General features: G+C 29.7%; 2 protein-coding genes across 7 annotated transcripts in view; one reads left to right on the top strand and one right to left on the bottom strand.

Moving 5' to 3' along the window:
• Window positions 1-15,252, top strand: part of LOC107437569 (uncharacterized) — a 37,913-nt gene extending 22,661 nt beyond the window's left edge. For all 6 annotated transcript variants that reach the window (XM_087152171.1, XM_087152174.1, XM_087152176.1 and 3 more), the window contains 6 exons: window positions 166-213; window positions 343-532; window positions 1,934-2,155; window positions 9,361-9,462; window positions 12,440-12,516; window positions 14,165-15,252. In XM_087152171.1, coding sequence (XP_087008297.1) covers window positions 166-213; window positions 343-532; window positions 1,934-2,155; window positions 9,361-9,462; window positions 12,440-12,516; window positions 14,165-15,050 — 1,525 coding nt within the window. In that variant the 3' untranslated portion in view covers window positions 15,051-15,252. The remainder of the gene's footprint in view (window positions 1-165; window positions 214-342; window positions 533-1,933; window positions 2,156-9,360; window positions 9,463-12,439; window positions 12,517-14,164) is intronic.
• Window positions 15,253-24,904: 9,652 nt separating this feature from the next.
• Window positions 24,905-31,844, bottom strand: LOC107437566 (uncharacterized). The gene is made up of 3 exons (XM_016049625.4): window positions 31,732-31,844; window positions 28,972-29,534; window positions 24,905-26,048 (listed from the first exon to the last, which is right to left on the bottom strand). The coding sequence occupies exons 2-3, from the start codon at window positions 29,523-29,525 to the stop codon at window positions 25,847-25,849; spliced, it is 756 nt and encodes a 251-aa protein (XP_015905111.1). The 5' UTR covers window positions 29,526-29,534; window positions 31,732-31,844; the 3' UTR covers window positions 24,905-25,846.
• Window positions 31,845-72,089: the final 40,245 nt, after the last annotated feature.

The following is a 72,089-nucleotide window of genomic DNA, read 5'->3' as shown; positions in this document are numbered from 1 at the left end:
TCGTTGAAATATTTTATATTTCTTCTAGAGCATTTTTTACCTCTCTGGAAGAAGCTTTTGTATCTAAATTTATTTAGTTATCTCATAATATATTTACATCTAACCAAGTAACTCTTCAAATCCTTATTATAGTCAAATAATTATGTATTGTATTTGTATTTTTAGGACACCTGGAGAACATGTTTTAAGTGAAACAGATAATGGGATATCGAGGTAAGTTCATCAGTGATCGTAATAAATTAAAAGTAGCTTATAATATAATCTTATATTATAAAAATTAGGGTTGAATGTTTTTTAAAAATAATAAATGATAAAATATAAGGATAATTTTTATTTTTTCAGAGTTATATTTGAACCTGATTTTATACCAGAAGCTGAAGCGGATAATATGATGACCCTTTTAAAAGACAGTACAGCATGGTATGACAAAAATATAATTATACATGGTCAGGAAGTGCCACAACCTAGATTAGTTGCTTGGTATGGACCTTTTCCATATGCCTACTCTGGAGCTGTTCTTGAAGCACGAGAAGTAGGTTTTGTCTATGTATTTTTTATCAATGCTTCAGTTTCAAATTTTTTCAATTATAGCGAAATATCAATTCTTGGAGAGTCTGAAACAATTATTGTGTAAAGAAAAATACAGTCAAACTTCTATTTAACGAACTTCCATTTTGCGAAATTCTCTATTTTGCGATTATTTTCAAGGAACCAAGAACATTTTGGAAATTTCTTCGTAAAATAACTTCCAAATAGCGAATTGAAATTTCTATTTAAGGGGGGGCCCAACCTTGAGATGGTAAAATAGTAACGTTTTTCTTGAATTTTTTTTTAAGTAATAGAGGCAATGCAGAGACTCCTTGTTTTTTTTTTGGTGTTATTTAGCTACAATTTAAGTCTATTTTTGAGACACCCTACCCTGTCTATGCATAATGGCTGGTTCCAATTCAATGAGTTATTTGCTGATTGTTTACATGACGGGCAATCACTCTGGATTAAAACAGAGGCTCTTTCCCTCAATTCTGTAATGTTTTGGAATATTAACAGTATTGTTAGTTTCATTCATTTCAATTAATATGACATAACTATATTTGTATACTATAAAGTGATTCAGTCTATTATAAGGCACTTGAATATAACTAATTTTATCTTGAATGTAATCAATCACATTTTTATTTTTTAAATAATTATAGTTAAGACATAAGAAACATGTAATTATTAAAACATTAGCGCAATAAACATTTTTCAAATCCAATTTACATTAGTAAAAATTACGGAAATTTAGTCACTGGGCCACGAGACCAATTACTAAAAGATATAACTAGTTAATACACATTTTCATGTGCCTGTTTGCGTTCAATAAAGTGAATTTATAAAGAAAATTAAGATATAAGTAACGGGAAATATTTACAATAATGATATTCAAAACATGAAGCTGATAACCAAAACAGCATGCTATTCATTTTCACAAATTGCTAGTTCTGGGACCCATTAGCAATTTTATGGTAGACCAAGTCAAATTTAAGTGGTCCTGGACCAATAGGCCACCATTAATTTTGAGCCCTGAATTTATATCAATCTAAAGCCTGAAATAAAACCTAAGAGAAAAAAATTTTAAATAAAAATTATGAAAAGTGTTTTTGTAATTAACAATTTTATCTTCAAAAAATTATAATTCTAATAAAAAATTTCTTTTGTATTTAGATATAAATTTTTAAAATGTATGTATATGTTGGTAAATGCTTAAATTACCATTAAATTTATGTTAATTGAAATCCTGACAGTTTCAAATTTTATTTTGGAAATCTTAACATTTTCTTTTTTTTCTGGTAAATGGCTTCTTTTTTTATAACACTCCTTTATTTATGTGTTTGTAAGAAATGAAATTGTAAATACAGTTTATAAAGGGTTTAATTGTGCATTTCTTATTCAGATGCCTCCAGCAATTGTAGAGATGAAGAAGAGAGTTGAAAGATATTTAGAGGCCCACCAACTCTGTGTGGATTTAAATTCTGTTCTCTTAAACCTGTATAGAGATGGAAAAGATAGTGTGGCATGGCATAGTGATGATGAATTAACTATGGGTGTCTCACCTACTATTGCATCTGTTTCTCTCGGTGAAACTAGAAAATTTCAAATGAAAATTAAACAAAATGTAAGTGTTTCACTTTAAATAATCTATCTTAGACCAGGGGTCTGTTTAGAAGAAAATTGGGTCCGTTAACTGACCCTTCACAAAATATCTTTTAATCAGACCTTTCACAAATTTGTTTATCTTCATTATTGTTTTGTTAATCGAATAAACTCTTCCTGTGCAGGGGGGGGGGGGAGAGAAAGACGGTTCGAGACAAACTAAGTTTCCCTAAGTTTAAATTCCAAATGTAGTATTCTAAGAAAATATTTCTACTTTTACGAACATTGTGTGCACATTCTTATTAATATTAAATTATAGTTTTTTTTTGTAAATAAATAATTGATCAATTAATATTTATTCATAACATTAATCAATGGAATATTATGTAAATAAAAATTTATTTCTAGCAATTTTTTATATAAAATATTATAAGTTTAAGAATTGTTTCAGTTAACTTTCTGCGTAACACATTAAAAGTGATACATTACTAAGTTGTGTTATTTAAAATATGTCAATTGAAATTACTAAAAATGTGAGTGATTTTGTTTCCATTATTTGTCCAAAATGAATATTTTGTGTTGAGCAGTATAGACTAAATACCAAATATTTGTATGTTGCATCTCTAATTTAGTAGCAGCAATTGTTGAGCAGAATCTTGTTGTATCTAACTTACAATTTAAAAACTTCTTGAAAAGGTTTTTTTGCAATAACAGGACCCTTTTTGCACAAATTTATAAAAGCAGGACCCTGATTGGAAGAATGTGACTTAATGCTTATTTTATATTCACAAATTATGAATACTTTTTTCACAATTTTACAAAAACAGGACCTTTCACAAAATGTCTGAACAGACCCATGTTGACAGTTACTGTCTTATAGATCTTTGTTTATTATTTTCTGAGTTAAGTATTAACACTTCTGATGACCTCGCTGTTAAGATTTTGAATTTATGTAAGATTGATATCATTAGTAGGCTTGAAATCGTATAAAATAATCCAGAGTGTCCAGCGGATGACTGACTGATTTCAGTATTAAAAATCTCGAAAGCAATAACCAACAGAGGAATGAAGCAAATGGTATGATTATTATGACAGCTATTAGAAGTTTTGTTCAAAAATTCTGGAATTTAGTTACAAATTTTGCCAACAGATATCACTACAAACTATTGATGATCACAGGGCTGATTGTGCTCCGAAAAAAATCCGGATTTTCGGATTTTTCGCCAACAGTGATCCGGAGATAGAAGGTCCAGACATTTAAAAAAAATCATTGATCACAGAAGTTTCCGGAAATCAAATTTTCAAAGGTGGAACTAAAAAACACTGTTTATTTTTATTTGTTTGTAAGGGAGAGCCAGAGAGATACTTTATAAGCTTATATTCATGATTAATATTCATTTTTTATCCGTAAATAGTTGTTATAATCATAAACTCCAGAAAGAAAGACATATTTGTAAATTTTAATTACTTCTCCAGGTCATCATAGGTATGTGTAAAATTTTAAATATATTTTGTAGTCCGTGGATCGAGATTCAGACAGAAAGTAAAGGTTTATTAACAAAAAGCAAACAAACACATACAAATTTAAAAAGAACGCCATCTGGCGGTATAAAAAGAAAAAGACTTCGTAGCTATCCTTCCCAGGGAATGACAACAATCTCCCCCTGCGAGAAGGATTTTACTTTTTAACACATATAACAACATACACATAAAAAATATTAATTCTCTTAACATAAATTTCAAATTAAACTTATTTTTTCCAAAGAAAAAATTAACTTCTCAAAAGTTACAGCTTTAGTTAAAAAATCAGAAATATTATCATTAGTATTCTTATAAACAGTTTTTAAAATTTTATCTTCAATCATATCTCTCACAAAATGAAATTTAAGGTTTACATGTCTGGTTTTGTTAGAAGATTTACCATTATTCAACCAGTCAATAGCTGCTTGGCTATCAGAAAGCATAGTAACAGGAGCATCAATAAATGTTTTACAGTTCAGTTCATTTAACATATTTATTATCCAAGTAAGTTCTCGAGCTGTGTCAGCTGCAGCAAATAATTCAGCTTCACATGTTGATAGTCCAACACATCTTTGCTTTCTACTTTTCCATGTTATAAGAGAATTACCTATCATAATTACACAACCTGAAAAAGATTTTCCTCCTTCTGCATTGCCCCAACTTGCATCCGCACTACAGCTTAAAAAACCAAATTCTTTACTATAAAACAAGACTCTATCTTTTGAACCGTTCAAATATTTCAAAACTCTCTTGGCCAAAACATAATGCCTTTTTTCAGGACGTTTATTAAATTGTGATAAATAACTAGTTACAAAAGCAATATCTGGTCGGGTTCTATTTGCTAAATATAAAAGTTCACCGACGATTTCCTGATAATCAGTTTGATCTACTAAATCATCAGTAGGATTAAAACATCTATCTTCACCTTTAGTTATGGGAATATTTGTTTTCTTGCAATTTTCCAAACCATATTTTTTCATTAAAGTTTCAATGTAATCAGTTTGAGATAAACCAATTCCGTTTTCTTTTTGTGAAATCTCAATGCCTAAAAATTTTGAATCATTAGTTGTTTCTTTTAATTCAAATGTTTGATTAAGTTTTGAAATAATTTCCTTGTATAATTTCGAATTATTAGAAAATATTGCCAAATCATCTACGTATACACAAATTGCGAAAAAATCCTTATCATTAATTTTAGTAAATACGCAATTGTCAGATGCAAGTTGAGTGAGACCAATCTTTTTAAGTTCATTTTTTAACTTTATATGCCAATTTCTACCAGATTGAGGTAGACCATAAATACTTTTATTTAATTTACACACTTTATTTTTACCATATTTATCTTCAAAGCCTGGAGGTATTTCCATGTACAGAGTTTCATCAATATCACCATATAAATATGCAGTTTTAATGTCAAAAAATTTAACAAATAAATCCAATTTTGCTGCTAAAGCAATCAATAACCTGAAGGATTCAATATTTACCACAGGTGAATATGATTCAGAATAATCAACATTTTTAATTTGATTAAACCCTGCTGCAACCAGTCGCGCCTTGTAAATTTTGTTTTTATCGTTATTTTTAATTGTGTACACCCATTTACTTTTTATTATTTTTTCCTTCTTAGGCCTCTCAATTAATTCGAAAACCTTATGTTTCTCCATAGAAAGAAGTTCGTTTTCCATTGCGGTTTTCCACTCGGAATATTTATTACTATTTATCGCCTGGTCATAATTTTGAGGAATAGATGATCCTTTCAAGGCTAAGTTCGCGTTAGCTGATATTTTATTTTTAATTCTTTCAGAACGTCTTAATGCAGGAGTATTTTGATTATTTTCGTTTTGCGAATCGGCACTTTCTTGGGACGATTTATGAGAAAAAGAATTTTCACTGCTTGATTCAGTTGGAGGGAAGTTTTGGGTTTCAGTTTCGATCTGTGGTAGAGTTAAATTAAACTGGGTCAAATCCTCAATGTACCATATGCTACATTCATTTTTGTTTGTTAGAAATTTACTTCCCCTTAGTGATTCGTTAAATTTAACAGATCGCTCTTCAATTACAATATTTTTATCAACATCATATATTCTATACGCGCGCCTTTCTCTAGAATAACCGACGAAAATCCCACGTTTTCCCGGAACATCAAATTTATTTCGGAATTGTTTAGGTATATGAAAATAAACGACACATCCAAATACTTTTAAGTAGTTAAGTTTCGGTTCTTTTCCTGACCATATTTCAATCGGAAGATTCTGTTTATTTTTACGTGGTGTTAGATTAGAAATGTGAGTGCTAAAATTTATCGCTTCAGCCCAAAATTTTAATGGTAATTCACTTTCATATAATAATGTTCTAGCCCTTTCTACTAATACTCTTATGGCTCGCTCAGCACGTCCATTTGACGAAGGATTATACGGTACTGTTTTTTCATGTATGATCCCATATTTTTCTAGAAAACTATCTATCTCGTTATTCACAAATTCTAGACCATTATCTGTTCTGAATCTTTTGATTTTCTTATTCATTAAATTTTCATACCTTTCTTTAAACATACAAAACATTTCAAATACTTCATTTTTATGTTTCAAAAAATAAGAAAAGTACATCCCAGAAAAATCATCCACTAGAACTAAAAAATATTTTGAATTTCCTAATGAATCACAATTTATAGGGCCTGCAAGGTCCGCATGAATTAACTCTAATACAGAATTACTTTGTGCAATATTAACTGATGGATGACTCTTATGAGTTACTTTACTTATATCACAAGATTCACAATGATAATTTTCAAAATCCTTAAAATTTATGCTAATAACATTTTGCATTTTAACCATGTATTGTGGATTTAAATGACATAGTCTTTTATGCCAAATATTATAAGTCTCCAAATTACTTACTTCATTACATTCTAACTCAGAATTACTTACATCATTATAATCAAAAAATTTAGGTGAAATGTTACTACACGGTTCCATTAAAATTTCAAAACGATTGTTTACTTTTACGGCTTTTAAAACACTGCGATTATCATTAGTTAAAATCAAAATATCATTACCATTAGATTTAATTTTATAACCTTTATCAATTAATTTAGATACTGAAATTAAATTGTTTCGTAAATCTGGTACATATATTACATCGTATATTGTTAGATTTTTACTGCAATTATCAACTGTTGTTGTAGCTTTTACAATGCCAATTCCTTTAGAAATTAAATTTGATTTCTTACCTGCTAATTGTATTATTCCATTAACATGATTTAAGTTTTCAAAAAAGTTTAAATCTTTTACCATGTGTGAAGTAGCACCAGAATCCAAAATGAAAACAGTTTTGTTTTTACTGGTAGCACTTGAATTTATTTGGTGTTGTTCTTGTTCTGCGGTAAGTGCAAAATTTTCACTAGAATGTTTATCTTGATTTTCAAATGCACAATGAGCGTTATTGTTTTTGATTTTGTTCATGCCCGATTTATAGTTCGAAAATGTTCTTTTTTCTTGAGATGTTTGGTTTTGATTTCCCTCGTTCTTGTTTCGGAAATAGCAGTCTTTAGCTAGGTGATTTGTTTTATGGCAGATGAAACATTTCTTCCTGCTTCTATTTTCATTTTTATGTTTTACTCCGAATGCTTCTGTTCGTCTGGGAATATCATTTCTTAATTTTGATAGGATGTTTTCTTCTTCCCGCAGTATTTCTAAAATTTCCTCCATTTGTTTTTCACGTTGGGTTTTTAGGATTTCTCTTACTTTTGCAAATTTTCCTCTTAATCCTCTAACAGTATAATAAACAAGTTCTCTTTCAGAAATTTCCAGTCCAAGTGATGAACATTTCGTTTTAAGTCCACGTGATCTTGCAATATAGTCTGACACATTTTCATTTTCTTTCATTTCAAGATTTTTTACTTCGTTACTTGCATCGATTTTTCGATCTTCTGTTTTACCAGTAAATGTGCTTTGAATTTTTTCCCATAGAATTTTTGCGTTAGTTTCGTTTGCGAACTGAAGACTTTGGTCATCAGAAAGCGATAGTTGTATGTATGCAACTGCGTCATCATTGTTTAATGTCCATTGTTCCCGCAATTTTGGATCAACGGGGGCTTCTTCAGTTAGCACATTAGCAATTTTCTTAAGTGTCAGCAAAGCCTTGACTTTAATACTCCATTGATAAAAGTTCTCACTGTTCAGCAGTGGGATACTCGGCAGATCCCTGTTCATTTTGATTTTGGAATCTAAACGATGTAAATCACGGCGAAACTAAGTGAAACTTTTTACTGCGTCATAATTTTCAAAACCACAGCCGTGCTGCCAACTGTAGTCCGTGGATCGAGATTCAGACAGAAAGTAAAGGTTTATTAACAAAAAGCAAACAAACACATACAAATTTAAAAAGAACGCCATCTGGCGGTATAAAAAGAAAAAGACTTCGTAGCTATCCTTCCCAGGGAATGACAACATATTTTAAGTAAACTAAGAAATATTGAGAAAAAGGAGAAAAGAAACATTGTTTAAATTTTTTTTCAATTTAAACCGTTTTTTTTTTAACTCAAGAAATTTTCCGGAATTTTCATTTGGGGCTCACAATTGCCCCTGTGATCAGAAAAGTCAGTTTTAACTTAAAAACACGAAGGAAGGATGCCATGTGAGGTTAGAAGATTTAAACCATGTATTCTATTGAACAGCATGTGTTTCTGTTAATGTAATATCACAGGCTGGATTACAATCCTATGGCAGAGGAGTTTTTTTTTTTAGGAACTTTGCACAGAATCATTTGCTTTAGCGACTTAATTCCAAAACTTCTTCATGAAATTTTTACAATATGCATACCATTTGATTAATGTTTTATTCCTCTATCACACTTTGTTTTAAAAATGAAATCATCTATTTAAAAAATTGTAATTAAAATTCAATCTTATTAACTATAAACAATTATCCAGTATATTATTACCTTGAGCACATCCTAGTTTAACCTATCTAAAATAAACCAGCGCTGTTTATGCTTATTTTCAAAATGGCACAAAACGTCACTATGAAGAAGAGTCACAGTTTTGCAAAAATTTAAAGAGTTTGTGATCTAATTTATTAATGTTTAAAAACTTACTCCAGTGCTGCATCACCTGAATTCATAAAAATTTACAAAAACTGAGAATAAGGCACTTATTTTAATTATATTTATTTAGATGGAACAATATAACCAAATTGGTGATTTTTGAAAAAGTTAAATAACTTTTAAAATATTTAAGTTACTTGTCTGTTCTAAAGCCCATATAATTCTTCAGCAAAATTATATTTAGTTTAAAATCGATCAAAATTATATTTAGTTTAATTGCTTCAAGTGTAAGCACTTAAACTATGGCTTGTTTATTTTCCTTATCGACAGAGCTTCGAAAAGCAGCATTAATGAAATTAATTTAATTGGTAGGTTAATGATTATAACAGCACACGATTATCTAATGAAGAAGTGATAAAAAAGCATTTAGCTATTTCACATTTCTTTTCTATGCAAGCATGTATTTTGATTTTTAAAAAATAATGAAAAGATTTTGCTTCTGATTTAGATCATTATGTTCTGATTAATTTTCCGTTTTTTTTTTTTTTTTTTTTTTTAATTTAATTTTTACTTACATTCTTTAGTGTTTTAAAAGTTTTGGTATTATAATTGTATTTTTATACGGTTAATACTTATTATTTTTATTTTTTTATACATTTTTAGGTGCGTGAACGTGTTGAAAATCTAGTCTCAGAAGAATATTTTGTAAATCTCACGTCAGGAAGCCTTATTATAATGGATGGATCTATGCAAAAAGATTGGAAAGTAATTTGAATTCTATTCGACATTTTATTATGCTAAAATGTGTAGAGCTTAGAAGCTCAAAAAAATCTTGAGCTTTTTATTCTTGAAATTTATTGTGCTAATAGTACATCAATTTTCAAAACCCTGGTGTTTAGTGAATATAGTCATTTATTCAACTTTTAGCATGTATATTCGTAAAGTTCCAGTTGAAAATTTTAAAACTTCAACTGCCTTTTATTCACTTTTATTTATTTTTTTTACAAAATTGTAAATAAGGCAGAATTTTTTAACAATTTTTCTATGTGAAAATTGGTTCTGTATCAATTTTTTTTTTTCTTTTGTAATCTTTTTACTGAAGTTAAATATATATTTTATCAACCTCCTGCGCTTGAATTTTTTATTTTACAAAAAATATTGCAGTAAATACAACAATTGCAATAAATAAATTATGAACATATTTATAATGTGACTGAAAGAACTGTGGAAATATGTCGTTGGAACTATGGAAAAGTTTAACGAATCAATGTGCTCATTAAACTTGAGTAGGTTGAAATTGTTAAAAATAAAATCTGTGATCCCCCAAAAGAAAATAGAAAAGAGGTTATCTTTTATTACTTCTTATTTATGTTACTCAGGTAGAGTAATTTTTGTTTATGTTTTAACTTTGTGTTTTTTTTTCCCCATAATTATTTGATCAGCAACATTTATGGTACTTCATAAATTATAATTAATGTCCGAACTGTAGAGGAAACTAAATCAGACTTTCTGCAAATAATAACATTTTCATGCCATCATGCGACCTGAAATTAGGTTGTTTTTTTCTTTTCCTAACATGTATCTGTATTTTAGAACAGTGTTCCCCAACCGTTTTATCACTGCGGACCTGTCAACGTTTGAACATTTTACCACGACCCCTCTGACAATTTCGATTATTTTGATTTATTAATTTTATTTTAATTGTATTTAAACATGCCTTAAAAATAAAATACTGTTACACCAAAAAATAAATATAAAGTGATATAAGATTTTAACTTACTAGAACGTTAAGTCAATGAGAACAATGAGCTTGTTTCTTTGCAATGAGACTGTTCCATCTGGGGGGTAATCGGAGACAATGACACCCGAAGTGTGTTGCTTATGTGCAGTTTATTCCGTTGCGTTGTTTTGGTTGCTGTTACTGCAGAAAACATCGCTTCACACAGATAGGTTGTCAGAAATGGCAATATGGTTTGAAGTGCTGTGGTGACAATCTCGGGGTATTCTGCCTTGACTTTAATCCAGAACACCGGCAGAGTTGTTGTCTTGAACGTAGTTTTAAGGCCGTCATCATTAGCACTCTCCAGCAGTTGATCTTCTTGCACAGACATGCTAGAGTTGCCCGTTTTGTTGACAAATGGGTCACAGATCCATTCCTTACCAGATATTTTTAATTTGGGGTATAAACCTAGAAATTTAAATTCAGTTTCAATGAAATGGGCGACCCAGTACCATTTGATCCACGAGCCTTTACCGGACTGGGGAACACTGCTTTAGAAGATAGGTGTGTTGATCAAACGATTGCAATGCTAAAAGTTATGAACAGATTGAACTTGTTATTTACAAACATTTGAACATAAAATTAAAAGCTTTAACAATGGAAACAGAAAGAAGTAGAATCTGTTCGATGGTTTGTGATATGGCACATCTTCTGTTAATCATTTTAATGTCTACTCTACAGTTTCTATTTATCTGCTACCAACTTGTTAAAAAAAAGAAAAAAGATACTGCCATTATTATATTGCTTATTTATATGCAATTTTTGAAGTGAAATTGACTTAAAATGCTTTTGAAGGGAATTAAATTTTCTCTCAAAGTTAGCTATATAAAACGTTGGATAAAATCATTAATAATATATTTTTTCAGAAATCAACAAAAACTCCTCACTAAATCCAAGTTTTGTTCAAAACAGCATAGCATTTTTAGAAAGTGCTTAATTTTCCCTTTTCCAAAATGAGATTTATTTCCTTTACCATGCCGATTTTTGCTGCACATTATTCAAATGCATGCTTTTCACATTATTCTATTCAATGTTTCCACAATCCATTTTGGCGTACCGTCGGTCAGTAATGTATGATAGAGCCAATTATATTACATATTTGATGAAATACTTGGAAATATATCTGCGTCTAGCTGAACTGGATTCGGTGAGATTATTGCTCTCTTATGTGTAACTCTGCAAAATATTTTCAATTTCAGGCTTCATTTTCCTTCCTCTGAAATCGAACAGAAAAATCAATCTTTTTACGGTGGCTAATATAATCAAGAAAAGAATATTTTGTCAGAAACTAGTTATTTTATTATCATGTAAAGTCTTCGAAAATTATTTTGCATTTTGTTAATGTATATGGTGCTTACAAATATGTTTTGAGTGCTTAAAAAGTACTTTAAAGGTGCTTATTTTTTGTTGAGATTTGGCTATGCAACCCGAAGCTACATTCAATTTGAAACTTCCTTGTTTAATTAGGACTTGCACTTAGCAAGTTCAATTGTATTAGGTTTTACATTAAAAGAAATTTTGTTGTTAAAATTTTGACAATTTAAAAAAAAATTAAAATTTACAATTTATTAAAAATTAACCATTTTAAAAAGAAAAATTCTTATGCAGATTGTTAATTCAAATGAAAAAAGTTAAAATAAATTAATATATTAGTTTTCTACTAATTTTGAAACTTAAACATCTGGTTCTTTTTTTTCTTCTTTTTTTCTTCTTTTTATTATGAAGGAATGATATAAATGCCAATAATTTTGATTTATATGAATGTATTATTGATGCTTATTGTCTGGATTATAATTATTTGAAATTTGTTTTTAAAGTTAAAGCTTGTAATTATCCCATTTATTCAAATATCCCATTTCTACTTTTTTTAAAAATTGTTTAGTAGGTTTTCTTGTCAATAAGTGTATCATTTTTATTTAAAAAAATGTTTTTAATGTTATATATATTTCTTTCTTATTCTAGCATCAAGTACCCAAAGAATACCATGATAGAGCACCCAGAATTAATTTAACTTTCCGTACAGTGTCTCAAATTGACAAGTAAGTTTTAATTTTGTTAACTAAGCAGTTAAAACATATTTTATTTATTCTTTGGTACTTTATTTATTTGGTTTTTCATATTTGTCTTAAAATCAAGCATCTGACCCATAAATCAAGCAGCCCTCGAAGAATTTATCAGCCACTTCCTGCTTTGCAACCAAACAATAGTATGAAAATTGTTTAAGAAACATGTTGCTCCAGGATTTATTTTGAGAATAGAAGATTTAATTTATCAGTGATAAGATTTTCCACTTTTTAGCAAAATTCAGCATTTTTTTTTTTTTTAAAATTTGCCCAAAATTCAGTTTTGATTTTAAAAATTCTCATTTTTTTAAAAAAAAATTACATTTTTTCTAAAATTATTTTTTTTTTTTTTTTTTTAAATTTGTTTTGACTAGAATAATCATATTTATTACAATTTTCAACAAAGAAATTTCTGGTTGATTCTTTATTAATAGCCAACCATTTATTAAAAGAATAATAAATTTTCTAATAATGAGAGTTAACAGATAAATTAAACAGATTTAATGTAATTTGTCTGTTAAGGGGAAAAAAGTATTGATTATTTTTCAAAATTTACTTTAGAAAAAGTATAGTTCATATAAATACTATAAACCAAAATTGAATTTAAACGAGCATGATTCGTGTTTATGATAGTTGCCAAATATTCGGGGGTGAAAGTTTTCCGTATTTTGATAGGTTTCCGTCTTTTTAAAAAAAACCACAGGATTGAGCGAAACGGAATATTACTATAAGTAAATTCTAAGTTTTTCTAATTTAATGCGATAGACAGATTCAGTGGGAAAAGTCTTAAATGACCAATTCATTCTTTGTGTTGTGTACATGCAATATGTTTTTAATCAATACATCTTAATTTGAATAAGCATTGTAGACTTAACATTTATTAAATATCAACATTTTGTTGAATATTTATTTTTACTAACTATGTTTAACTTAAAAATTGTTTTTGCTATTTATTAACAAAGTATTAACTTAGCTAGGTATTATTCTTTTCCTTAAGGTGCTAGCACTTTATTTTATTAGAAAATTAAATGTTTGAAAGAAATTAAAAGCTGAGGTAATTTTTGCTTGAAATAACTAATTACTTTGCATTTTTTGTTCATACTCCTGAATAGTAGGTTTGCTAAAATAAATATGGAATTTTTATAAGCCTTATTTGAATTTGCATTTTGTGTATTTTAATTTTTATTGAAAAGTTTGTTCACAATTTTTATGAAAAGAATTTATATATAATTTTTTGTTTACTTAAAATTATTGGATGGGATGCACCCACTTCTGATTTTGAAATTTTCAGTCTTGACAATTTTTGAAACTTTCATCCCTGCAAATATTTGTCACTGAATTTTTTTTTACTTTTTGACCTATTGACTAAAAGAAAATTTCCTTTGTTAGTAGCTATAACTATTTGTACAATGTTTTAATGCTTTAGAAAAGAAGTTTTTTTTCCTCCAAACTTTCTTCATTGTTTTTTTTTTATTATTATTTAAATTATTTGATTAAAATTAGTGTTTGAAGTAACTTAAGTGTGTTATTCTACTTCCTTCTTTTTAGTGTACTGTATCATAAAGACTAAGTAATTAGTGATCTTTATTTTTTATTTAAGTTTTTTTTTTCTTTCTCTTTGCAGAATACCCCTTCAAGTGCCTCTTAAAACTGTAGAAAATTCAAATCATCCTTCTAGTACAAAAACCGATGCAGAAAAGCATATTTTTGATAACACGAACTTTCCTTCCTTGGAATCTGCCAATTCACAGAATGGAAACAGTTCTAAAGTGCTCAAAAACTCTAGTGCGAAATCTAAGTCAAAAACTGATAGCCAAACGGATGCTAAAGCCTCTATATCAAACCAAAGTTTATCTGACGATTCTTTGCTACTGGATTCTTCTTACAATTCAAATGCCTCTGAGGATCAAGAACTAAAGAATGTCCCCACATCAGATGATGGTAATGTATGTGTATCGTCCGACAGTGACAATCGAACTGATGCAACTAAAGCCTCAAATGCAAATAGCGAATCTGCAAGTGCCTTAGCTGGAATGAATGAGTTGGGGCATTCGGCTGGTGAGAGCAAGAGGTATGAATTGAACGCTGATGCTATTGAGTTCATACCTAAGTTTGCATTGCCCAGCGATGAAGCCGGCATTAGCGCTTCTGTAGAATTCGATAAGCAGCAAATAGTTAAACTTCCCGACTTATTTCGAGGCAATAAAGTTCCGCCTTCACGTTATGGCGAGTTCTATTCTGCTCTTATAGAAAAGTTGGAATGTAATCCAGAATTTTTATCAGATCGTGATTATTATGAAGTGGAGACACTTACTCAGTTGTATGAAAATGGCCTTACTGAAATTAATCAAGAGATTGTATTGTCAAGGTTGTGCTCCATGATTAAAAATGCTGCTAGAAAGAACCAGCGCGGTTATCGACCTCCACCTCCCAGAAGTGGTTATCGCAGCAGCACTTACAGTCGTTCCAGAGGATCCTTCAAGGGGTCAAATAGTAGAGGGAAGGACTAAAAAAATTCAGAAGTTTTCTGGAAATAAAAGCATTGTTGTGTGTGTGTGATTTTTTTTTTTTTTTTTCATTGATGTACTTACTTCTTTGTATTTTAATTCTTTATACATACTGTCAATCAGAGTTTGCAGTGTTTTCTTCTTGTAATATTTTAAACACAAAAATAATTTTGTAAGCAAATAAAAGTTTTAAATTAGTTGTTAATTTTGTTGCTAATAAGGAAAAGCTCTTTGTTTATTTGAAGTGTTTGGTTTTAATTTTTTTTTTTTCAGTTTCTTTTAAATCCTTTGCTTATAAATGTATTTATTTCTGGTATTATAAAGGAGCTATTTTTCAAAAGTTTTCTGTTTATTATATTGAGGGTATCCGCTCACCTAGAAAGTCGTGGAAAATCATGAATTTCAGTATTAAACAAAATTTGTCATGATTTTTACTATTTTTTAAAAAAAATCATGGAAAGTCATGGATTTAGGCCTCCGAAAAATCTAATTTTTAAAATGGAATCCCTCCCCTCCCCCAATTTCATCCTGTTCCAAGTATCTGAATTCCTAACAAATCACCGCTCAATCATATTTTATTAGAATATAAAATGATTTTATCATGTTCTTTAAAAATTATGGTATTTTTTCAAAAAATGAAAGAAAAAACATCATTTCTAGAGCGAATTGTATTTTAAACTTCTGTGATTTAAGAATTTATATTATTTAATTTTATCAATTTAAAATTCTAGTTGAAGCAAACCAGTCATTGGCGATTTTTTTTATTCCGAAATGAGAATAGAAAAAACAGGAGTATTTCTTTCCTTTTTGATGAACAGGAAAAGTATCTTTAGAATATAATTCTGTAGGGAAAAAAATATTTGCTTTTGTATTTTTTTCAGCTATTTTATTGTTTCAACTCTTTCTTTACTCTGCTTTTTAAATTTAAAATCTATAAATATGAAGATGCAGAGTATAACAGTTTTGGTTATACCTATCATTTCAATTATTATTATGATGCTTTTTTAAATATATTGTTGCGTTTTTGTCGGAGAAAATAAGTTAAGTCATGAATTTGAAAATCTGAAATATAGCAGATACCATGTGTATTTCCCTTTATTATTTAAGCTTAACTACAAAAGTAAGGTATGCATCTCTACACTTTTTTTCCTATTGAATTTTATCAAAAATTTTTATTTATTCTGTCATTGTATTGTTTTTGGTGTTCAACTTTACGTTGCATTTTGTTTTACTGAGCAAAAACTAAAACAAACTTGAAATTGCGATGTACTGAGAATATGAAGGAATAAAACAATAATTTAACATTTACATAGCTGTCAACTCTACTGGATTTTCCAGTAGACTACTGGATTTTGCCAGTTTCTCCTAGTCTACTGGTTTAATAAAAATTCTCCTGGTTTTTGTACATTTTAGAAAATTCCCTAAAATTGAGTAAGTTTCCTAAGAAAATCCCTATTGAAATAGAATTTTCATATAGATTATTGCTTGTTTGAATATTTAAATAAGTGTCACTAACACATAATAAAGCGAGCCTCATTTACAAAATCCAGTTAACTACCTTTGAGTTAAATTCGTATTACTATTCGAAATTATGAATAAACATAATACAATTCAAGTTCATTTAATGGGAAATCATAACTGGAAAATATTGCAGTTTTTCTATTTTGATTACTATAAAAATTCCCTATGTGTAAAATATTTAGTACATAGTTGAATTTCTTTCTATCAGTGTTGGCAGCTATGCATTTAATAATTATTTTTATACTTTTGGTTAAAAAAAATTTATGCAGCTGTAAAAGTGCAATAACAGTTTGAAATTTTATGTGCTGAAAGGGCAAATTTTGCACAAGAGCTAGTTTTTTATTTTTTAAGTTCCTATTTGTTTGAAAGGTATTGCAATTTGAAGAGCATTAGTTTTTGGTAACTAATGCAATAAGTTTTGAAATTTTAGGTACTGAAAGAGCAAATTTTGCGCAAGAACTCTGTTTTTTTTAAAAATTTTTTATTCCTATTTTTTCGAAAGGTTCACTTTGAAGTGCTTTTCTTTGGTACCAAGGAATATGGCTATTAATTAGTTAGGTTAAAACATCAGTTGCAACAATTTTTTTTCTCTGAGTAAGTAAACTTTTTTCGTGACAGATTTGTAGTATTGGATTTCAAAATATAGGAGTTGCTATCTGGAAAGTTGGTCCCAATAGATTAGTCACAAGAGTAATTGAACAAATGTTTGCTAATTTTACTTCCTAAATCTTCATTTTGCCTTCTTTGCTACATCTCAAAACAATTTTAGTCAATAAGAAGGGAGTTTTTTTGCTCATAATTATAAAATTAGCTCAGCTGAACAAAATTCAATGTAAAAAATAATTTCTTTAAATTATTTAATTAAATGATGGTTAAAAAAATTTGCTTGTAATGTATATCTATTTTTACTTAATTTTAAACTATTTGTTAAATGACAAAATAAAAACTTAAGAGTGAAATCGGTTTAACAGTTAACTAAAACAATTTCCAAAAAAAGTTTTTTTTAAATTAAAATGTCTCAAAAATTTATGACTAATTTTATTAAAATTTTCATTTAATGTGTAATTGCTTTAAATGTTGCAAACATTTGCATACATTACAACTTAAAATTTTCCACCAATAAATGAAATGACAGTTAAAAATTAATTTTTGCTAGGAATTTTCTTTGTCTAAATTAATTTTACAAAAGTATGCAAAAGCTTCTTATTCAAATCTGTCATTTATTTTTTTTGTGAAATTCGCAAAAAACTAAACACTTGGGGGGTTCAAAGTTTTGATCTGTCTTCTGGCTATGCTGTAATATCGGCAGTATATTTTCCAAATCGCTTCTTGTTTCCCTCTATTATAAGGATCAAGAATTCATAATTATTGAAATAAAATTTTGTTTATTCAGTGTAAATATATTTTTGTGTCCGATTTCTTAACTTTAGTTATAATTAAAAATTATTTAGAATATTTAAGGTCAACCCTTTTAATCATTAAGTTAATCAATCTCAAAAAAAAATTCTTCTTAACTATTCAAACGATATCATGATATATTGTCATTTAAAATTACTTAGTTTAAAATGATGGGAAATTTTGCATACCTCGGATGTAACGAATAGTGATTTGGCCAAACACCGAATGTATGCCGAATGCAGAATATTTGATAGCTGAACAGAATTTTTTTTTAAAAAAATCCTTAATAAATATTAGTTTATATTTAGAAATAAGTTTAATCATTATTAAAAAATAATCAAAGCTTAGCTGTATTATTGGTTCGGGATAAAGAGAAAAAACTTGAATATAAATGTTTAAGAGAATAAAGATATTAAGATAATTAAAAATATTGAAGATAAAAAAAAATTAAAAAAACTGGAGTTGGAAGAAAGAGAATTAGAAAAAATAATCCTCTTAATTCTGAAAACAAAACTTGTGATAAAAATAATATTTTCTTGGAAAAAAAACTTCATAAAACATTAAACGAGATAATGTCTATAGCATTGCAAGAAATGCAATGCTATCCTAAAAACCCCTCTAAAAAAGCAAAACAGAAAAAAATAAAAATTGAACTTCATTTTTGAAAAAAGAATTTAAAGCTTAACATTTCAGTTTTCCTATTACAGTATTTCAAGAAAGAAAAAAAATGGAAGATTTAAGTCTAATAAAACCATTTTTATTGCCGCGTCATATAAAAATGTATATAAAAACATTAATTGTTTTAAAAAGAAAAAGCTAGGGAGAAAGCAAAATCATTTTTAAATGAAAGATTTAACGGTAAAAATCTTGATTTAACTTTCTCATATTACCGTATTTTTTGAAGAAGAAAAAAAAAAAGACCATGAACGTTCATTATAAACGCTCTTTAAAAAATGTTATAATAAAAACGCTGCTAAAAAGAAAAGAAAAAAAAATTGTTCTCAGTTCTGATATATAACTTTAACGTTGAGAATCACAGTATTCTATGTTAATAGTTATCTGTCTTGCCGTGTGAGAAAATTGTGTCTATAAAAGAATTAAATTTATTACAAATACTCAGTTATGCTTCGCTATAGTTTAAACAGAAAAAACAATGTTCTGAATTTTTAAAACATGAAGCGTTGAAAAAATACTGACCTATCATTATACAGTCCCTGGCCAAATTTAGATGCACTGTAAAATTCTATGTAAAATCTTAATTACCAGGCGATAAAATACAGGGTTATTCATAATTCCCTCCGCCTGTAAACGCCATTTTTCTTTACTACAACTGGTTTCAGTGGTGCATGTTACTGCCATCTACCGGCAACTGCTTAAATTAAAACTTGAATACTTTCGGAATAATTTCATATGTTCTTTTTTGCCATTTTCGTTTTTTTTCTTATAACTCTTCGAAACCACGGAGAGAATTATGAATAACCTTGTATAGTTTTTACGCGGCTGAAACCGGTTTGCATTTGTTTACGTCCGTGTATCAATTGGTTAACATTGTAATGCAATACTATAAAAATAAATACAAATAGGAAGCATATAAAATATCTGAATAAGAACCCATTACACGTGTGTTTAAATATAAAATTATTGCATACAAACTCGTGGAAAACATGTAATTATTAAAACACTACTGTGCGTCTAATAATTTGTCTAATTATTATAATATATTATTATAACACGTGATATAATAAATACTCTATAGTTATATAACATATTGCCTAATTTATCCAATCGTCGAATTTATATAATATATCGTCTAATCTAACCAATTGATACACGAACCGATTTCAGTCACGTAAAAACAATAAAGCTGTATAGTATCACTTGATAATTAATATTTCACATAGAATCTTATAGTACGTCTAATAATTTGCTAGGAGACTAGGATTGATATTTTTGTTTGAAACCTTAAAGAAAAATAACTCTAAGCTGAAATAAACCATTGAATACCCACGCTTGTCACAATTTAAAAATCCCGGCAGCTAAATTCTTCTAAATATTTTGTAATTTTTCAGCAAAGATCAGTAAAGTTCCAGACTTCAGAATAACTAACATTTAAAGTTTATTCATGCAAAGTCTTAAGTCTATGCAAATCCATAAGACGTGAGAATTTAAAACAGAAATATTGACAAGTTAACAACTCAGTGTGGGAGAATTGTAAAATATATTCTGGTACTCTGTAATAAGATGCAGATTAAAGGGGAGAACAATTTAGAGTTCGTTTCTACTTGAATTTAATCCTCAGTCTTTTGTCCACTTTAGTTAGAAAGCGTGAACTGTATCAACTGTGCATCTCAAACTATTCTTTGGAGTCTCTGTTGTCGAATGAAATGACGTTTTTCAAAGAAATATGTGCTGTTTGTTTAATTGCTATAGTTAGTGCTTCACTAGCATGTTTGTAAGTTGCCCGGTTGGGAGGTCGCAAGATTTTCATTATTCGGCATATTTACTAAATTTTATGTTCTACCTTTTTATTTAGAAAATCATATGAAATTATTAAGTATTAATTGCACCTTAATTAAACTATTTTGATAATCATAAGTATCGTATCAGATATCTATATCTCAATTCTTATAACTTCTTTAAATCTAATCCCTTCCTAGCCTTTGTTGTAGTAGTTTTATTTTATATTATAACCGTCGTTGAACAGCCGACCCAATTTTGTGGGTTTACGACTACTAATGTTCAACTCCGTAGCCTTGTAACTTTGAACCCAATACAGAAAACAAGGGAACTCTTGGAGGACTTTTTGATGGCGTTAACCCGCATTTGCGTTACAAGGAGAGGAAAACCACGAGAACCTTCCACGGTTAGCCTGACTGCAAGAGGACTCTAACCCATGTTCCGTCTTCCACTGAGGATATTTCACGTCAGCACTGTGGTCGGTTCAAGCCGGATGCGGAATTCGTATCGACTGGGATTCGAACCCGGTTCGCCTCATTGGAAGGCAAACGCTCTATCCTCTGAGTTGTAGTTCATTTACATCGCACTAGAGCTGCACAATGGGCTATTAACGACGGTCTGGGAAACATCCCTGAGGATAATCCGAAGACATGCCATCATAATTTTGATCCTCTGCAAAGGGGAAGGCACCCCCTCTTCGGTTTTCCGACGACCTACACACGAAATCGAGCACTTTACGGTAGAACAGTTTTACGAGGACCAATACCGAACTACTCGGTCCCTACGCAGACTGATCCATGTGGTCACCCATCCGCAAACTGATCGCAGCCAGTGATGCTTTACTTCGGTGTTCTACTGGGAACCGTGTCTTCACGGCTGGGTTTATTGGTACAACATACATTTGCAGGCTTGTGTGCTCAATTAAGGCTTATAAACCTTTGTCAAGTAGAAGAACAGATAGCACAATACAGAGAAGGACATCACAAAGAATACATCCAGGGTTACGACGGGATTCGAACCCGCCACCTCCATGCTTAACAGAGCGTTTGGCGGGCGATACCGCTCGGCTCGGCCATGGAGGCCCCTCTTGTCATGGAGCTCCCATTTCTTAATACAAGCGAGTCAGTTTTATCATCGGAAATTGAGAGATAAGACGCCAATTAACTCATCTTCAAAAACTCTCTAATTAACTTTAAATTAACGATAAATTAACTTTATTTTGACTAATACAGGTACACTTATGCGGTTAGTACTATAATTTTATGTGTAATTTATGAATTTCGTCCAATCTTGGATTATTCGAAATGTTCTCCTATAGCCCTAATCACAACAGTGCATATTTTTGGCATTCTTTTTATTAGTTTTTATAATGTTCTAGTTAGATCTGGTTCCAGTAACAAAGTGAAGATTCCCAAAGTTTGTTCTGATTGGTACATCGCATTTTTCGAACATTTCATCCTACACTCAACATTAGCTCAATAGATTTAATATCGGGGGATTGGGGGAGCCAAGCCCTGCAATTCAGTACTTTTTTCTTTTCTTCTAATGAAACGTAGTTTCTTCACAATTTTGATTAATCTTTCGGATCTTTAAAGACAAGTCATTGACCAACTATTCTCTTACCACGAGGGATAGCGTAACGCTGCAATATTCTGTGATGATATTTTTTATCCATAATTCCCTCTATTCTTACAAGCTCCAACTTTGCCACTGGCAAATCATCCCCAAACCATAAATATCCGTGAACCTTCACAATGCTTCACAGTTGGTAGCAAACACTGATTTGTCATACATTCACCAAACTAAACGATGAACGGACAGCCTTTCCTTGCTTCCAAACAACTTAAATTTTGACGCGTCAGTGGAGAGAAAAAAATCTTTGACCACTGTTCTAAAGACCAGGATGTTTTTATTTTTATCAATAATCGGATTTGGACTATTTAGGGAAACAAATTTAATGTGTCAGTAATAATTAATTATGATTAAAAACTAGCAATTAATAACTTGGTAATTAATAACTTGGTAATTAATAACTAATAATTAATATTAAAGTGTAATATTGATTCAGTATTAATTTAAAAATCGGGTAACTGAAAATTTGTTTTGAAATAACCGAATACCTTTTCTGGAAATAGACATTATAAATCAAAATAAGTATACGCAGCATTCCCTAAAATCAGTATCAATTTTTGTTTACTTTAGAAATTCCTATTTTATCTCTTTGCTATAAGCAAAAAATCAAATTACCTTTCCCACAATAGTTTCAGTTAAGGTTAGTTTGTCCCAATCCCTCCAGACATTTATTTCTTAATACAGTAATTTAAGAGGACATGAAGTAAGAAATATTGCTCCCTTTTTTTTTATCGATTTCCACTATTTTATCCAGATCAAAGATATAGAAATGGGGATAAAGAAAATATTTCCCATTTATAAAAACGGAATTGCTGTAGCGAATCTTCAGGTTATTGATACATAAGCAGTATTTTGAATTTGTATGGACAGTTTTCCAGACAGGCTTTATAAAGTACCAAAATATCTCGAAATATAAGTTTAATAAGCTTTATATTGACATCATTCCTTACTTGTATGTCTCAAAACGTGGTGGCAATATCATTCAATTTGAGGTATTGGGTGTACAAATTAGTTCGGTCCGTTTTCTTTTTGTGATCAAAAATGCATTTATTTCAGAACAAGATGAATAAACAGATTAATCAAAGTATTGTCCATCGCTGGCTACTACCTTTTCCCACCTCTCAGGCAATAGGAACCAATTTTCGATTTCTGCGCAAAAGAAGTGAATTGGTGGCCTGCCAAATCATGCTGCATCCGTCGGAACAACCAGTAATCTGAAGGAGCAATGTCCAGCGAATACAGCAGGTGCGGTAAAATATCCCACTTGAGCGTTTCCAAATAATTTTTTACGATTTTCGCGACATCAGGCTGACCGTTATTAGGCAGAAAAATAACTTTGTCATGTCTTTGCTAGTATTCCGGCCGTTTTTCTCGTTATGCATGGCTCAAACGAATCAATTGTAGCCCCTATATAGTGGAAATCTTTGAAACTTGTGAAGAATCTATCTGGAAGCATTTCTAATGCACTGTTTGAACTATAATTGCGATTTTTTTAAGTAGCTTATTACTATATACCTAAGTCCTTCATTTCAATTTCAAATTGAAGATCACCTATTTAAAATTAAAATTTAAAAATATCAACTATCAAATAAACTTCAAAAGTATAACACTAATGTATTTTCTTTTAAATCTAGTTTATTTTACTCACATTAAAATTTTTAATAGTAATGAAATAAATTAGATTATACCTGAATAATTTAACAACTGAAGGCAAACTAGCCAAGTTCCAGAGTCCAGAATTGAAAGACTGAACAATAAATGCGATATTTTCCACTGAATAAACGATTTTTTCGGGGGAAGGGTATTTTTTTCCACTCAATTCGTTGATAATTGCTACTTTTTCTTTGTTTAGATTTAGAACTTGCTGTGAATTGTTTTGGGGATAGTAGTTATAGACAATGTCAACCTTCCTCAATGACCCGGTGGTACTCCATCATAGAATCGAGTTAACATGGTTTATATACTAGTGAATTGTAATTTTGTAGTGGTAGATACCGTACAATACTCCCTCACCAGAATTATATCTGTGATAGAATTCGATGGAGACCACTGTATACCACTAGTTGAGTCATTGCTGTTTTTTTTTTGTGCGAAGCCGGGAGAGCTATATTAAGATCTCCGTACTTTTGAGTGCTGAATGCTAGATGTGTATTAATTCTACGGTCTTGTCGCTCCTGTGTTGCCGTTAGCAGTCGACTTACCTACGTTGTGTGTGATCGAGACTGAGTAGCACGAGGAGGTGGATAATGTGGCAGTCACATGTAGCAAGTCAACCGTTCAATGTGGAACTTCCAACGAAGTAGGCGTGTTCAAATCGTAGTGGGCGTTTCTGTCGAGGTAAGCATGTTCACATCACGTCCGGGTCACCAATGCGGGGGTGAGCTTTTATCGACAATATCAACCTTCATCTATGAAAAGATACCCCAGCATAGAATCTAATTAACATGCCTTATATACTAGTGAATTGTAATTGTAATTTTGTAGTGGTAGATACACTACAATTGTCTTCATTGTCGTTTGGTTTAGGTTATAGTTATTGATAATTCTCTTCTTTATTGTTTGATTTAGGATTTTGTTGATAATTGTTTCCTTTTCGTTGTATTTAGGAAATTTTGGATAATTGCTTCCTTTGTTATTTCGTTTAGAATTTTGCGATAATTTTATCCCTTGACATTTGGCTCAGGAAGTTTACGTTAATTCTCTCCTATCATTTGGTGTAGCATTTTGCAATAATTGTCTACTTTGTTTAGTTTCGATAATTGTCTCTTTTGTTGTTTGATTTACCTAATTGTAATTGCAATAACACACAAAACTGATACGATGCATATATAATAATACACAAACACATAATTAGAAAGTTATTTTATTTTAGAATACCAGCTTACAAAAAGAAATATATAAATGAATAATAAATAGGCGAAATCAAAAACAATATATTTCTTTTTATACCCGAAAGTTCATAGGCAACTACTTTTCCAATACCCCGTCTTTAACACACTCACCCTTCCTTGCAAATAAACTTTATTACCTAGAGGTTTGAATTTTTCTTAAATTAAACAAACCAAAACGGACTGACTTTTCACTTTGACAATTTCAATTCCAAAGAGAAAATTATTCACTTTGAAGATTCTAATTCTAAAGCTTAAAGAGAATAAGCTGTTGACGTTTACATCACAAAACCATTGGAAGAGGGGTGGCCGATAAAAAAATTCTCTACTAGTCTTAATTTTACCTTAGAATAGTAAAAATTTCATTCCTTACACTAAGAAGTCAAAATTATTCTTTCAGAAAACTTTTGTATATCGAAGTAAGAAAATATCTGATAAGACAAGATATTCGTTAACAGGAATAAAGAATTGATCTAATATATCACGAATAATTAAAGGACTAAACTTAGAAAGGCATCAGAATAAGCAAACGACAGTTCTTAATTCGTTCCTTCGAAGAAGAAAAAAATTAAATATTTCATAGATCCTTACTAGAAAAGATAATTTATCAAAGTAAGAAAGAATAATTTATCAAGATATATGAAAATATCTGTTTTTATCATCAGGTGGAAACAGGACTTTACAATGACTAGAGAATAATATGAAAAGTGCCTAATATGTTTTTGGTATCTAAAAAAAATAAATAAACAAAATAAATAAAAAAAATAACCAACTTTGAAAAACATGTAGGCAAAGTAAACAATAGTATGATTGAACTTCAAATTATAGCCATAACAGTCGAACCAAAAGAAACGAAATTGTCGGAAGTCATGAGTTCAAGGACTCATGTAAGAATGTTCAGCATTAAAGCGTTGTTGATTTTGCTTTTGTTTTCTTTTCGACTTTTTTGAACCCATCCCCTTTAGGGTAGAGACTCAGGTTGCATTTTTGGTAGTGTTCTTCACAATTGTCTTGATCCATTCCTAGTTTAGCTGCAACGAAGTAATGATTGTATTCATTCAATAGTTGTTCTGCTGCTCTTCCTGCCCTCTTGTGGCCGCCTTTCCTACAAAAAGTAAATAATTATATTTTACACCAAACGATGTTATTGTGTTTTAGATAACTTTAATGCATGCTTTTGAATTTTTACTATTTCTGTGTATTATAGTTGCCACATATTTTTATAATTAAAAAAATGCCATGTTCAGTACCTGATCTGTCAACCCCGCTTCTTTTAAGGATCTTTTCATTCGCCATCAAACTCACGCGTCAAAAGGAGGGGAGAATGATAAATAAGCCTTTTCTCATCTTTTTTTAATTTTCACGAATGAATTTATCAAGGATATTTACGTATCGGTGCTTTATCTTTCGAAACATGTAAAATACCGTAGTTGATGCCTGATTAGAATAAGACCAATAGTAATCGACCTACCCCCGAAGGAGTTTGCGGATAAGGGTTTCACCCGTTTGCACGTGACTAAACAGTACCAAACTACAGAAAAGTAAAAGTACTAAATTAAAAAGATTAAAACACATAGGAAAAATCCCAAAATCGAAAAAGTAAAATAAAAATAAAACAGAATAAAGATTAAAAGTGCTTAAAACATCAAAGTGGATAAAATCAACCTACAATAAAAGTGTCAAAAATACAGGTAAAAACATATAAAAGTAAGGTCAGGTAAAACATCAAATTGTAAAATATGAAAAATCACATTAAAAATAAAAAAGACTAAAATAAGCCCAATAGAATAAGCCTGATTAGAATAAAAGATAACGGATGTTATTCCGAAATTTCTAAGAATTTTATATGGTAATATAATTCTGCAATCAGAATTTTCAGAAGGGTAATTTAGCATTACACCTTTTTCTGTTTTTAGATTTGTGAAGGCAAAAAAAAATCTGTTTTTTTTGCGTAATTTAAGCTACGAAATTAAGTTGAATGGATCCAAATATATTTTTGTCAGATTACAAAAAAGTAAAGAAAAAAAATATAGTAAACTATATCCAAAATTACTAACCACAATGAGTAAAATTCATCATACTCCAGAAAGATGTCAATCACTGTTTTTTTTCCCTTCCCAATCTTAATGCTGTCCGAGTTAACGGAAACACTTGTTAAATCAACATTGATTTCTGGAAAATTAACCCAAACGTATTTTCGAAACACAAAAATAAACTTTCTCCGTTCATCCAATAGGCGACTTGCAACTCCAGGAAAAGTAAAGTGATTATACCAAACCATGTGATTTGAATCATATTTAATTGGATAGCTGCAGGCAGCGCATGTGTGCCGAACCTGATTGGCTTCTAAATCGACAAATGGCACTATTTACCTACGATGATGTCACTTGCAAGTATCCAATTGCTAATTTATTATTTATACCCGAAGAAAATAATTTTTCATACATGTTCTTAATTAACGCTCTTAATTATTGGAGTTCATGCACTGATTAAGCCGTATTCAGCTCTATAACTGAGAATTTATATGGTTGCCCACTTAAATAAATAAATAAATAAACGAACTGTTGATTCGATTATTCAAATCGAGTTTTTGTCAATGTAATAGAGCAGGGCTTACTAAATGGTATTCCACGGAACCCTAGGGTTCCGCGGAAGGGTCTCTGGCATACCAAGATTAGTACTTACTTCAACTAGTTATTTACAAACTTGCAATTATATTTATATCCAATTAATAATTCATTAAATATTTTATATTTCCATCATTTTTATGAAATTATTCCAATTAAAATGCTTGTGAAGAAAGAAAATTCAAAACAACGTTTTTTACCAATAATAATATAATGAATGAATTATGAAAATGATATGCATTTATGGATAAATTGCATTAGTATGTCGCTACGAATGAAATAACCAAATTTCATAATGTTAACCATATATTTTTCTATCAATACTTATTTTCGCTTTTTTCGTTCTTTTTCAACGGAAAATGTATTTCAGCGCCCTCATTTTCAGTGCATTAAGATTAAATTAAAACAAGATGCTTCCCTAGAACTGGGAATTCCGACCTAAAACCCAATTTTAAGATTAATATCGATGAAAAAATTTCATTCTTCATTCATTCACTAAATGTTTTCAAAATAATTAATAGTCTTCCATCAATAAATATGTTCACAATTGCTAATGAAATTTATTCATTAAAGGGTCGATCACTTAAGGTTGCCAAAAAAAGGTCGATCTCTAAGGGTTCCATAGTCGAAAAAATTTAGAAACCGTTGCAATAGAGAAATAAGCAGTCGATTAAAAAGTGAAATTAAGAAGAATGTCTAATAACAATGTTAGTTACTTAAATAATATCTAATTTTATGATTCACTTATTCATATTTGATTTAAAATCTCCTATAAACATTTATATTTTTATTAAATATGCGTTTCTTCGTAGTTTTTGTTTCATGTATCAAAAATTTTCTATACAAGGTCGCATTTTTCGAGATTTAAAGAATATTTTTTTTAAAATAGGAATTTAAAATTTTGCAGCAAGTTTAAAATTTAGGCGGCTATTTTAAAATATTATGTGTGCAAGTTTAGAAAGTAATTTTAAAAGATTCGGGAAGATATTTTAAATTTAGATTTTTGAAAGAAGCAGGAAAAATAAATACAATCCGTGGCATACATTCTTTTGAAAAATTATAAGCATGTATATGCCATTTTTCTCATTTTTAGCCAAAAAATAATTTATTTTCATTTTTCATAGTAAATTTTATAATTCTATAAATGATATTCAAATTTTAGAAATGTTATTTAAAATCGTAATTTGCAGCAAATTTGCAGTTATCCTGATAAGGGGCAAAATTATATCGTATTTCAGTTCAAGTTGAACGAAAGTACCGTAAGAAAAAATTAAAAAAGTTTGGTAATAGAGGGTTCAATTTGGCCACTTAGAAATTGGTTGTAGCAAATTTTAACGATATTGTGAATTCTAGCAGTGTAATGTGACAACTAACAATTAAAAAAGATGTCTAAGAACTTACTCCAACATGTGCAGTAAAGCTTCCTTGAAAAGCTCCAAATCAGGACTGACTCCATTTTGGGACACTTGTCTGTACATCTGACAAACGAAGAGTTGCTTGCATAAATCATCTGCAACATTCCATTGCCTGAAAGCTGAATGCAACATCTGAAGAAGCCTTCTCGTTTGTGATTCGGACAGCAATGGCAGCTTGGCAGAACTTGTGTCTCTCCTTAGCTTTAGTGATGACATGATGCCACTCAAGCCGTTCCCACCCATAGCCATCATTACGGCGGGTATCAGAGAAAGTCCATACAGCATGCCGCCCATCATGATGGTTCGTAATCCTCCCATAGATCCCAGAGTCGCGAAAGTTGACATGGGGAAGAAGGCCTGTCGCTCAAGGTTTGCTGCTGCTGCTGTGGTTGTGTTGTCTTTTATTTTGGGGACTTTCAAAGAGGTAATCACGTGATCAACATTGGCAGGATTGTCAAGAGGATCGGAAAAACCACAGTTCACTAGATTTTGACCGATTACCAAGACCAGTGCCATCATCAAAAATTTTAGAATTGACATATTGAATAGCTAAGGGAAAAAGAACTATCAATACATAGTTTCTAGGGCTAATAAAAGATATTTTCATGTAATATACATGGTGATACAGAACGAAAAATTTAACATATATTTTTTAAATACTTGGGGAAAAGAGCAAAAATATGCACATCGGTGGTCATAAAGTAATAGTTAGGCAGGGAGAAACAAAAACAGTATCGATATTTAAGGAATCACGACAGAGGAAAGCCAGATTTGGTTGATTGTCGAAAGAAATAGAAGGTTAAAAGCAAAGTTTAGAAGCACATTCAAGTTTCGCCAGGCAATTAAACTTGAAATTTTTCATTCCGTTTTCCTCACTAAAAATTCAACAGACGTCAATAACGGGTTTTGTTTCTCCCTCACTTAATTATTAATTAGAGATCTGAAGCAGCTTAATTTATTGTAATAAAATTAATTGGTTTTGGTTTTGGAAAGATTCAAGAGCTACATTTTAACTGCTACAGAACAACCTATATAATTTATGGAAAAATTGTCAACAAATTAACTCAATTCTAAATATTTTTTAAACTCTCATAATTTTCTAATTTATTTCTTTATCATAAATGATTTACTTAAAATATAATCTGAAATAAAGAGAAACAAAGTTTCTTTAAAATATGACGTTAGAGTTTTAAACTTACTTTATTAAGCAAGTTTAAAACTCTACCGTCATATTTTCGAGAATACTTTGTTTTTCTTTATTTCAGATTATATTTTATTAACTGTTATTATATTAACTGTTTCCTAAGACTTAATCTAATATTTTATTGACACGTACAAAAGCAAATGACAATCTGCCTTCAAATTTCATTACAACAAAATAAAACATTTATGAAGTTTAATTAACAATAATCTTTCAAAACAATAATTCATCTAATCTTTATAATCCCAATTTCATAATATTCCTTTTTTAAATCTCGTTTCTCAATTTTATTACCTCCGACACATTTTAAAGGCTGAATTATTTTAGAGAAGAATTTTCAAAAATTAAATTTAAGTTGAATTTTCGTGAACTTTAACCGTACAAACAGATACTTGGCTGGAAAATAATTACTTTAAAAGTATTTTTAAATTTAAATTTTGTTAACGTATTTAAAGCAAGGTGATAAGATAGTGAGACTAGTAATTTAAGGTAAGTAAATGAAAATTAAAAAAATGTCAACTAAATTTTATCTATCATTTACTTTATTTATTATGTATACAGGTGTTCTAAAAGTATAAAGATTTGTTTTAAAAATATTTGCATATTTACAATTAAGCTTTAAGAAATAAATGTAAAATCTAAATAATTATAAAACAAGTTTCCATTTTTTCTAAATGCAAACAAATCCAGTTTAAAAGTTCGGCTAAAATTTAGAAGAAAATAATAAAAAGAAAATAAGTCGATAAAATATGTCATGATAATGTTTTTTTAAACTAAACTATAATATAATATAATTACAATATTAAACTGTTCAATATTATCCTTGCTTTACAACAAAGATATTACTTATGCAAATAGTATACATGTAAAGTACTATGCAAATAAATAGAATGCAGATAAAGTAAGCTTTTATTTTTCCTTTAACAAATAAGTGCTGATATTTTATATTAATTTCAAACGATTATTGTCAGAAATGAACTATAATGTGTTTTTGAACATCGTAGTTTAGTTAAAAGACAGTTAAGAGCTTAAACTCAGAAAACGATTTCGCAAATGTGTAAAATTTTCAAAATAGTTTGCTAAAATAAATCTTTATTTTTTTCGCTTTATAATATCATTTCCAATAAATACAAAGTACTCTCTTGTACGAAGTTCAACTTGTAGCTAAGTATAATTATTATTACTTCACCATAAGTGTGCGTCAGTTTTTACACTATTTTATGGTTTTAGACATAGTTAAAAGACAGTTAAAAGCTTAAAATCAGAAAACGATTTCACAAATGTGTCAAATTTTCAAAATAGTTTGCTTAAATAAATCTTTATTTTTTTCGCCTTAAAATATCATTTCTGATAAATACAAAGTACTCTCTGTCTAAAATAATATTTTACGCCATGATAGCTAGAAAAAGAGGTGATTTTGAAATAAAGATTTTGTATACAACATAAGAATTCGGAATTTTTCCTCTAACGTACGAGAAATATAACTTCAAGTAGAATATTTCCGAACGAAAACGTTTTAGTAGGAATTATGATATGGAATCTTACCTTGAATCTGTAGTTATGATCTGACGTTCTATTTCATTTCTCATGTTTTTATATACGGGGTTCTAAGAGTTCAGTAAACCACTTCTGCGGAAGCGCCCTTCCTTGGGGAGAGGTCAAGCATGGAATTCGTTGTAAATCTTTAAACAGACTTTTGTTGTGGGCGGAAATGGTGCATGTTCTTTTTTATTAAGATATTCTTCTATAAGAATCTATTTGCGTGCCGTTTATACTACACCCTCTTTAGATTGATGATACAATCAAATTTTTTAAGAGTAACACAGTTTTTATTAAAAAAAATTTCCACTCGTTCGGCTTGTGGACACAGATTGCAATCTGTGTCCAATTTGCGATTGTTTTTGATCGCAACTTTGACTTGAAGAAATAAATGACTGAATCACCGCAATAGTGAGATAACTGGAAGATGTTTATGAACATTCTCTATTGTTTTTCTTTGATGCTCCATTGATATAACGGTCAGTAGAAATAATTAAATCAATCTGCTTTACACGTTTTTGGTATTCATATTTAGAGTAGAGTTATTTATTTCCGTAAGGAAAATATTCAATTACAGACGATATAAATAAATTTGTTATTACTGCAAACGATTATAAATAAAATATGTATTACTAGAACATTTCGACAAACTTTTGAGCTCAGCTTTTTATTTTTGAATTTTTCCTATTTAAAATTCAATAGAATGAAAAATGCTTTTTTAAATAAAGCATGAAAAAAAGCCATCATTTCAAAAATATTAATGTTATTTTTAGGTCGATTATTTTGGATATTACCCACAATCCCGCTATGTATAAAACACAGGTATTCTCTAGAATACCTTTGCATTTTATAGAATGTCTAATGTATTTCATACTTTGTAGGTTTCTTATTTGCCATTCTATAGAATGGAAAAAGTTAAATCGTTTCCTACTTTACCGGCAAATTTTCAGCATTCTATAGAAAGAATCGGTATTCTACAGAAAGCCGAACATTTTTGCAATGAAATGTTTCTATACGGTTTTACCGACACCTATAACATAAATTACAATAGAAACATCAGTAACATTTCATACAATAATGAAACTTCTGCAAATGAGAAATACAATTAAATCTCAAAAAATACACGATTAAATAGCTATTGTTTAGATATTTATTGTCATTAACTATCAACTAGGATAATATCACCATAGGTATTATTTATCCTCAGAGTTATTGTCAAATAGGAAATATTAATATATAAAACATTAATATAAGACATCAATGGGACCAATTTGTTCATGTTAATTGTTTTTTAAAAAATAATATTTCTGATGGCTGAACTAAAAATTATTTTTTCAATTAATAATATTACAGGTATTCAAATTTTCTCTACTTTTAAGACATATATAAACTTAAATTTGTAATGTGTTTATTAAATTTATGAAGAAAAAATACTTTACAAAACATTTCAGATGAAAACGAAGCAAAATTCTGCCTTATTAAATTTTGAGTAATCTTTTCTTAATGCATTCATCATTTTTGTGTAATATTCTAGCATAATTACAAATTCAAAAAGGGACTTAGTTTATCCGCTTATGCTTAGTTGCCTATTAATATTTAATTCATTACATTTTCTGATTCCTTATTACTTATCTTTATAAATAAGTTTTATAATTAGTACCCGGTAAAAAATATCCTATATAATTATGGTATTACTGGTACTTAAGTTGCTTAATCCATAAAATCCATTTTTACCGCAAAATATTCTACAGTAATTTTTACTGTAATATTTATTTAGATGGAGTTATTCAGCGATTTAACAGTAATTATTACTGTAAAAAAGTACGGTTCATCAGTTTTTTGTTTCGAAACACGTTCGGGTAAAAATGGATTTTACGGTAAAAGGTAACGGCTCTCTGAATACCTGTACTTTTTACCGTAATTAGAACAGGAATTTCAGTGTAACACGACAATTAGTGTTTGACTAATGTCTAACGTAAAAAGACTAATGTCTTTTGTCTTATAGACTAATGTCTTAATGCAGCGGTCGGGAAACTTAAGAGCCAAATATGAACATTACAGCAATTTTTAAAAAAGTTAGGAGCCAAATCTGCTTGTTTAGTAAACTTTTATTACATTAAATAAGTAGTACACTAAATAAAACTAAATATCATACTTAATAAATATTTATTAATGCGAACAATGTGCTTGCATCTCCTTGGAAAGTTTGAGTAAGTCAGGTTTGTATGTTGTTTTTAATTTTAAGCCAATTTGTACCCCCACTACTTTAGAAAAAGTATGCGGGCATGCTTGTGGTACCTTTGTATCACACCGGAGTACGCCGAAAACATACGAACAATTTAAGCCGGTAGCTTGTACATGGTTTGCGTTTACGTTTACGAAAATTAATAAAATTAAACTCGATGTTCGTTACGTATTTTTACAACAATATAAAATTCTAATTACCTATCTATCTTTTAACTTAAACAAAAAATTATATATGTTCTCGATTTATGTATAGAAGAATTTTAATTTATCAAAATAAGATGTAATTTTTTTCTTACTAAGTTTTTTTAATGGAAATATTATTGCGCCTTCCGTGGATATTTGTGCCAGAGCCGCACTTAAGGAGCCAAAGAGCCACATGCGGCTCCGGAGCCGCACTTTGCCGACCACTGTCTTAATGTAACAAAAAAGACTAATGTCTTAATGCATCGAAAAAAGACTACTGTTTTTTTTTGCTGATATATTCGATAATAAAAATTTATCTATTTATCATTTAGTTACTGTTAACTCTAATGCTTAAAATAAGTTATATATATATATATATATATATATATATATATATATATATATATATATATATATATATATATATATATATATATATATATATATATATGTATGTATGTATTCTTCTCGAATTTAGAAAAATTCGCCTTAAACCATCGGCAGAATCTATTGCAGCAAGGATATTAAAAAAAAGTACGTAACAAAATGAAAGTTCTATAAGTATCCCAAGAGATGAACTGTCTCCAACTTGTCAAGGATTATAACATTGTTATAGCTATTATAGAAGATAAAGTTCAGCGAAAAAAAGTTCTTTGATTTCTTTTTTATTAAGCGGGACGGATTCAAAGATCTAATGAATTACGAGTAATTTTTATATTCTTATTATATCTTTCTGCTCTGAAAGATTTATAAATCACCAGTCGGTTTTTGTTTTAATTGAAGGGCGGGTAAATTGGCTTCTTTAAGGATAGTTATTTTCCTCCCGCATAGATGAATAAACAAGTGACTTTGAATTAGATGGAGAATAGAAGACAGAACAGAAGCTTCGGTAATAATAACTAACACGAATAATATTTATCAAGTAATTATGTAAATACTTAATAAAGTTACACAGTTATACAGTTATAAAGTAATTACAGTTTTTTTTTCGAAAACTATTATTCATTTTAAAAATAATTTGTTATCGATAATAGGACGGTAAAAGAGGGGAGATATAATTAATTTGCAATTATTCATTTTAATTTGGTATAGCATTATATTCTTGAAATTTTAAACTTTGGTTAAATCTTTTAATGGATTTTAAGGGGAATCGTTAGGCATATACTAAGACTGACCTTTTTTGATGTATCTTTTCTCTGCCTTTAAACAGTTTGTTTTGCAGATATTTACCTTACATGTTTACAACTATGATAATTGTTTATTTATATCTTTGGTAGAAATTATTGAAAAAAATTATGAACTAAGATCTCTTTAAAAAAAATCTAAAAATAATTTTTTAAAAGAATTGCTGCCAAAGATAGGTATTAATAGTTATCACAGTGTAAACATATATGTGTAAATATTCGTTGAAAAAAAATGAAGTATTATCTTTAGATGCTCATTGGTATATGCCCTACTGAGTTCTCTTAAGGGTTTATCGTTATTTATTTATTTTATCTTTTATTGTCCATTAGGGCTATTAATTAATCAACAAACAAGCTATTTTTACGGAGCAGGCCAGTTTGACCTCTTCATTACCTCGGTCCACATACGTGTACCTTCGCTTCTTAGGTTCTAAAAACACGCTAGAGGAAAATTGATAGTTTTACTCTCACTGAAATATTCGTGGACGCTTAAGCTTTCGCAGAATTCCAATAGATGCAGTACATGCAAATTATTTGGGTAGAATTCCACATAGACGGAAGTGATTTTCGAAGAATAACGAAATCCACGTGCTCGAAACGTAAGTAATTTTACTTGTTATATAATTTAGTAATTCTGAAAGTAATTTTCTTCTTTTGATTTAGTAATCCTCTGATCTGCATGAAGCTTTTAAATTTATGTTTGCTTAATATTACATGCAGGTCCACGCATGTGTATCTTGGTTCGTAAATCGGAATTTAACAGCATAGTATTCTAGTGAAATCTTACAGTATTATAAGAGTATTTAGTTCTATATCTATTTAACAATATTCTTATGCGTATTTTAATGTATTTTATGTTTAACTGTATGTATAATAATAATATTAAGTAACATACATGCATCGAATAGCTTTAATTATTTATGATTTTCTTTCTCATGATTTTGAAATATTGCCCAAATGAATTAAGTATTTTTTTGTAATTAATGTTAGATTATTTTCAACATTTATTAACTTTGCTTGGTTTGCATAATTAAAATAGCTTTGATATAGTAGCTTTTATATCTATTTATTAATATTTCTATATGTATTTTAATGACTTGTTTTGTAACAAGGTACACGCATATATTTTATAAGTTTAATCTTTTGTGTTTTTTCTATAATTTTAAAATATTGCACCCAAGAATTAAATATTTTTGATAATTAATGTTAGATTCGTTTCAATAGTTATTTATTTTGTGTGGTTTGCATAATTAAAATAGCTTTGAATCTGAGATTTAATGCAGTATTGCATTCTGCTTGTATTTTTTAAAAAAAATTTATAAATAATTATTAAATCTATTCGTCATTGTATTTCAATGGACCATAATAGAATAATATGCATGTTTGTTCCCACTTTAGTGAAATATTTATATTCTTTTAGTTAAAACCTGAGGTCCATGTACTTTTCCTGAAATTATTAGCCCCCTGGCAGTATAATTCATAATTTGTTTATCTTATTATGACTTATGGCAGTAAAATAGAAGTTCGGATCTGTATAATATTTTTTTGCTCTATTTCTTTATACTTAAGTAGCGAAGAGGTTAATAGACCCTGAGTAATTTTCACGGTCATTTTGTCTCAATGTTACTGCAAAAAACTATGGCTTAGTATCTATTCTGCTGAAAACTTAATTAAAATGATTTTTGCCTGACAAGTCGTATGAACGTAGGACATGCAATATCAACATAGGTATTTGGAAAAACGATGTATAATTGGAAATCATTTCCAATCGAATGGAATAACTTCATATAACTGCAACACTGATTGATCAACAATTTGCGTTGCTTTCATTTATATTTTTTTTAAAATGAGCTTAAAATGAGGTGAACTGGGTTCGAACCCCAACGATGGCTTGTCAATACGAATTCCTGATCTGGCTTGCACCGACTACAAAACTGACGTGAAATATTCTCAGTGGTAGACGGTTCATGGGTTAGAGTCTCCTTGTCGTCAGGCTAACCGTGGGAGGTTCTCGCGGTCTTCCTCTCTATGTAACGGAGATGCTTATTGGTTCCATCAAAAAGTCCTCCACGAAGGCGAATTTCTCTCAATACTTGATCCAGAAGTACCTTGTCTTCTGGATTGGGTTCAAAATTACAAGGCTACGTAGTTGGACAGTAGTTGTCGTAAACCCAAAATCAGGTCTTCTGTTCAATGACGGTTATAAATAATGTACTAAATGTAAAAAAATTACATGAAAAATATTTTCATTCTGTGTTACGATACAATTTTCAAAAAAAAAAATTCAAAATTAAAAAAAAAATCACAAATTCTGCAATTTTATTCAATCTATTTGCCAGTGATTTAAATACTAATTTGTATTAACTTTTTTATGAATTTTTTTAGTTAATATAATATTTATAATTACTTATTTGTAACTGATTTTTATTAATGATTTATTTAATTAATATTACATATATTCAGTTTAATTTTCTTTAAAAAAGCTACTTTCTAAATGCTTTTTATATTTTTATTTCGTGTTTTAGCGCTGAAATTATAAAGAGCGTTCGTTATAAAGAAAGTCGTTGCACATTTTTTAAAAGTTCATTCACTTTTTTTCCTTATTTAAGAAATATTTTTAATGCCTTCTAAATTTCTAAATTTGCACGCCCATTATCATGAAGCGTTATGGCATGACTACGAAAATTTTCATAAATACATTATACTAAGTAATTTATGCTTTTAAACCGTAACGAAATGTAAAATTTTATTACCTTGCAAAGCTAAAGAACTAGGTAGTAAAATGAGATTTTTTATTTATTAGTTTTTTTTCTCTACTCAGATTTTTTCATTTTTGGAAGAAACGTGAAGAATGACCTCTTAAAGTCATTACATTTGAAACAAAGATGCCAACATGCTCCGTTTCGCAAAAATATGTTTTCTAATAGTAGACGAAGTTTAAGTTATTTTTGCTCTTGTAAATTTGATTCTAAATTATCTTTCCTCCCCAAAATATGAAACATACATAGCCTGATAAAAAATTGCACCTTTGTTGTAATAACCTGGGAGGGAAACGTTTAGAGAATTGGCAAAATGTCTGCTATTCTAGTTTTATTTTCTAGTTCGCTACCAATTTGTAAAAACATTGCAGAAAGCGGAGCAGTTTCCTGTTCGAAAATTAATAATGTAAAACAAAAACAAACAAAAAAAGAATCAAAATTTATTTTCTTTATTCAAACTGTGAAAACTAATGTAATTTTTTTTACAGTTAAAGTATATTTCTTGAAATACAGCAAGTAAAAATATAAATTCTGCCAAGTAAATGATTCGGAATGCTCCGTATTCTATGTAAAAAGTGGTTTCGTAAAATTTAACAAAAATTTGTCAAAATGGCTTCGAAAAAAATAATAATCAAATTTGAAAACCTAGTGTATTTAAAATTGAGACAGCATTTTCACATTTTTAAGCAAAATGACGCATCAAGACACTAATTTCCTATTTCAATGGTACAAAGGTTGCAATTTGGAAAATATGGCTCTAATTAGTTTAGTCAGGAGATCGATAATTTTAATTTCACATTTTGCATTTTTTGCTCTATCTCAAAACTTTTAAGCGAATGGAATGCATGTTTATCGGGATGTATTATAGTGGCTCCCGCTATATAAAGCTTTCTTGTTCAAAATAAAAAACGGACCACCCTTAATAACTTTTCATGTAATGATCGGATCTTCACGTTCTAGGACTTATTTTTAATGGTTCGAGGGAACGATCTCAAATTTGCTAATTAATTATTGCAGACGATATTTTAAGTTACGAAATCGAATTCAAAAACGTACTTTTACTGAATAAGCATACCTCTTTTACGACGCATTCGGATTTCTGACCCCCAAACTATAGTGAGTAGCCGCAATCTAGGTCCATAGTTCGGACACCTTAATGTTAACTTTACTTTTTATGTATTACTTTTTGAATTTTGCCCTATCTCGAAAATTTTTTAAGCGAATTAAAAACGCTTTCCACACTATTGTTAAATTCATTGATTATGCAATGAATTTAACATCTTTAGTCAAATCAGTAGATAATTAAATAAGTTATCTCTTCGAACACTAAAAATGTTGTTTTTGAGATGACGCCATTAATATGGTTAGAAAAATATATAAAATTAATATCGCAAATAAACGAGTCGAAAATTCCAAAAATCAAAAAACTTGTTACATCATTCTTATTTATACAATTATAATATTTATACAATATTTTTATTATACAATTCTTCCATGCAAATGCGAGTTCGTTCCTTCAAAAATCCTACACCAAGGCAAATTTCTTTCAATACTTGATAAAGGAGCTCCCTTGTCTTCTGGGTTGAGTTCAAAATTACAAGGCTACCGAGCTGAACATTGGTAGTCATAATCCCAAAATCGGGTATGCTGTTCAATGACGGAGCCATGGTGGTTCAGGTGATAGAGCACTCGCTTCACAATGAGGATCACCGGGTTTGAATTTGAATTCCGCACCCGGCTCGCACCGACCACAGTGCTGACGTAAAAAACTCTTCAGTAGTAAACAGATTATGAGTTAGAGTCCTACAGCTGACAAACTAAGAGTGAGAGGACTTTCCTTACCATGGGACCTACCCGTGTGTAGTCTTCATGGTTTTCCTCTCCATGTAGCGCAAATGCGGATTATTTCCATCAAACATTCCTTCACAAGGGCAAATTTCTCCCAATACTTGGTCCATTAGCTCCCTTGTCTTCTAGAGTGTGTTCAAAATTACAATGATACGGAGTTGAACATTGTTCGGCCGGCTGTTCAACGATGGTTAAAGAATAAAATTATATTAAAGGCATGGTAATTAATAATTTGCGTATTCAACCTTTTCCTTAGCTATATCAATTTAATAAGCAATATTAACACATTTTTAAAGCTAAATAATAACCATAATTAATAATTTTAAGTATTATTAACGCATCATTTAAGCATTTTTAAAGCGTAGTTTGCCAAACCATTTAATAAATTGTTTTAAAACTGAATCTCTCCGTTTTTTATTTAACATTTAGATAAAGAAAAGACATAAAATTTCTCATTTCTTTTGGCAAAAAAAAATCATTGTATCTTTCATTTAAATGTTTTACAAATAACGAATTTTTTTCTTATATGGACACATTTTCGGAAGGATAATGCAATTTTAAAGTAATTTATAATCCGTAGAGTTTTTTTTTATTATTATTATTTGTTTAAGATAAACGTTTATCGTGGTCTAAGTCATTTAGGTTTATGCCATGTTTTTAATGTTGTTCTTTTATCAAAACTAAAGCAAAAGAAGTTTTAAAATAAGCATACTCCCTAAATATGCTCTAGTTTAAGCAGTTTTTTTCAACATTTGAATAAAAATTGACTCTAAAGTCAATTTTTCAAACTTCGCCGTTCGCAAAATGATGGAACTATTTGTTTAAGTATGGTTCTTCCCCCTCGAAGTATGAAAAGCAATTTTTTTCGTTGAGCTCGGCACGAGGCAAATGATTACGTTCTTTTGGATGTATATTTATTGTTTTTTCAAGTGACAATAAAAGTTTAGCAGAAAACGAAAATGAATATTTTTAAGGTAATAAAATGAGTTAAAGATTGATTTTCTCTGAGCTATTTAGTGTTTTAAAAGTTTTATAATGTAAGTTTGGAATTTTATTCCAAATATTAAAAACAACGTTATTTTTACTAAATTATTTATTCTATAAATGGATATAAAATATTTAGCTCTCAAAAAATATTTGTGCATCATATTTTGTCTATAATGAGCAACTTAAGTTTGACATTTCAGTTATAATTTTTATGTTTATTTATTATAGGATGTTTTAATTATTTTCCCAATTCTATTTTCTAAAACTATTTCCTAAGTCAGAAGTATCATTAACAAACTTTGTAGTCACATTACACACTTGACCGTTTTACATGTTACAATTATTTGTTAATTTGTAAGAACTTTTTAAAGACCTTTTTTTCACCGTATTATAAATTTTAAGCATCTCCGCCAACTTAAAGTTACATTCTATTTTGCTGCGCAAAAACTATAAAACTCAGAGACTTGAAGTTACTAAGGTATGTAGAGAAATATACAAAGAACATGATGGTAAAAATGCAACATTGGAGAATTAATTTGAGAATTATTCATTGTTAAGCTCTTAGTAAATAATACCATACGAACCGCTTTGCAGACCACTGGAATGCAACTACAGACTTGAAACTTAACGTGCTAAAACGACCATTTTTGCTTGGGACCTAACAGGAGTTTTTTTCAATATTCTAATTTTCTCGGAAAATATTGCAATTTTCTTCATTTATTTATTAATTTTTTCTTCTTCAAATAATGATTATTTATCCAATGTTATAGAAAAAATTATTACTTGCATTATAAATTATTACTTGCGGATTTATTACTTATATCACACATTGGTTTGATTGTATCACACATTGTATTGCTTGTGTCATACATACACTATTGTAATTTTCTTCATTTATTTATTAGTTTTTTCTTCTTCAAATAATGATTATTTATCCAATGTGATAGAAAAAATTATTACTTGTATTATAAATCATTATTTGTAGATTTATTACTTAAATCACACATTGCATTGCATGTATCACACATTGTATTGCTTGTATCATACACACAAAAGTAGCAAAAATAAAAAGTACTCAAGAGAGATAAAATTCGTTTCCAATTTGAACTATTATGTAAGATAAAGTTACTGTTATAGATTGTTAGCAATTAAAATTACTTTTAATTTTTTACCTGTTCTGTATTCCAGATTGTAAATAGTGTTTTTAAGTGCAGTTAATTTTCAAATCCTAGTAATTTGGTTAAGATTAACATATTAACAAAGTAATCTTATATTTTAAGTAATATATATTTTAAGATATAAAGTACAAATACAAAGATATAAAGACAAAGATATAAGATATAAAGACAAAGATATAAGATATAAAGACAAAGTAATTATATATTTTAAGAAAAAATAATAATATCTCTCTCTCTCTCACTTTTTTGATGTTGAAAAATATCGACTTTGAAGAAAGAAAAGTCAAAGACGAATGGCAATCAACCACTGATATAGGTTAAAAAAAGCGAGCAGAAGTAATGACAAGCTATATAATTTGATTAGATATTTAAGGAGAATTAAATTTTTAGATATTTCAAAAGTAGTAACTACTTTGACCTCTAATTTGCTAAACTAGACTTCCGCCACACATTTTAAAAGATGCATCATGTTAAAATTAACTTTTTAATTTTACTTGATTTGACTTCGGGGATCATAACATATATGGGATTTTTAGTCATTTAATATTTGATAGACATAATGACACTAGAATATGATATTTAAATTGCGAAATTCTTTCAACATACTAATTTATTCTGTTTGTTTAAGTAAAAAATGCATCTTTCAATTTAACTTGATTACTGTATATGATAATTAGCGAAATACCAATGACAAAAATAATGAATCACTAAATAAAACTAGTAATCTGTAGTGTCGGATCTCTATTTAAATATGTTCTTTTACATTCATAGTAATAAATTAATAATTTAAACCAGATATAACTGTTACAGTTTAAATAAAAAACAAACAAAAAATAAAGTTTTGAAATTTCATTTTTACAAAATCTTTGTGATTTTAGTTATTAGTAGGGCTAGGATAAAGATGAAATTTGTAATTTTCTGCATTTTTGGAATTTTTTGAAACTTTATAGGGGTTTTGTTATAAATTTTGTTATATCTTTTTACTTTTAGGAATTTTTTTTTCTTCAGATTTTTGAATAATTTCTTCATTTCAGGGCATTTTATAAAATTTATACGACTCTTGTATAATTGAGAAACCTATGAACAATTGAGAAATCTATAAAACCCTGTTGGAATTTTCATTGAAAACAATAAACAATTGAGAAATTTATAAAACACTGTTAGAATTTTCATTCTAAAATTACGGCCAAACTAAGCTTCCATCTATGCGTGAATGAGCGGTGGCTGAGTGGTAGCGCTTCGTGCTCCCGTGCCACAGGTCCTGGGTTCGATCCTCGGGCGGGGCAAGGTTGACTCAGCCTTTCATCCCTTCAGTGGGTCGATAAATGAGTACCAAGCATGCTTGGGAACTAAACACTGAGGGTTCTGCGTTCGGCTGACCACCTAACCGGAACATCTGCTCCTGCTCCTCAGAGCCCAAGGTTCAAGAAAACTGAGATGGGCACAGTAGGCCTTGGACCACTATGGACTGTCGCGCCACTGAGTTTAGTTTAGTTTATGCGTGAATGAGGGTTTCATATTCTAATATCCCAGGGTGTACCAACTGAGGAGTGCAGGACCCTGACAACATTTCATACGTTGAAAGAATGTAAGATACATATTGTGGTGTGGACGCTGGGAATCAAACCCGTTCCCGTTCATGAGAGTGGCTGCTTACCCTTTTCTTGGCTACAGTATACATCCTGAATCAAGGACCAACATGGCTCATTGAGACTGGCGTAGATAAAACTTTGGTTGTTTAACCATCTTAGATGAGAACTGTCATTAAAGGAATATCCACAGATTTAACAGTTTGAATACCATTTTTTACGGTTATTTGACTGCTGTAGGTGAGCATGGTAAAATAGTAATAAAATAAATTGCAATTTAACCATTTTTTCCAAGAAATTTCTAACAGTAAAGTAATTGCTCATTCATACAACTTTAACCCATTTTAATTGAGTAATGTTATTTATTGTATCACTGTTTGCAATTTTTTCTCTAGAAAAACTTCTAAATTATGTTCCTTGCTTGCTAGAAGGTTAAATTTCTTGCTTATGAAACTGTTATGCAAGCATGCATTCCGTAATAAGCTTTTCATCGAAGCCCAGTTCAATTAACGGAGGTCGTCGGGCTACCGAAGCGGGGGTGCCATCCCCACCGCAGAGGATCAAAATTGTGATGGCATGTCTTCGGATCATCCTCCGGGATGTTTCCGAGACCGTCGCCAATAGCCCATTGTGCAGCTCTAGTGCGACGTAAATTAACAATAACAAATAACAACAATCAATTAACAGAAATTTTCTCGCAAAGTTAAATATTACAAATATTTTTTTAAAATTTTTAGGGTTGCTATATCTAAAATGCAAAGCATCTCAATCAAGAATTTAAAAGCTTATTCCTTACTTAAAAATATCAACTTTTAGCTTACATTTTCTGTCATTTTTTAAAAAAAAAAGTGTATTCTTCTTAATTTTTAAATTTAACAATTCCATTTTTAAGATAAATTTGGATTTAGTTGGCTGTCACTGACAAATGTATTTCACAAAACTCAAATGTTGAAGGGTTATGTAATAAGTACTAATATATGTATAAAATATTATATTGATTTATTTAATGATTATTAAAACAACACCAATAATAAGCAGTTTCACTTTGGATATAAGTGTTTTACGACCCCTAGAAAGTACCGGATACCTAGATATGTACCGGAGGAAAGTACTTGATAGTAGTAAATTTTGACTATTATGAGTTGGCCGATAATAGCAATGAGCAATAGTATCATGGCAAAGTGATGCTAAATGCATTTTATCTTTATTCTAATGGAATGCACTGAAAAAAAACGATGTTTGCTTACTTCAATAGCGTAAAGTCACCGAAAAGGGCAACGAGTAATATCAAATAAAATTTATATTATTTTAGCTATATTAATTGAAAAACTCAGTGGAAGGACCCGGTAAATGACATTTTCAGAACGAAGAAAAAGTTTTATTTGAAATATTTTATTACCAATTTCTTAAAAGACCGTACTAATCATACTTTGCTTTATTTTATTTACCATTGCCCAATTTTAAATTAAAATCATACAAGTACATAAAAAACTGATGTGTATTTAGTTATGTTAAAATTAAAGTGACCGCAAAAACAGTTCTGTTACATTAACATATTGATGCAACCACTTTTTGTCATTTTTTTCTGATTCATTAATTCCCCTAAAAATTTCACTTACCTGGATTTTCCATCAGGCTCTTTATTTGCGCCCGTATATGCTTTGCAGCGTCAGCTTTTGAACGTGATTTCGGAATCTTTCTCAGTACTGATTCTTCACTTATTTTTTATTCACCCCGTGCGAAGAACGGGTATTCAGTTAGTTTAATATACATTCCACTTTTTTGCTCAATCTTCTTAGAAATTAAAATAACGGATTACAAATTATACATCCATCAGATTTTTAAAAAAAAACTTGTTATAAGGAAATGATTTTTTTACTCCAAGCACGTTTTGAAATTAAAATGTAAAGAATTTTGCTCATTAAAAATGAGTTTATATTCGTTTAGTAGATTCATTCATTCAGTTTTTTGTAAAAATACTCTAAAAAATATTCTTATTTTCACTATTTTTTTCATTAAATTAAAGAGAGTAATTAATAATTAGAGTAGGTACACTGAGCAAAGAACTAGGATCAAAACTACCAAAATACGGTAAAATTTACCGTATTTTTGGCTCTATGGGAACACCGAAAAGCTAGTTAATTTTTACCCTACCGCTTTGATAATGAGTTTTGTAAAAACTATCTATTAAATATGGTTTCATAATGTGAGATAAAATTCAGTAATTTTATCGTGATACTCTTGAGAATAGAATAAAAATTATTGAATTGCTTAAATTAATCAGTTAAGTAGTATTTACTAAATGTGTGGTAATAAGAATTATAATTTTGAAAACCTAAATTCCCGGTAAACGGTTACCATATGAACGAAAAAATTACCAAATCAATGGTTTAAATGTTGTATATTTTGGTTTTATTAACCAGAATTATGTAGTTTTTTTAATCAAAAATGTTAATACCATGTAGTGCGGTGATTTCACAATTTTTTTCCGTATGTTCAAATGAGGGGAATTAATGATTGAACAAAATGCGGTTTCATTGATTCACTACGTGTCCTAATTTGCCTCAAAATCTGTTTCAAATTTAATTTCAAAAATAAATCTGCAAAATATATAATTATGTTCGTAAATTAGCTTCGAAAATTATTTATGCTTTGAAAAATATGCATTATTTGAGAAATATAATTTTTTTTATTAAATTTGTTCTGAAATTATAATTTTAATTGAAATTATAAATAATATATATTATAATTATATTAAAAATAATTCTGAATTATATGAAATTATAAATTAAAAATAAATTTACATTTATTCAATCTATTTAAAAAATAAGATGAATAAAAATAAAATATTTTTATTTTCTTTTTCTAAAATAGTTCCTAAATATTACTGTTCCGACATAATAAAATAGTATTTCCTGTTTTCTTTTTGGCAAACATATCAATATTCTATCGTTACATTATAAATGTAATAGCCTAGATAAAAATACCGCAAACCAGCATATCCATAACTTACGACGTTTATCGTAAGTACTATAGCATACGTATTCGATATTACTTTTAAAATAATGATACCTTAAATGTTACATACTAGTACTTGGCCTAAACAAAAATTCCTTCTTCAGCTTGAGAAGATAAGAATATCGATTTTTACATAATCGATTTTTGCAGACCTAAAGCTCCATAAATACGATGTGATTTTTGTCTTTACGAGGCACTTCAAACTGATGGGGCATGGGATAATGGGGCATAATCATCTGTTGAGAGGGTCATTTTACAAAATCTTGATGTATCATTATGTTTTAAATGTCTGTTTCATTCTTCTTTGGCGTCTTTTGCTAATATTTTATCACGTACATGCATAATTTCGACCTCTTTCATTAGAAAAGATGGCATCAGTAAAAGTGAGTTTAATAAGAAATTAACTGTTTTAATAAAATATTAAGGGTGTTTCACTTTTAGTGTTAAAAGTGTACTATATTAACATATTTTGCAAAAATAAAATGTGCTTAAAAGTATACTGTAAAAAATTCCAGATCAAATTACAGTAAAGAGTACCGGCAGGGTGGATGCAGCATCTGTAAAATCCATTTTACCGTAAAATTTATATCGTAATTTTTACAGTAAATATTATCGTAATTTTTACAGTAATTACGGTTTATGAATTTTTTTCTTTACAGAAGGAAAGAATTAAGAATTTCACCGAAATATATTTTCCATATGCTGACCTTAGATCGAGAAAAAAATGTTTTACTTCGTATCCATACTAATAGTATTTTTTTCTTCTTCAAAATTTCAAGTTTCAAAATATCCTTTAAAAACGATAAAAGCAATTTTTCAGGCTGTGCCGTTTTTTATATACCATATTTTTTTTTTATATCTCTTTACAGGATTTTATTTAGCTACACCACTTTCACGTGACATTTATTCCTCCAATAAGCGTGTAGATCAAATCCTCTCTGGATATGATAGAACAGAATGGGTGGAAGTAAGGATCAGAAGAAAGTGGATCTTTAAGGCAATGATAAGCTCTCTCTCTAGGGATAAGTTGTCTCGATTCCATCAGGATAAGTAGGGTCTTAGAACGTTTCAGTTAAGGCTGAAAGTAAAAGCCGATCCTAACAACGTGGATGAAACTTTGATAAAGTCGAGAAAATAAAAAAAGGAGTCATTCTGTTTCTTGAAGTCAGGAGAAAGACGGGACTGATTGGGGATTCTTTATTGGATTAGGGATACATTTTTGATCAATTTCTTTCGGCATTTTAAGAACTGAACTTAATTAGTTAAAAAGAAGTTTAGAGTGTTTTCTATTTCATTTTGTAAGATTTTTCATGAAAATGAAAATTATTTCTAATGGATACTTTATATTGCCTTTTGGGCTTTCAAGCCTGTTATGTTATTATAATTTAAAGGTTCTATTTTGTTATTTGATATCAGAAAAATGATAGGGCTGATTGGAGATCCTTTAATGGAAAATGGATACAATGGTGCCTATTGAGTTCTCAAATCTGTTATTTTATTCTATTAAGAAGGCTGTATTTTGTTATTTTATATCAGAGAAATGACAGATTGCAGTTAATTTTAATGCTTTTTTGATCAATTTCTTTCAGAATCTTAAGTGCCTTTTGAGGTCGCAAGTCTGTTATTTCATTCTATTAAGAAGACTATATTTTATTATTTTATGTCAGAAGAACGACAGAACTGACTGCAGATTATTTTGAAACATTTGCAGATTAATTGATTTTTCAGCATTTTAAATGCTTTTTGAGTTCTCAAGTTCGTTATTTCATTCATTCTATTGAAAAGGCTATATTTTGTTATTTTATGTCAGAGGAACAACAGAACTGATTGCAGATTATTTTGAAACATTTGCAGATTAATTGATTTTTCAGCATTTTAAGTGCTTTTTGAGTCCTCAAGTTCGCTATTTCATTCATTCTATTGAAAAGGCTATATTTTGTTATTTTATGTCAGAGGAACGACAGAACTGATTGCAGATATCATTAATGCATTTTTTTCTCAATGTTTTTCAGAATTTTAAGTGCTTTTTAGGATCGCAAGCTTTCATACTATTATAATATTTCATACTATTATAATGGATATATTTTGTTATTTTATGACAGAAAAACTACAGAACTGATTGTAGATTATGATTATATTGAAACATTTTTTTATCAGTTTTTCAGAATTTTAAGCATCTTTTGAGTTTCCATGTCTGTTATTTTATTCTATTATGAAGGATCTAATTTGTTATTTTATGTCAAAAATGACAGGACTGATTGCAGATCATATTGATAAATTTCTTCAGCATTTTATTTGCTTTTTGAGTTATGAAGTCCTTTATTTAATTTTATTATAAATAGTCTAATTTTTTATTTGATGTCAGAAAAACGACAGGATTGACTACAGTTTATATTTTTAAAAAATCTATTGGCATATAAAGAACTCAGCTTGATTAGTTAAAAAATCTTAGTTTAGTTTTAGAGTTTTAAAGATATTAAGATTTTTTTGCTTAATTTTGAAAACAATAAGCTATTTAAATAATTTCCAAAGGGAAAATATTTTATGTTGTTTTTAATGAAATCGAATAAAGGGATAATAATTTAAAAATTCAATTACCCTTTCCAATTTCACTTATAATAAACCACAAACTCAGGTAAAAATCAGTTATCCACGCTTTTAATAATTTTAAAAGTCAATTACTCTTGTTAGTTTCACTTATAATAAACCCAAAAGTCAGTTATCCACACTTATAATAATTTAAAAGTCAATTACTTGTTCTAATTTTGTTTATAATAAACCGAAAAGTAATATTTAAGTCAGTTATCTTAGTTTGCAATAATTTGAAATTTCAATTAACCGTGATAATTTCCTTTATAATAAACCGATTAGTCAAGTTCAAGTCAGTTATCTATTCTGATTTCACTTAGAATAAACCAAAACATCAAGATTACGTCAATAATCTATGCTAATTTCCTTTATAATTACTTGGAAATTCAAGTTTAAGTCAGTTATGAATGTCAATTTGACTTATAATGACCAGAAAAGTCAAGTTTAAATCAGTCATCCATCAATAAAAAGCAATGTAAAGGCATAAATGTTAAATAAATTAATTATGTACTTTATTGCATCATAAAAGAGCGGGATATAAATAAATGATACATTCCTTTATTTATCATTTTCCGAAAATAAAAACACCAAAGCTCGCAATCCATTAACAATGTCATTAATTATTTTAAATATGCGCCAAACAGAATAAGCTTCAATGTATGAATGGATTTTAGAATGACAAATTAAAGATGCTGGTCTTTTCAAAAGGAATAATAAAAAGTCATTAATTATCTCAAAGTATCAATTTGAAAAGTTTTCTTGTCATGCTTCGTTAAATATACTGAAAGAAGGAAAATATTTTCATCTATCTCTCAAAAATGTGGTTTGAACTGAACTTTATTAATTGTTAAAAGTATGAAATGTATTCAAGAATGTTTCCAAGAAATAATGAATATCTAAGCCAGTAAGGGGAAATAAATGCACGTTTTCTCTTTTCTTATTTTTGAGTGAAATTAATTTTCTTGGAAAACGGGCGTTTGTCAGTACGAACAAGCTTTTGAATTGCAAAATTGATCAAAAACTTTTATAACAACGAAATGCTTGCTTAAGAACTTCTTAAAGCTATGTGGAAAAGAATTTATGTGTAAGTTAAAGTTATATGTAAAAATTGAAGTTATGTCAAAAATAACTCTGGGGAACAAATTTTTGTTACGTTTATACAAATACTTGATCTTTCCTGATTTGGGTGTGGGGATTTAAAATTTTAAATTAGTTCTGCTCCTTAAACTATAGAGTTTTTTAAAATAACATTTTTAGTTTATTTCTTGTCGAAATGTACAAGTTTAAAAACGTTATATATAGCAGGTATTTTTTGTTACTTTTAGACAAATACTTGATCTTGCCAGATTTGGGTGTGGGGATTTTAAATATAAATTTAGTTCTTCACCTTAAACTTCAGAATTTTTAAATAAAATTTTTAATCTATTTCTCGTTGAAATGTACCTGATTAAAAATGTTATATATAACAGGAGGTAGCATAAATATTGCTACAAACTTTTAGGGGAGTTCGGGAGCTTCATGTAGTTGCATAGGAATTCATGCCCGGAAATGTCATCGTATGCAACCTGTACCTGCTCAGAAGCACTCAAAGAAGCAGTTCACAATGAGAAGTGCCCCTAGCGGTGTATGACGGCATATCCGGGCAAGGGTTCTTCTGCAGTTTTGATCTTGATGATGTCTCATAACTCCCCGAGAAGTTTGTTGCAACATTTATGCCTCCCTCTATTATATATAACGTCTTTAAACCTGCACATTTCAACAAAAAATGGACTAAAAATGTAATTTTAATTAAAAAGGGGAAAAACTGCAGCTTTCAGAGAAAAAAAAGCACTGCAGGTTTAAAATCAGTGATCAGGATTTTGACCCATCTATCTGATACCATCACGAAATGATGATTAATAAAGCCACCCGTTAGGTAGTACCATGAGACACTACAAGTGCCAAATGACAGTTTTTTTTTCAAAGATAAAATAGAATGATGAAAGATTTCTTCACTTTTGACGAAATCCATTTCTTCGAAGAAGTGGTGGGAGTTATTTCGTTACTTTGACAAACTGTACCCTTACAGCAAATCCAGAAATGGTTTTTGTCAAAAACGAAGAAAGTTTCGTGCGATTTTTCGTCATTTTTAACAGTGAACAAAAAAGGGAAACGAAGCATAAGCTTTTGAAGGTTGAATTTTAACTGGTAAAGTCTTTTTCAAATTATATATCGGCAATTTTCTTAGATAACTGTGAAGGACCTTCTTTCGCCATTACGGTGTACATACAAAGAAAAAAAATCTGATAAAATTACCGTACTGTATCATAATGACTTTTCTCGTAAAAAAATCCTCTAAATATAGTTAATAGAACCAAAATATTTGGTATTTAAATAATTTATTTGGTACTTTTTTCCTCTCATATGATAACGATTTATCCAAAATTCTAGTTTTCAAAATTACAGCACATATGAAACTAAGGGAAAAATATCAAACTAAAAAGTATATTTAACCGAATAAATGGTTTTGATGCCATGCTCTAATGTATAATGCTGAATAACGAAATCTTTACTCATTAACCAAATTTTATCATATATATAAAATCTATATTTTATTGTTAATTTTAGCAACTCTTTACAGAAGAGCTTCAGTAGAAGTTATTGAGATTTTTGGTGTTCCCATAAGGCCAGAAAGGCTGCAAATTTTTCCATATTCTGGTAGTTTTGACCTTACTTTTTTCCTCAGTATACTATTCTTCACTATCGAAATATTACTAAATGCTCATAATGACATGTAGTCTATTTAATTAAAAATTTAGAACTTACGTTTTACCATAAAAAAACAATTATTGGAGTAGTATAATTTAATTACTAAAAAAGTTTCAACCAGTTATTCTCATAAAAAAATAAACTAATCCCCTAAATATACGACTCTTACATGAAATTAGAAGAATGAGTCATGGTAGATCAGGGGATAGAACGTACCCGTTCAATTAAGGTGAACCTGGTTTGAATCCTAGCGATGGCTGGTTGATACGAATTCTGCACCTGGTTCAAGCTGATCACAATGCTGATGTAAAATATCCTCAGTGGTAGAAGAATCATGGGCTTCGAGTCCCTTTGCAGTTAGATAAACCGTGGAAGGTTCTCGTGATTTTCCTTTCAATGTTTCTTCTCGAATTGCGGGTTAGTTCCAACAAAAAGTCCTCCACAAAGACAAACTCTCTCCCATTATTTGATCCTTGAGTTCCCTCGTCCTCTAGATTGGGTTCAAAATTACGAGACTAAGGAGTAGATCATTAGTAGTCGTAAACTCAAAATTATGTCGACTGTTCAATGAGGATAAAGGATGGATATTTCAAAAGAAAATAATCATAAACATAATTTTGATTTTATTCTTCTTAATTTAATTATTTACAATTTGATATCCAGGGGGAAATATCTAAGACACACAAAAACATTTTATATTCCATTAAATGTCTTAATGTCTTGCTTATAGCCGATATATTTATAATTAATTTGTTTAGAGACCACATTGAAATTTCAAGAATTAAGTAATTCTTTTAAATTATTGAATTAAATTTTTTTTGTCATTTCAACAAGATATTTAGCAGGTCTATAATGTTTTAAACTATACCGTTTTGAAACTTAGAGCAACGAAGTAGAACTTTTTCAGTTTTCTTATTACAATAAATGATTAATGACTTAACGTAAATATAACCTGATTTTGATTTCTTTGTTCTTAAAGTATTGTCATAACGAGATAAAATTTGATTAATGGTTTTATATTTAACCAAAAATGTAAGAATAATATTTTTTTTTAGAATTTATTTTTTAATAAAGGTGAAATATAAAGTCAGTACAGGACAATTTATTTTTTAAAATAATAAAAAAAAACGTTATAGATTAAATTTACTGTACTATTATCTTAACATTTAGTCACAAAGAAATATTAATTTTTATAAAAATTTCTTTTTATGAGTGAACATTTAGTTGAGGTTCAGAATTATTCATGTTTTATAAAAAGTAAGGAAAAATTATGAAACTGCCTAAAAAGTAAACATATTTATAGACATGTATATGATGGAAAAAAAATTATAATATACATTACATATCATTAAAATAGTTCTAGCAAAAAAAGCAGTTTAAGTTTCACCCGCAAATCAAGCCCATGCTTTAATAATTATTTATTGAAAAAAAAATTTTAATAATATTTTTTATTCCTTTGATAAACAGGATTATCACAAATAATGGACAAACATTTATATTTTAAAAACTGTAACAGTTGAAAAAATTGAGAAAAAAAGTATAGTCGAAACTACCAGAATATTATAACATTTACCGTGTTTTTAGATCGAAGGGAAAATTATTCTCAATTATTTTTACAAAAAGCTCAATTATTTTTACTGAAGCACTTTGGTGAGGATTTTGTCAGAATTAACAATAAAATTTGGTTCAACGATATGTGATAAAATTTGTTAATTGTATCATGATACCGTTGAGTATGGCAAAAAAATCTTTTATTCGGTTAAATTTACTTTTCACATTTTTTACTACGTATGCGGTAATAAAAACTATAGTTTTGAAAGTAAGAAGTTTCCTTATACTATTACCAAATGAAAAAAAAAATTTAATGAATGCTTTAAATATCGTATATTTTTGTTTTATTAACCAGAATCATGGTTCTTTATTACCAGAAACGTCATTACCCTGAAGTACGGTATTTTTACCAAATTTTTCTTCCGTGTACAAAAGAAGATATACGAAACTAAAGAAAAAATATGCCAAGGTTTTATTTTCAGTTACAAATGTACGATGCGTAAGTCATCTGTAGCATGAAAAGCATCTAACCTATAATCAAATTCGTTAAACACATTCCTCTGTCAATGGTCTAAGTGCTGGGTGCTCCGGTGACACAGTCAGTTAAGGTGTTGCTCATACCGCTGGGTAGTGAGTTACAGGCAGTGAGTTCGATCCTGGCAGCAGTCAAAACCACTGGCTTGTATATGCAGCAATGTGCATGTTAAATCTGTCGTGGCTGAAAATTCTGTCATTAGTTGTGGTGTGGAAGTTTGGAAAGAGGAGTACCAGCCAGGCGTCAAAATTATGCGGCTTTCTACCATAGCCGTTGAAAGATAGAGCCTTAAAAATGATAATAAGGGCTTGGCAATGATTACGTGATGATGATCCAAGTGCTGCCCAAATGCATTTGGTTCTTACAGTGTCTTCGGCAACATAGTCACATGATGCCTTTAACGTTACCCTTAAGAAGAAATTACACTGAGTAAGGTACGAGTTCTTAATGGTGATGTCATCAAAAATAATTCCTGGTCACCCCACGCCTAAGACAGTACTAATGAACCACCGATGACGAAAACACTGCAAGAATTTAACCCTTTCTAGCGCCATTTTTTAATAATGTTGTGTTAAAATATTTTTAGAATTGAGCTTGATTTAAAAAAATACAAATTCATATTTAGCTAACTACCTAAGACTGGTTTGATTTTTAAGATAATTTTTTTTGTGGGATGGTGGTTGGGATTTTTACAATTTTATCTACTCTAAAGGTTTGGCTATAAACTTGAACTTCTGTATTTATAAATAATCAAATTTATATATTCTTGTATTCATAACTACAAATGATTCGATCAGAAATATTGCACGAGAGTAAGCTCCGCAGTTTTGGTCTTGCTTTTTAACCCTACATTAGCCATTACTGTTATCCAAATTTATGTACAGTCAACCCTCCTATAACGCGGTACTCTCAGAACGCGGTTTCCATATAACGCGGAGCTGAAAATGCGACAGCCCTCCTATAACGCGGTACTCTCAGAACGCGGTTTCCGTCAACAGCATACCATAAGTTCCTTCCGCGTAGCCTAAGAATGTTTAGCCTAAGCTGTTTAGTTCGTTAGGGCCTATTTGAATTATAAGGCAACAGATGGCGCCAGTTTCATGTAGGTCCAGGCAGTGGGATCGCGACATAGTAACTAGATATACGTTTTTACATAAAGATTATCTCCGGCTTATCTCATAGCGACATCGGTTTTAGTCTTTTCAGAGCTCTTTCACAGTGCACACGTTTTGTTGGTGACCAAGTCTTTCTAAAAAATTTTCTACGCCGTCCGTTCGTTCAGCTTTTTGTGGTTTATAATTGGACAACATTACACAATACTGTAAGTAATATTCTTCATTTGTTCTGATATAATAAAAATAAAGTAATTATTAACCCTAGATTTGCATTATGTCAAACACGAAAGAAACAAGGAAAGGGTTAAAAAGAAAGTTTATATCTCTTGAAGATAAAATCGAAATTCTAAATCGTTTAGAAGGCGGAGAAAAACTATCGTCGGTTGCAAAATCAAACAAGTTGAATGAATCTACAATTCGAACCGTAAAGAAAAATGCAGACAATATAAGGAAAACTGTGGCAGATGGCTGTCCGTTAGGTGCGAAACGTGTTACTCGCACACGAAATTCTAATCTGGTTAAAATGGAACGGGCGCTAATGATCTGGTTGGAAGACTGTATAGCCAAAAAGATTCCTATCAGTGGAAATCTTATCAAGCAGAAAGCACTTAAAATCTATGAACATTTAAGGAATATTGGGCATTCTTCTGCAGAGCTAGAAAATCATTCGTTTGTTGCGAGTAAAGGGTGGTTTGAAAAACTAAAAAAAAGGTACTCATTACACAATATTAAATTTCAAGGAGAACAGGCCTCAGCAGATGCTGAGGCTGCCGAGAATTATAAGCTGGAATTAGCTAGAATTATCAATGAAGGAGGCTATTCACCTCATCAGATTTTTAACGCCGATGAGACGGCATTATATTGGAAAAAATTACCATCTAGAACCTTCATTTTGAAAAATTCAAAGGCGTGCTCAGGGGTTTAAACCTTCAAAAGAACGTGTCACCTTTCATATGTGCAGCAATCTATCAGGGAGTCTGATGATAAAACCTATGATAATAAATCGTTCTTCAACTCCCCGTGTTATGAAAAACATTAATAAGACCGAATTGCCTGTATTCTGGCGATCTCATAAGAAAGCTTGGATGACCCAAGATTTATTTAAGGATTGGTTTTACAATTGTTTTATCCCGGCAGTGGAAAAACATACGATGGAAAAAAATTTGTATTTAAAAGTTTTATTGGTTCTTGATAACGCTGGTTGCCACAACATACAATTGGATCATCCAAATGTAAAAATTGTCTTCCTTCCTCCTAACTGCACGTCATTAATACAACCTTTGGACCAAGGAGTCATTCAAACTTTAAAAATGTATTACACACGCCAAGTTTTCCAAACCATTTTCGACAGATTAGAAAGTAGTGAAAATAAAACCCTTACTCAAGTTTGGATGGAATTTTCTATTTTAGATTGTATTAGAACCGTATCATCGGCTTGCGTGGAAATTAAACCATCAACGCTTAATGCGTGTTGGAAACCCCTTTTACCTGAAATGGTCCAAGCAATACAAGATGATTCTACAATTTCACTCCCAGTTACAGAAATAGTAAACATTGCTTCTCGTTTAGGCGATGAAGAATTTACAACAAACCATCAGGATGTAAGAGAACTCGTACTCGGGGAAGAAACTTTAGATGAGGATGAACTGATGAACTTAATTGATGCACCCACCTCAAATCCATTGGTAAACGAAAATAAGAAAAACGAATGGGTGCCAAATGTCGATTTACAAGATGTGAAAAAAGGGCTAAATTTGGCTAAAGAATTAGAACTCCATTTCATTGAAACTGATCATTCAACGGTGCGTAGCGCAAAGTTTAAAAGAGAGTTAAGAAATTGCTTAGCTCCCTATAGAGAGGTTTTAGTGGAGTTAGAAAAAAAAGCTACAATCGAAAACCAATGTGAAGATGAGCCAAGTGAGGAAGACATTTTGCCTATTAAAAGAAGACGAGTTAGGCGACTCATATTATCTGACAGCGAGGATGAGTGTTGAAAGATTAAACTTTACAAAAGTCTTTCTTGTTTTTGTTGGAAAACAGTTTTTTAGTTTAATTTTGGTATCATTTATTTATATAAACTCTTCAATTCAATAAAAATAATTTATAATTTATCTTGTCCTTATTGGTCTCCATATAACGCGGTACGAATGATGTGGTTTGTACTAATTCTGCATTTCTTATAGCGCGGCTTCCATACAACGCGGTAGACGGTTTCCATAGAACGCGCTACGAATTAGCCTGGTTTGTACGGTTAAATCCGAGTTTCTTATAGCGCGGTTTCCATATAACGCGGTACGCACTCACCGCGTTATAGGAGGGTTGACTGTATACAACTTCATTGGTATTTTTTTGTTGTTGTAATCAGCAGATTGCCGTACAAATTACATGTAAAAAGATAGCTTCCCATCGAAATTTAAAAATTACTTAAGTTGGTGCGAAGTATACTTCCCATGGCCTTACAAAAAGTTTAAGAACGCTTGGTTGTCGCATTATGAACTAGTATCAATGTTACATCTCTCTTTATATGTTTGTCATGCAACAAAAAGATCACATCTCGAACTTCGTTACATGTTTGTCTTGCAAAAAAAAAGTTAACGATTCTAACTTCGTCACACGTTTGCCATGCAACAAAAAGCTTACTTTTCGAACATTTATGACTGAAAAAGAATTTCTTGAAATTTTTTTTAATATCGTGCGTCATTTATTATAATAATTTTGAAAATATAAACATTTAAATTTTATTTACATCTTTGTGAAAACCCTATATAATTTTTAAATAAGTTAACCATTTAAAATTCATAATTAACAATTCTACGTAAATGTTAATTCGAAACTTAATTTATTTAAATAATAAGAAATTGTACCTATGCGAAGTATCATCTTTCATTGAAAAATAAAACCTATTATTTTGAATATTTTTTTATAATTCGAAAATTTCTCTAGAGGCCCTCATTACCTGATGATAAATGGATTCTTTATTTAATTCTATAGAAACTTTTAAAATTAAATAGTCTTTAAAACCATCACATTTTTTTCTTACTCTAAAGTTACAAATTACTTATGTTAATAAATGGGTTGATTTTCAAAAAAGGAGAAAAAAGGACTGATGTTTTAAGTTAGAAAGAAAAAAAAATTATGTAAGTTAATACAATATTTTAAGATTTTTTTTCTATTTTTTTAATTCTTAAAACACATATTTTTAATGATAAGTAAAGTAACTTTTTATGCCCGTAACAGTGAATAATAATCTTTTTTGTTCCCCAAAGGTAGTCTTTAAGCAAAATGAATAGCATTTAAATGTTTGTTTTCTGAACTTTTTTGGGCTTTAATTCTTTTGAGAAGAAAATTTTGTGCCGACGGAAAAAAAACTTTCTTCCACAGTTATTAACAATCTAAAAGAGTTAAGAGAAGAAGAAAAATAATTTAAAATACTCACGTTAGCAATTTAAAATATTCAAGCTATGTATTTTTCTTATTATAAAAAAAAACTTGAATACAGTGAGAGTAAAGAAATCACGCTTGTCTAAAAAAAAATATAAGTTTTTTTACGAATGAAACAAATAGGTAAAAAATTGAGTTCGATTCAAATGATTGTATTTTCTTTTTTAAACATGTTAAACAAATATTAATTGAAATTAATGATTAGTTATAAAACCAATGTAATAAGATTCCACAGTCACAAAAATAAATTTTATTTTATTAATCAGCCATTTTCAAGTTAAAGGTGGCTAGGTGGTGCAGTTGGTTTGACGTCGGCCTTCTGAGCCCAAGTCTGCGGGGTCGATCCCCGGCCCAGACACCGGATTTTCGGGATGCAGAAAATCCTCAGCGGCCATGTCGTATGATTATGCGGCATGTGAAAGATCCCTGGAGTGCCTTATTGGCTCTTGGCATTTCCGGCAAAATTAAATTCCTAGTGCACTTCAGCATCCAAATAGAGTCTCGGTGCTGCCATCTAGTGTGGTAGAAACTAGACGTCCAAAATTAACATGACCAACGGTATCTAACCCATTGTGGTGGTCCTGAAAGAGTGGATACCACCTCTGGAGAACGCACTAGGTCTGCTCATCGGCAAGACTGATTGTGCGCTCATTGGAAATAAAATAAAAAAATTTCAAGTTAAGTGATACCATTTGATTACCATGCACGTAAAAAGTTAAATTTGGAGTTTCTCGGCATAGCTTGTTATTAAGTAAGGAAGTACTGCATATTCCCTTCATCGTAAGAGGACGACAACAGGCTATTTATTATATACGAGTCCATCAGTTTTAAAAAAAAAGCCTAGGCTGTCTTTTGAAGATCCTGTTGTCGCATGAAAGGATGCTTTTGCGCGAATAATATGCTATTTTCATAACTGATGTAAGTTTGCAACAGTTACTTTTGACAGTTAGGTCAATCTTTAGCCAATGCCCTCTACATTTAATATGAAATTGGCGCAAATCATCAACACCAAGAAAAGTTACAATTTTGAGAAAATAAAAAGTGTTTTTGGTTTATTTTTTTTACTATTTAAAAACTTAAACCAATGCTGCCTTTTTTGGGATGGTAAAAATTTGCAAGAAATCGGAATAAGGGATTGATTTTGATAATTTTCAGAAAGGGTCGATTGATTTTGATAATTTTCAGGTGAAAAAATATCACCAAATTGGTGATTTTTAAATGAATTTAATAGCTTTTAAAATGTCCGAAATTTAAATATTTTTACTTGTCCGTTTTAATGCGCAGATAACTTCTCAAGGCACGATGGCATTTATAGTTTGAAATTATAGCTTTGCTTCCTGTATAAGGAACTTAAACTGAGGCTTTTTTTATTTTCCTTGGAGAATGAACTTCGAAAAAACATGTTAAAAAAACGATGAAACAAAGGTAAAAGAAATTACGATAATTTGAGGCAGAGAAAGCTTCGCGTCAATGCTTTCTTTAGTTCAATAAATACTTTCTTCCATAAACTGTCCATCCACTGTAAGAAAATGACTGACCTTTGGAGAGTTCATTTCTGAGTGTTAAAAAGAACTATTCTAAGGTCAACCAAATATTTTTGTTTCCTTTCTTTCCTTATGATGTGTCTAATTTCGTTGATTTTTAAAAGGAAAATTAAATATTTTGAAATTGATTTCTAAATATTATTAAAACACTTCAAAAATGTGTTTTAAATAATCTTTTAAATAATCTAAAATTTTTAACGAAAGTTTTTTTGATATTATAGCACCGTATAGAATAAGGGCTTCGCCTAAATTAATTGTTGATCTACTTATCGTACTAAGATGAATTCTTAATTGCATAAAGAACACATTATAAATAAGGTATTTTGATAGTGCTTTATTTAATAAATCGACGAAACTATCATCGAATATCCAAATTATAGTAATTTTGGAGTAGAATTGCTTCAGCTAAGTAGATTTCTAAAGATTTTGTTTTCCTCAGTTTTTATTTTTTAGGAGTTATTTAACCAATAGTTGTTCTAATTTTCGATTTTATTGTTAAAAAAGGTTCGTTTTAGTCTGTGGGTATCAATAATGCTAAAACTGACGTTTTACGATGTATCTTTTCTAAGAAACTACTACTTATGATATGATTTTGAAATTTTTTGGGGTTATTTGAGATTATATCAGTTGTGTACTGTGATAAGATTTTACCGTTAAGAGGAATACTTTTTGAATTATGAAAGATTTTTGATGAAAATTTTTAAGAAATTAAAAGTTTTTAGCTCATAATTTTTTTTTAAAAAAAATTCCGACAAAGATATGACTTAGCAGTTATCACAGTATAAACATGTATATGTAAATATTCTGTGAAAAAAATTGAAGAATCTTGTTGTTGATCCAAATTTTCGGAAAATGTCTTCTTTTTTTTCCTCGTTAGTCAGTATTTTTTTTATCTTTGGCACTAAAGGGAGAAGAAGAACTAACTCCGAACTTTACATACTATTTAAAGAACCTGACGTAGTCAAATATATTGCAATTCAGAGAATCAAATGGGCGGGACACCTATCAAGAATGGATATTAACCGCGTTACAAAAAAGATCCTCTTTGCCAGACCATTAGGCACTCGAAAAAGAGGAAGACCTAGACTTAGATGGCTCGACTGCCTCGAAAGTGATTTAAATATTCTAAAAGTCACAAATTGGATGTCTATGGCCAAGTGTAGAAGAGCCTGGAGTTCAACTCTGCGGAAGGCAAGGGCCCATCCTGGGCTGTCAAGCCAATGAAGAAGAAGAAGAACAAGACTAAATAACTAGATTACGATAAATTAAGTTAGTTTTCCATTTCCAGTAAGATTGCTTCGATTATTCTATTTAATCTGATTCTTAGATAAAAAGTTTTTCCGGTTCAGATGTATTTATAAATATTTTGGCTCACTGTACATTACTAATTTTACAGAAATAATATATTAGCTACTCTTTTCAGACCAATTATTGACTGCAGTTGTTTGTTAAATAAATACCAAATATAGGGTTAGTTAGGATATTTTGCACTGAATAAATATTCTCCATTTTTCTTACAATAGTCTTAAGGAAAAAATATTTTTTGAGCAATATATACTTTGTTTGCGTCTTAAGGGCTTAAAACGAATGTGTCTTGCATCTTATGTTTTGTTGAGGTAAAACAAAGAAAGTCGAGGAAAACAAAGCCATTATTTTATTCAAAGATGGGGAAAAACCTTATGTAGTAAGGAAGTGATTTTAAAGATGTGATGTTTTTCTTCTACTTAAATTCTCTTTTGAGTTTAAGCCTTTTTTAAATTTGAAAGTACGAGCTTTATGTTACAGTTTAATACAAGATAAGTTATTATACATGGTCAGAAAACCTATTCCGTTAATGTAAACAAATGGCAGCATGACTGAAGTATTATGTGTAATTGAAGTATTAGTATAAGGTTTTCTTGTAGTGTACATACTGTAAAATAGAAAATTTTAATACCGATCGCAACAATCTAAAATTAATTTAGGAATGTTCCTAGAAACTTACAGGCAGTTAATATGCCTAGTTCATAATAGTGACATTTCCGTCAAAAAAAGGAAAATTTTTCTTTAAGAATTTAGAATCCTTCCCAATAAAAGTCAGCAAGCTTCCTGGATTTGGAATTAACCTGGAACCTTCCTAAAGAAGTCAGAAAACTTTCAGATAAAAGACCTTCTTGGGCTTAGCATGAACCTATTTTAAAGAATTTAGAAATCTTCTCAGTTAAATGTAGTAACCTTCTTTGAAATTAACACATATATTCAGATCTAACAAACCACCAGTTATTTGATCTAGTGGTGTCATCCACAGCGAGAGTTAGTTATCCACTGAGTTGGATAATGATGAACAGAGTTTGGGTGCTGCCACCTATATCAGCTTGGGAGAATTGCTAGTTCCTTTATTGTAGTTTCACTAATTGAGAAGTGTAATATGTAATAGAAATTCTTACAAGGAAGTAGAAATTGTCGGGCAATTAAAAATCAATCAATCTGAGCTAAGAATCAAAGCCCCAATCAGTCAGTCGTGAGAACTTCAGCTCAGCCCTCTGATCAAATGTATATACTCAGAATCAAGCAGCTAATAAACTTCATCAGACTTTATCACAGAATGAAGAAAAATAATCTACAAATGAAATTATCATGATATCTATGCAGTAATTATCTGAACCATTGAAAATATAGCATCAAGATCAAGCAATTAGAATATCTATCATACCTATACAGAGGCACTCCCATACAAAAAATAATAACAATCACTAAATTTGAAAGCTTTTTGAAAAGATACTTATTTTCACTGAAATTTGATGGAAGTCTTTGAAAATCTAAACCATTGCTAAAAATAATGAGTGATGTTAGTGACATCTGTTTATTGTGCATCCTAATTAATAATTACTATTGATTACTTATTAACAGGATGCCAGTTTTTTTAAAAAATTATTTTACATAAATAGCTCCATATTTCTTTTTAGCACGTAATTCGAATCTATGAATGACGATAAAATTCTAAAGAATTATTTAAAATTTAGATCGACTTTTAAAAAAAAAACATAACAAAAGGTCATTTGTAATCGAAATTAAAATAGGAAATCCTTCATTAAACTGTCAACTTCGAAACAAATAAAGTTTAATTAAAATCCCAGTGTAACTTTCTCCCCGGTTACCCAAAGGAGTTTCAAAATTGTATCATTATTTATTCCTCTAAAATTCAACTTAACTGTACAATTTTCTCTGATTGTTATCGATTTATTTCTCGGATCTCTGGGCTCTTTTCTCCAGTTATGTGAAGTGCTAAAGATCGATAAAAATGAAAGATTACGATGAATTATTATACATTTGAAGCAATGATGGGGGGGGGGGTAAAATATGTAAATTACTCAGGTAATGAAAGTTTAGAATGTGTTTCATGGAAATGGAAGACCGCCAACGGGGAAATCGAACAAATGAAGACAATTTATCAACATTGAAAAGTCCATTCTTGTAACTCGGCGTTAGTTTGTTGACTTTTAACAAATATTCATTTTATGAATATTTTTAGAAAGATAAATGATATTTCAAATAATTCATTGCAGCTATCGTTACGCGAATAGCTGAAATCATATTTTATCATATGAAATATTATTCACAATAATATTATCGATTGTTATAGTTACTCGTGCATATTATTCTTGAATAATACCTTAGTCTTAGTTTTCCTATATACTATCATAATTGCGTGATTATTCAAGTACTGTTTTTTCTTCATAGATAGCAGCTTAGTATTAATATTAGATTAATTTTATTAAGACAATTTTTATTGCATAAATTATAGTTCAAAGTAATTTAAAATCTGTATAAATATTTTTAGCTTGATAGTACGTCATTTGTTCTGTCAAATTTCAAGTGATGAAACTATGAATAATACAAGCGATTTATGTATTGCGTCTAGGACTGGACTATAAATCAATATATCGCGACATATCGATTTAACGCCTGTATCGGCAGGCCGATACAGCGATTTTCGTTCCAGACAATGCATCAGAAATCTGATTTAAGCCGTCGAGTAAAGAAGACGAACGATATAGCGATGTACGATATAGCGATACAAGACACGCAAGGATCTCTTACGTTCCGATGCCAACTCGCACTGGGGAAGACGATGTTCGTATCGTTATAATGAAACGGCCTTGATTGATGAGCTGTAGAATCAGAATCAGTTTTGAGAACATATATCGTGATCTCGAATGTTCGTTTCCGCACCTCTTAGTTTTTTTTTTTAATCTTTGTCGCGACTTGATATCGTTTCTTGTAGATTATTTTCAGTGGGACTGACTTTGTGATAGCCGTCGTTACCTTGTTCTGAACGTAATCTATTATTGAAAAGAAGTGTTTTTTAATTAATTAGGTATTTTTTTTTTAAACAAAACTTTCTTTTTTATTTTTAAATGTGAAAATTAATTTTGATATTATATGTTTAAGTATTATTTTACATTATTGAATTTATTACAGACGGAAATCTAATTTATGGTGCCCATAAAGAATTAAATTAAAAAGTAATTAAATTTGTTAGGATATTTTTTACTTTATTTTAATTTATTAAAACTTTTTTGATAAAATAATAATTTAATGGGTTTTTATTACTGATTTTAAATTTATAAATCTTTAGTTGTTTTCATTTTTATAAATAAAATTATAACAAAACTTATTTTTCCTCTTTTAGATTTGGACATAAGTCAATCAACTTTGTTTATTCAAAAAAATTAGTAATGTTTGCGATTGTGACTTCTTTTTTTAAAATCATTTAGCACTTCGTTTATTAAAGAGTATAATCGTATTTTTTAATTTTCTTTCAATATTGTCAGTTGAATATATTATCGAATATCATAATTCTTTTGTTTTATTTTTAAGTAATTAAGCCTTACTTTGTTTTTCGGTTCAGAATTCGGTAATTATTCAATTTAACTTAATTATTTATGTGAAATAATAATGATAAAAAATAGTGTTGTTTTAAAACAAAATGTTTTTGTAAATTTATTTAGCACTTTGTGTTAAGCACACAAATAATTTTTAACGAACTTATTTTTTAAATTTTATATTGTTAGGTAAAATATATTGATAAATTTCAATTTTAGTTATTTTTTTATTATTTATTTTTAAATTAAGAAATCTTATTACGTTATTTGCGCGATCATTTTTAGAAAATATAACATTAATATCTTAAGCAAAACGTATACATCAAATTCATAAATTGATTTAAATCAATCTGAGTATGAAGTTTTGATAGAAATCTGACTTTCTGCCCCTTACAAATAAATGAATTTCAAAAATACTATATCGCGATACATCGCTATATCGCGATGCAAAACTGACGATGCATCACGATATAAAATTTCTTATATCGCCCAGTCCTAATTGTGTCTCAATCATAGATATCTCAGTTCTATTATTATTAATTAATAATTCAATTTTACTTAATATAGATTATAATAAAATTTAAAGCATTTTAAAGCAAATATATGCAATTCTTATGAAACATAAATTACATGAAACATGATCACAAATAATTATTCATAGAAAATATCTCAGTTTTTTCATTATTCTTATTAAATAACTCAAGTTTTATTACATGAGTCTGATAACAACGACGCTAATCCACTTCTATGGTGCTTACACTGTTATTGGAAAAATTAGACACTATGAGAATTTCTTTTTTTTTTTTTTTTTTTTAAATGACGAAATAATTTTTTTTATTTCGACAAAATATTTGCAGGAAGCATAGATCAGAAAACGGTTTCGATAAAAACGAAAAAAGCTTCGCGTAATTTAAATATTCCTTTCTTAGAGTGTGCTTTGTACATATTTGAAGAATTTCTGATATGAATTAAAGCAATTCGTATGAATGATGTTAACTTAAACTTAAAAAAGTTAACAGCACTTTAGTTTATTCACAAATATTTCAAATACATTTTAAAACTCCATTTGTCAAAACTTTATACGGATATGAAACGTGCCCAGGTGAAATAAATTCGAAAAGAAGGTATTTATCCAGGAAACTTTCTTAAAACGAAATTTCCTTTTCCATCAAGTGGTTTTAAAATTGCCGTGTAAAGGAGGTTAGTAATGAAAAATTTTCAAGTAGCGGGTATATATGTATTACGTATGGTGGAATGAAAGGAACTTCGTGCACTTCGCTCTTTAAAATGAGAAATGTTTAATGCATAAATGATGTTATGTTCAAAATCATATAATGCGCTTTTTACAAGATGTCTTTAAAAAATTACATTGAATAGAATATTGAATTGCTAGGATTATTATATATCATCTTTCTCTCTCTCTGTATATATATATATATATATATATATATATATATATATATATATATATATATATATATATATATATATATATATATATATATATGAAGCGAGGATGGAACAAAGGAGAATTATAGACATATGAAAAAGGGGGGGGGGGAAGAAAAATAATAATAAAAATAACAAACAACTAAGGAAAAAGAAGGATAAAATTTTCTTTAAAAATCCGGAAAATAAAAGATATAATCTTTTCATCAGCCCACACGATTATATCCGCAAAAAAGAGTGCTTTCTGATATTGTATCAATATAGCCAAAGCAAAATATATCAATACAATAGTGTGAGGAGCACTCAAAAATTTTTTTACAAAAATTACAACAAGTAAAATAGAACACAATAAGTAAAAATAACACGTAAAAATAGAAAATAAAATAAAAGAAAACGAAAAAAGACAATAAAACATAAAACATATTACATAAAGCCAGTAGCGAATTCAAATGTAATTACATGAACGGGAAATATTTCAAGAATGATTTAAAATATTTTCGTAGCAAGATTGCCAGATTGCAAAATATGAAAACAAAAGCGCAAATTGAGCATAACTAGAGGAGTTTTGTTTTAAAGTGCCGTTCTTACTGCATTGCTGAAGTGCGTTTGAGTTGTTAGCTACCAAGGATGGGCCCGAAAATGGATGAGCGCAAGGTAATGTTATACTGGATAATTTAAAGAAGTTGACCATATATAATTTTAGAAAATCAATATTTATTTAAGAAAAAAATATAAAATAGAAAAGAGAAACACGAATTGCCTGTTTTGCACGTAATTTTAGCCGCGGATTTGCCCGAAATGGATTTGCACATGGAAAAATTAAATCAATTAGCAAAGAAATCTTTTTAGTAAATAATTTTAGCCACGGATTTGCCCGAAATGGATTTGCACATGGAAATCCTTTCTGTATAACGAGTAAGGTTTGATATTTTTAGTTTTGACTTCCTCATTAGTGATTCACTAGATTTCGATAGAATTTATAATTTTTCTTTGCTTAAGTAATTATTGACCGGTAAGGGATATAACAAGAATTCGAAACATAAGAGATAATTTATTTCACAATTTTTTTTGAAACACAATTTGACAAAGATTTGAAAAATTAGGGAGATCATAATAGGATTAGATTAGTTACTAAGAATAATTATATATATTTGAAGTATTTACTTTCATTTGAAGTTAACAATTGTTAAATATAGTGATACAAAAGTTTTTTGAGAAAAAAAAAACATAAAATAAAGCAAAATATTGTAAAAGTAAAAAGTTTGCATTTCTATTATGCACAGGAAAAAAAATCGTCACCTTAAAAATGTTGTGTAACATCGAGAAGCTAATTGCAAAACAATTTCTATAAACCTGAAACATCTAATTCATACATATATGCTAATTTAGATAACACCGTAGTTGTCTGCTTTATACTTTTTATGTTATACTAGCTGTACCCTGCGTGCGTTGCAACGCTTTCAATTTGAATTTGAATTTTGTATTTAAGTGTGTAAATGACATTTGCGATTATGATTTGAAATGCAAATTTTATTTAATGGTGAAAAAAAGCAGTTAATTCTCTAGGATATCATTAGTGCATTTTCAAACAGACATGTATGGTGATGCACACGGAGCATGAAACATATTTTGGACAATGATCTGAAATAAGACTGGATCTATGGTGACATCAAGAATTTCTGCTGATATCTGATCAGTTTTAGAAGGTGGTTTTTTTTTCAATAAGCCAAATTAGAATGTGTGCCTGAGGCAATCCTCGTTTTTGCCATTCAATAGAGTACACCCAACACCGTGTCTCTCTAAAAACATGACGCTTCACAATGAAATCAAGTAAAGATTATAATTTTTGTTTGAACACACGTGCTGTAATATCATGACGATCCGATGATGATTGTCCTGGTAACAAAATATCTCTAATTTCAACCCAAGCAGAATTGCACGTAAATGTAATAAATAAATCTAGGAGCCCATATGCGAGAACATATGTCATTGCATCCTGTGAGTATTCATACATGTGCCTTGGAGTCCAAGGCACATGTATGAATACTCAGACATGTATGAATACTACATTTGCAGGGAGTCCAAGTTTTTCTCCCTGCAAATGTAGTCGGCAATATAATCATTTTCCCCACATCATTAGGATTAACGTTACCATCATTAATTATTGCATCCCGTAAATGAATGCATTCTTCTGAACGTAATTTGGTTCGATTTAATTTAATATACTAGTAGTAGGCTTTCAACTAGTAGAATATTAGTAGGCTTTCAGTTTCAATTTTCGCATACATATCGACAATGTATTGATGAACTAATTGTCGACATTTTAAAGTATAATTATCAGCGTTTTGGCAATCATTAATCTATATGCATAAAAACTTATTGCACTTGCTTTCTTATTGGTTTTCTCGCCTGTTTGCGGACTTCTTAATTTTATGTTAAAATAATATCCCTCCTCTCCTCACCAAAATAAAATAGGATATTGCAATGCATCATATGATCGATACGTTTCTGAGAACTCTTTGAACGTCACGATTTCTGCGATGAAGAACTGTATCGCGGGAGGTAAATTCTTCGCCAACTATAACAATAGCCACTTCATCCAATGTTGGCGCATTGTATTTTTCTTTGTGGTGGCCTACAGGTGTTTTTTCAGCTCTAATAACAACTTTGTAAATATCGGATGACATTTAGTCAAGGGCAATTGTGAACAGCCTAATTAACTGATTATGTTGATCGAAAAATTTTTCTAATACGGTAATAATTTTTCGTTTAGTGCCATTGTTTACCTGACAACGTTGATTGACTTGATCATTTGTGTTATCCATGAAATAAATTTGTAGAAATTTATGATCTGCGTTAGGCATTGAAAGAAGTGATCCTGCAAGATGATAAATTTGGCCTTGCACTTTGAATGTTGGGATGTAATTCTCGTTCACGATACGTGTAGCACCGAATAAAGTCATTTAGAAACACGAATTGTATATGCGCCAAAAAATGTTTCGATTGGTTTGTTTGACCTGATACGAAGGTTGATAATGTCTCGGCAGGCGACGTAAAATCTTGTAGTTTCTGTATGCTTCTAGAACAGCAAATTTCAGCTGTTTCATTTTTAAATTTGAGAGCATTACAAAACATACATAATTGATATATTTCTCCGATGATGACACTTGGGGGAAGACTATAGTTTGTTGTCGGATCATAGTGAAATGCACTGAAATTCAAATCAGAGTATTGGCAGCGTCTGAATAGCGAAATGCGTTCTCGGTCGGTTTTCATTCTTGCTTCCCGTTGCTCTGATGTTTCCGACGAACGGGCTTGTGTAGTTCGTAGTTGATTTGTTGACAGTCTTCTTTCCTGTTGCTCAGACGTTTCTAAGGAACGGGCAAAAGCATTCTGTTCTCGATTAGTTTCAAGTCTTTTTCCCGTTGCTCCGATGTTTCTGAAACACGGGTAGTTCTCTTTTTGCGCGCTTGAGATGTCGACCGACTAAGAGCGATTTGCTTAGGCGGCATATTTTTGCAAATATTCTTTCTGACAACGAAAAAGAAATGTAAAAGTTGGCAGTGGTCGCAAATTTGCTAAATCGAAATATCACATACATATTTTAAATAATAAAAAGAGCAATAAAAATGAGATGAATAAGAAATATGAAAATTATAAGATTTAAAACAAAAATCAATTTTATAAATGAAAGAAATAAAATGGATGAATTCGAAAACTTTGCATAAATAAACAAACAAACTAATAGTTTTCAAATGACAACTGTCACAGCACTGAAATCTTCGAAAAGTATATTTAATTTTGCTAACCTAAAATTACGTACTAAATATAAATATTTCTGAAAACGTGCAATTTGAATGACATTTGCTTTTGTCTTTATATTTATTAAACAGTTTTCACAGTACTGAATCCGTGATACGACCAACAATTAAGAAATCTATTCTCGTTGATTTTACTTGCTTGTGCTCACCTGACATAAAGAAAAGCGCGAATTAAAAATTAAAGTATATGCAATTTACTTTAATTTACTTTTCTAAATGAATAGAGTTATAAGATAGAAAATATCACTGTTGTTATCTTCAAGATATTTGAAAATTGAATCGTTTATAGCAAAATTTAAAACAATGGCTAGCTTTTAACCAATCAGAAAATTCCATTTCGACTTTCACTGATATCGCTGGAACGGTTTATCGCACGGGATAAAAAGTATCCTATGTCCTTCTCCTGGCTCTAAACTACCTCCCTGCCAATTTTCAGCTAAATCGGTTCAGCCGTTCTTGAGTTATAAGTGAAGTAACTAACACGACTTTCTTTTATATATATAGATTTATACATTATTATGTGCACTATAATGTGAACCAGTTTCATTCAATTCCATGCTCAACTTTTTGAGTTATGGTCATTTTCCTTAGTTTATGATAACCAGAGTACAATAGGAGTTAAGTTGTCATCACTAAATTTTTGGTCCCGCAGTGGACTGATCGTTAAGACACGGTTCCCAGCAGATCACCGAAGTCAAGCATCACTGGCTACGGTCAGTGTGCGGGTGGGTGACCTCTTGGATCAGTCTGCGTAGGGACCGAGGGTGTGCGGTATTGGTCCTCGTTAAACTGTGCTACCGTAAAGTGCTCGACTTCGCGCGCAGGTCGTCGGGCTACCGAAGCGGGGGTGCCATCCCTTCCGCAGAGGATCAAAATTGTGATGGCATGTCTTCGGATCATCCTCCGGGATGTTTCCCAGACCGTCGCCAATAGCCCATTGTGCAGCTCTAGTGCGACGTAAAGTAACAACAACAACACTAAATTTTTGAACTTTTTTCACCATGAATGCACATTGAAAAAAATATTTAAAAAACGCACCTTTTAGTCTTTTACAGGAATAAAACAGACACAAAGTGGTAGACTAAATTGCAATTTTGGAGAAATTATCCTCAATTTAGCGCGCATTTTATGAAGCAGTTTATTTTTCGAAAAGAAAAACTCCCTCAGCTAATTGCTTGTCATTATTTTCCTTAGTATGTAAAGTAATAGCCATTCACTTTTGTTATTATTAGAAAGTTTAAAGCTTGAATATTTTTGTTATAATAAATCTTCTTCGCACACAATCATATATAGACTATTCTCTAAATCTGAAATCGATAAATATAAAAGATCTCTACTTAACTATTTGTGACGTGCTGCGAAATTCTTTTTTATTATTCTCTTTTTTCCGTCACCCGGGCAATCATTCTCATGACAGGCAGTATGGACATGTAAATACTTTCTTTGAAAACTGCTTCAACGGAACTTTTTCAATTCTTTTTTATTTAAATTGTTTAGCATTCAGAAGAAGATTATAAAGAGTTAAATGTCATTTGTATATCATTATTTATTTTTTTAAAATATGAATGAAATAAATCATTCATAGAAATGATGTAAATTTGATATAGAATTAACATAAATTTTTTACCGAAATTCTATAAATTCTACGAGAAATGATTTTAATTTGAACTTTTTATAGATATTATAGGTATTCAAAACAGACCTGATTTATAT

Source organism: Parasteatoda tepidariorum, chromosome 9 (assembly GCF_982258835.1).
Source record: "Parasteatoda tepidariorum strain Cologne lab strain chromosome 9, Ptep-v5.0, whole genome shotgun sequence".
Lineage (NCBI taxonomy): Eukaryota > Metazoa > Arthropoda > Arachnida > Araneae > Theridiidae > Parasteatoda > Parasteatoda tepidariorum.
This window is presented reverse-complemented; position numbering and strand designations above follow the sequence as displayed.

Bases quoted from the DNA above. Each gene is read 5' to 3' on its own strand.
- LOC107437566 (XM_016049625.4), bottom strand. From the start codon at position 29,525: ATGTCAATTCTAAAATTTTTGATGATGGCACTGGTCTTGGTAATCGGT. The intron at 26,049-28,971 runs GTAAGTTCTTAG...TACTTTTTGTAG, and splicing joins GCTTTACTGCACATGTTGGA to GAAAGGCGGCCACAAGAGGG.